This window comes from Anomaloglossus baeobatrachus, chromosome 3, assembly GCF_048569485.1.
Source record: "Anomaloglossus baeobatrachus isolate aAnoBae1 chromosome 3, aAnoBae1.hap1, whole genome shotgun sequence".
In the NCBI taxonomy this organism is placed as follows: Eukaryota; Metazoa; Chordata; class Amphibia; order Anura; family Aromobatidae; genus Anomaloglossus; species Anomaloglossus baeobatrachus.
In genome coordinates, this window is record NC_134355.1 from 278,947,022 (window position 1) to 279,019,110 (window position 72,089).

At 47.9% G+C, this 72,089-nt stretch overlaps 1 protein-coding gene across 1 annotated transcript; it reads left to right on the top strand.

Moving 5' to 3' along the window:
- Positions 1-23,751: 23,751 nt before the first annotated feature.
- Positions 23,752-56,088, top strand: LOC142297212 (uncharacterized). Its single transcript, XM_075341475.1, is given in 6 exon segments — positions 23,752-23,967; positions 23,969-24,600; positions 25,241-25,929; positions 25,932-26,017; positions 26,020-26,169; positions 56,083-56,088. Coding segments are annotated over 6 exon segments (1,779 nt in total).
- Positions 56,089-72,089: the final 16,001 nt, after the last annotated feature.

Here is a 72,089-nt window from a genome sequence, read left to right on the forward strand (position 1 = left end):
TAAAGGGTGCTATACATACCAGCTTCATTCCATCTGTTTAGCGTGGGTGGGCTGAAGAGGAGGAGAAGGTGATGGAGAGTAATCCTTCTTGGGGGGACAGGGAAGTTTTGCATGTAAACACTCTGGCACACATTGCTGACTTTATGTCCCACTGCCTTTCCCGTGACTATTGTGTTAAATGCGTTTTGACTAACACTGATTACTGGTTGTTCACACAACAAGGAGAAATTTTCATTTCTCATTCCTGATACAGACAGGGTTGGTAAAATCGTGCAATACCAGAAGGTCCTAGAAAAACAATTAGTACAAAAATTATCATCTGACAACACTGGTGGCAGAGTAAATTGCTCTTTGTGCAACTAAGGAGGAAATATGAGAGAGACACATACCAGGTCCAATGGAGGCAGGGGAACACTATCAAAGGAATGGGATAGTTTCATTAAAGACTCCCAGGCCCTGATGCGCAGGGTAGTCTGAAAAAGAGGGAACATTTGGGAACATGGTGAAAGTGTACCTGACCAACTGTACCAGCTCCATGATTCCTCTGTGCCATACAAATATTGGGTATCTAAGCTGGACACGGGACATGAACTGTCTCTCTACACTTTAGAGGTGCAGGCCTACCGACTTTATTTTTTGGTGTCACCGGGGACATAATAACTGATAGTCACATCCGCCTGTCAATTGCTGACTCTTATCAAAATGTATAAATCCTGGACTGGCCCCATCTTCTCCAACCCTCGGATGAAAGCACAAGAACCTAAAGCCAACTCAAATGTTCCTTATTTCCTGTTTTGTTTTGGGTTTTTTTTTCATGCACCTCTTCCAATCAAAAAAAGGTGTATGGTTCATGGTTTCTTCTTTTTATTTTCCTCCTTCTTTGCCATATCAACAAGGTAATTGTGAAGCCCTCACTCTTAATTTTTACAGGGTGTGTATGATGCCCCCTTTTATAAAGTTTTCAAGATCTGTATGAGGCCTACCTCTATACTTCTTATACATATATAGTTGTATTTTCCTAGGGGTAAATGTATTTCAGCCCTTGCACTTAGTGAATAGACTTTCCCAGTCCAGATGTCCCTCACCTTCAAAATGAGAATAAAATATTTTTTGAGGCCCTCCCTTGTGTGTCTTGCAGGGTGTATTGTAGTTGCTCCTCCTAATTTTGGGCAGTCCTTGCACTTAGTGCATAGCCTTTCCCAGCCTAGGCATCCCGCTCCTTCAAAATGGGAAAAAAATATTTTATGAGGCCCTCTTCCACGTGTCTGCCAGGGTGAGTTGCAGTCCCTCCTTTAAGTTTTTGGCTGCCCTTGGACTTAGTGCATATACTTTCCCAGCCAAGGCATCCCACTCCTTCAAAACTGGAAGAAAAAGTTTTCTGAGGCCTTTTCTATGTGTTGCAGGGTGCATTGCAGTCCCTACTTCAAATCCTCTGCAGCTCTTGCACTTAGTGCATAGGCTTTATGAGTCTAGGAGACCCACTGCCTAACAATTTAAATAGCATGTGTATGAAGCCCTCCTTTGTGTTTAATACGATGTGTAACAGAGCCCCTCCTATTTCTGTTTACAGCTGTTTCATGGTAGGCATAGGCTTTGTGAGTTTCAGAGTCTCATCTTCATAAATGAAACAAGCTGTGTCTGACCATATTTCACACACCACATGCCCAGATAATGTAGTCAAATGTTAAAATTACATTTCTTACTGACTACCAGTTGGTGTAGTAATATTTCCCCCTCTAATATGACCTGGCTATTAGGAGGTGGAGGAGGCAAGGGGTTTTATTCTATTTTTCATTTTGTTTTACATACAAGTCATTATAAAGGAAAGAATGTTTCCTAACATTTATTCCATTAAAATCCATTTTATCTTTCGGTCTGTATGTTTTATTGACAGTCAATATAATGTGGAGAATTTTCTGCAGCAAATCTGCAAGTCACAATCAAACAAAACTTCAGTACTCTCATTAGCTTTGCTGGCATCAGGATTCCCTTCAGGTTTTGTGACAAAACTGTACTCAAAGACGCATCAAAAAAAGTAACATATGCACACAGCCTAATACTCTGACAACATTACTCTGAGTAGTGACCTCTGAGCCAGAGATGCATCCAGTCATCTTACCCCTGCTGTTTGTATTCCATTTCAGAACTGTTTTCATCCATTTCAGTGATTTTACTGCCCCCCAGACCTCTTGGGATCGGGTTCTTTCAAAATGCTTGCGTTTTGCACTGATTTTCAATATACTTGGTATGAGAATCAAGCTTGTCCCGCTCAATTCCAGTTCCAAGCACTCAAGCATTTTATTGCTTACATCTCACTACCAGTGCCTTGAAATTAAGTTGCAACAACGTGGCTAAGACCATACAGTGGTTTAACAAGACAGGTCACACTCAGAACAGGCCTCTCCCATAGTCGACCAAAGAAGTTGAGGGTTCGTGCTCAGCGTCATACCAGAGGTTATATTTTCAAAATAGACATCTGAGTGCTGTCAGCATTGCTAAGAAAAGTATACCAATTGATAACCATAATAGTGACTAATTACACTAGGCAAACAAATTTCAAAAGTTGTCTGGTTCAAAAATCAAATTAGCCATTTCTTAATGGTTTTGATGTGCTGAGTTCAAATATGACAAGTAAAACTGTTATTTGGCTCTAGTTTCTATGGAATCGAAGAATTTGCATTTTAGTGTTACGTAAATTAATAAATAATTATTACATGTATTTATTACTTCTACAAGTATAAAACTGCACATGTATTGTCAAACAAACTTTATTAGATGTATTCAGAGGAAACTCAAGTATATTTAAATCTACTATATAATTAATTAATTCACATGTCTAAGCACTTTGAATAATTATAATTTAAACTATTAATATTAATAGTGATGGGCGAATTCCCCGATGTTCGTGATTGGGAGACTCGCCCAAACTTTTTGCAAAGTTCAAGTTCAGGTTCTGAGATAACGCGAACTTGCATCCGAACCCAGAACTTGGACTTTACAGTTATGGGATGGGGGAGGGGGGTCTGTAAAATAAAGAAGATAGTTAATAATAAACATTGTCATTATACTTACTGCTCCCACAACACATCCTGCAGACCAGCTCAGCTGCTGTCTCCTGGCCACTACTGCTTCCGGGTCCGGTCATTATTGTCCGGTGGTATTCACTGCACTGCTCATCACTCGGCAGTCTTTGGCTGTTTTCGGCCGTGTTTGCGGTGACATCAGGGTTCATCCGAGTCCAGGTCTTAGCCATGGATTGAACTTTGACTGTCACTGTCAGCCTGCTTCTCGCTTTGCATATATATTTGTCTTTACAGAGCGATGAAGCAGTGCTGACATTGCTCTCCCTGTGGACTACATCGGACAAAGGATTTTTTCAATTGAGATGGAGTCTGTAAATATACTTTTTTTATTTCTAATAACAAAAATGTTTCTGTGTGTTGTGTTTTTCTTTTTACTGTTTACTAAAAACTCATGGTGGCCATGTCTAATTTGGTGTGACAGAATGGATTTCGGGCTTAGTACCAGCTGAGAATACAAAGCTGGTATTAACCCCTTTATTACCCAGCATGCCACCGCTATGAGGGCCACTGGACGAACTGGGTAAAGCACTTGGAAATAGCGCTAAGACACAATGCACTATTTCCAGAGGTGGCTGCGGGCTGCGGAGAATCCCAGCCCCCAGCTGCCTGGTTTTACCTGACTAATGATCAAAATACGGAGGGAGTCCACGCATTTTCTATTTAATTATTTTTTTTAAATAATTAAAAAAAAATTAATGGCCTTCACTGTATTTTGATTACCAGCCAAGGTAGAGCCAGGCAGATGGGGGTGGCAGCCTGTAGCCGTCCACTTTATCTGCAATGAGAAACAAAAATACCGCGGAGAACTATGTCATTTTTTTAATTACATATTTATTTTGCACTACTATATGTGTGAGGGACCCAACAGCCAAACACAGACGCTGTTACGCAGAATGGGCGTCTGTGATTGGCTGTTGGAGTAACCTGGAATCTGCCCATATTTTCTAGATGCTAGAATCTATGGGCTGGTTTCAGGTTACTCCAGCATCCATGGAAATACATGCAGCTGACCTGCTCTAGTCAGGAGAGTGTACGCCATATCGGGTGATACCGATGCGAGACTCGCACAGTGAAAGTCAAAGTTCAATCAAGTCCATGGCTCATCGACTCGGGTGAACCCTGAAGTCACAGCGAACATAGCAGAAAAAAGTTGAAAACTGCCGAGTGATGAGCAGTGCAGTAAATATCACCGGAAGTTAATGATCGCACCCGGAAGCAGAAGCAGCTAGGAGACAGTGGCTGAGCAGGTCTGCAAGACCCATCAAGGGACCAGTAAGTATAATCATAATATTTTTTTACTAATGTACTTTTTTTACAGCCCCTGGATCCAAACTGAACTTGAACTGTAACACAAGCTTCCCAGGAAAATTCGTGTTTAGGACCATGTGCACTATGTGTTCGGTATGGACGTTGAACTTTATAGTTCGGGTTCGGCCATCACTATTAATATGTTATTGCACAGTACAAAATATGTCCTTAGTCACTGAATACTCGGCTCCTTTTTGCTTGTCTCTTGTATTCCAGCATTGGATTATATCTCTAGTGATTGTCCAACAATAGTCTGCAAGCATCGAACGGTTCCAATTACCCTGATATCTCTTTTCCATAGTCATAATTTCCTGGTGAAATAGCTCACTGTGCTCGTCATTCACTGCTCCACAGTTTGGTGCAAAGCAGTCTAGATACAAATGCAAGAGATGAATCTTTAATGACATGTTGCAGCCAAGATTATGATATGCCTGAAGGAGATTTTCCACCAGCTCTTTATAGTTGTCTGACTTAGTGTTTCCAAGGAAATTTGTTACCACTAACTGCTAACTGGAATGCTACCCATCGAGCCTTTTCCTTGCCACGCAGAAAACAGTGAAACTCCTCATCTTGCAGAAGCACACGAATCTGAGGACTAATGAAGACTCCTTCCTTTATCTTTACTTCACTCAACCTTGGAAACTTACAAATGAGATACTTGAATGCTTCTGCAGTTTTGTCCATTGACCCAACTTGATATGCAATGGCGATAACAGAATTTTCTGTGGTTCGACAAGTGCTGGATGAAGAACATTTTTAGTCCCCAGTTGCAGTGCATTTCTGAGGGGCCAGTCTCTTTTCTTTTAGTGTTCTTGTCTTGCTCGACTGTCCGATCCACATAGGAGACAACAGTATTTTGTGTAACCAACCTGGAGACCAAGCACAAGGGCAACCACCTTTAAGTCACCACAGAGGCACTGATCCTGATCCTTGTCCTGATCTCCTATTTTGCAACCAAAATACAGGTTGTAGGCTTTCTTAACCATATGAGTCAAGATTCGCTTTTGTGACGCAAAAGTCACTTCACCACAGACATAGCAGAAACTATCTGCTTTATTAATGCAAGTCCGAGGCATCACTGCATAGTTGAACGATGAAATCAGTCGACCACTGAAAATGTTGTGTGACTGATAGAGGGAGAACATGCGCCTTTGATAGAGTTGTCTGATGCAAGTTTAATTAAGATTGTAATATCTTTCTTTCTTTGGCATCTACCATTGGTCATTTAGAGATGATGAAATACTAATGACTAAATTCATTAGTCATTTGGAGATGATGCAATATTGATGAAGCATCCATTAGTCAGTTGGACAGTGCAAAACTGATGACACAAGGCTGATGATGTATTGTATCCAAGGCTGAGAGATATATCAATGCACCCCTGTATCATCAAAACTAGAGACAATTTCAAAATTAAAGCATGATTTTCGTTTTCAGCACCCCAAAATTAGTTAAGCCCAACTGTTTTCATGTCTTAACCAATTTTACTGTTGACTAGTGTTATTACAAAGTAACCAAAACAGTTCTCATAAAAGTATTTATTAGATCAATTAAAACTATATAAAAGACACATATAACCATCACAAAGTGCACAAAAATATGCCAACACTGGCTAGTGAGTGTGAAAGAATATTTCCATTACTCGTGACTAAAGATAACCTAATATGGCCCTACCCCAAATTCTACCTACCTATCAACGGAGGAGGTTCACCCTAATTTTTAGTGGTGCCACCATTCATTGGTGGCTGATCCTCCCTATACTCCCAGTCCCTAGGGAATATATGGAGTAAGGGAAGAAGGGGGAAGGGGATACAAGAATTTTCAGGCAAATTATAAGAAAGGAGGGATAAAGAGTCCAAATACACAAATTGACTTCAAGGACCTTCCAATGCATAATACTTAGCTTTGGAAAGAAAGAAGATCCTTCATAGTTCAAATTCATTTCCATGCGCTAAGACATCTATTGAGGCATTTTCAGGTGACTGCAAAGCTTTAAGAAGCCTACGCATCAATTTTGGGCTATCCAATGGCAGAATCGCTCATATGAACTGCTAGTCATTGGACTATGCTGCCCTTCATCCTCTGTGAATTCATTTGAACTATGAAGGATCATCTTTCTCTCTGTATTGTGCATTGGAGGGTCCTTGAAGTAAGTTTGTATATTTGGACTCTGCGTCCTCCCCTTTCTTATAAGTTGTCTGCAAATTGTTGTATCCCCTCCCCCTGTTCCTCCCCTCCTCCACATATTCCCTAGGGACTGGGAGTATAGGGAGGGTCAGGCACCGATGAACAGGGGCGTCACTAAAAATTAGGGTGAACTTCCTCCGTCAATAGGTAGGTAGAATTTGGGGTAGGGCCATATTAGTTTATCTTTAGGCCCGGGGAATGGAAATATTCCTTCCTACTCACTAGCCCGTGTGGGCATATTTTTGTGCACTTTGTGTTGGTTATATGTGTCTTTGACATATTTTTATTTAATCTAATAAATAAATATACCATATTTTTCAGACTATAAGACACACTTTTTTTCCTCCAAATGTTGGGGGAAAATGGAAGGTGCGATTTATAGTCGTAATATAGAGCATGGCTGCGGGGAATGAGGGTGCTGTGATGAAGCGGGTCATCGGCGGTATGTAGCAGCGCCTGCCGTGACCATGTGGGCCCACTCATTTCATATGCACGCCCATCCTCCCGCCCATCATCTCTCAGCGCTGAAGCCGGCGCGAACAGGTGGGTGTGATGATGGGTGGGGGATGTGTGCATCATTATTTACAGACGGCCCGAGTGATCACCCCTGGCAACTACAGCCTGGAGTGATCATGTGCTGCTGTATTCACTGCTCCCATCACATCATCATCAGCACGGGGCGCAGTGAATAAGTATACTCACCCGTCACCGTTGAATGCAGCATCGCGATGTCCTCCTGTCTGCCAGCTACTGCAGTGTGTGGAGATTAGCGGTGCGCACAGGGATGACGTCATCGCTGTGCGCAGCGCTAGTCTCCACACATATCAGCGGGCCGGCAGAAAGGAGGACATCGCGATGCTGCAGGGAATGCTCCCCTCGGGACCCACACACGCCCCTACCCATGGAGGGGTTAACATCAAAGCTGCGCAACACCATCCCCGGGAGCCTAGTCAACGGCAGCGGTGGTGTCCATCTGTTAGGGCCAGGTGGACGGGCAGACCCAGGAGGTGGATCCACTGGGCCGAACTCCTTGATGAAGGCAAGGGGTCCGGTAGCCGGAGCACTACGGGTAGCAGGGCAGTCCGTGTACAAGAGTAGAACGGTGAAGTCCCTGGGACCACGGAGTCAGAGATGGTAGTCCGGGTGACAGAGCTCAGGTTCGGAGGCCGAGATGTTGTCAGGCGGAGTCCGGAACCGATGGAGCGAGAGGACGGGTCACCACAGGGATCAGAGGTGGTACGGACTGACATGATGACAGATAGTCAGCGTTCGGGGTTCTGGATTCGGCAGGACCGGATGGCGAGGCAGGAACGGCTCTAGAAGAGAGATAGGTGAGTATCTCACAGGAACACAAGGAGACCTGACTCCTAGCTTGGGAAACACGAAGAACAGGCCCCGCCCACTTGGACACTGATCCCCTTTATACCCTGTACCTGTGTGCTTAATTTCCTGTCAGTGGACGCTTGCCCTTTAAGAAAGGGTCAATGACCGCGCGCGCGCCCTAATGCGCATGCGCGCGGCCCGGGTGCCAGAAGCCAGGGCAGGGAGCGGTGAGGAAGAAGCAGGAGAGCCGAGCTGGAGCTGTGTAACCGACGAACGCCGGGAGCGGGAACCGGGGCGCCTGGAGACCGCGGGCAATGGAGGCTGGAGACCGGGGAGAGAAGCAGAGACGCCGGGGAGCATGGCAGGTGAGCCGGGGAGCAGGGCAGGGGACCCGGGGAGCGTGACAGTACCCCCCCCATGTCCCCCTCCCCGCAACCGGGACAGGAAGGCACGGATCAGAGGAGTACCCACATTCTCCCGGGGCTCCCAGGACCTATCCTCAGGACCATACCCTGCCCAGTCCACCAGGAAGAACTGTCGGCCCCGTACGGTTTTCATGGCCACGATATCCCTTACCGCATAGATGTCATCATCGGCAATTGGAGGAGGAGCCGAACTGGCAGCAGCGGAGAAGGGACCAAGGACAACCGGCTTGAGCAGAGAGACGTGGAAGGAGTTGGGTATCCTCATCGTGACCGGGAGCTGCAGCTTGTAGGAGACCTCATTGATCTTGCTGAGGACTTTAAACGGCCCGATGTAGCGAGGACCCAGCTTGTAGGATGGTAGCTTCAATCGGACGTACTTGGAAGCAAGCCAGACGAGATCTCCTAGAGAGAAACACGGAGGGTCCAGACGCCTCTTGTCTGCGTGACTCTTCATCCGCAGGGAAGCACGTCCAAGGACTGCCTTGACAGAGTCCCAAATGGTAGCAAAGTCACGGGCTACAGCATCAGCAGCAGGGACATCCGAGGAAGAGGATACAGGTAATGGGACGGAAGGCTGAAGTCCGTAAACGACATGGAAGGGAGAGCTGGAGGAGGACTCACTGACGTGGTGGTTATGGGAGAATTCAGCCCAAGGAAGAAGCGTGGACCAGTCGTCATGATGGGCGTTGACGTAGTGACGTAAGAAGGAGGTCAAGATCTGATTGACTCGTTCCACTTGGCCATTCGACTGAGGATGGTAGGCTGAAGAAAAGTCCAGAGTCACTCCCAGATGTTTGCAGAGAGCCCTCCAGAAACGGGAGGTGAACTGAGTTCCTCTGTCAGACACAATGTGTGATGGAAAACCATGCAAGCGGAAGATGTGTTGTATATAGGTGTCCGCGAGTTCCTGGGCAGAGGGCAGTCCAGCCATAGGGACGAAATGAGCCATTTTGGAGAACCGATCCACCACGACTAGTGATGAGCGAGCATGCTTGTAACTACTCGGTACTCGCACGAGTATCGCTGTACTCGGGCTGCTCGGCGGGGACCGAGTAATCTCGCGATACTCGTGCTGTACTCGTGGTCTTCATTTCTGCATGTTGGCGCTCTTTTGAGAGCCAGCCCTCATGCAGGGATTGGCTGGCAGACCACTGCAATGCCACAGCCCTGTTAGTTGTGGAATTGCAGTGATTGGCCGGCCTGCACAGCGTGACCGAGCCTTTATACCGGCCGGCGCGCTGTGCTCTGCTCACAGCTATCCAGACAGTCAGTGCAGGGAGAGTGTCGCTGATTCAGGGAAAGCTTTGCGGCCCTTTATAGCTTTTTCAGTTTCAGGGCTGCAAACAGTGTGACCAAAAGTCCTTCTCAGGACTATTCTAGTTGTATACAGGCAGGCAGGGTATAGCCAGGTCGGAGTACAGTAGCAGAGTCCTTCTCAGGACTATTGTTGCTATATACAGGCAGGGTATAGCCAGGTCTGAATACAGGCTAGTGACCAGAAGAGTCCTTGTCAGGACTATTGTACCAGTATACAGGCAGGCAGGCAGGCAGGGTAGTGGTGACCGTATACCAGCCTTCATCATATCTGGGGCTGGTGTACACAGTGTAAAACAGTCCAGATAGTGTCTGACTTGTCTGTAATTGTCGCTCCCCAAAAAAACCTGTTAGGTTCCTATTGCGTCCGTGCTTGGTTTTTAAAACCGCACATGTGTGCCTGTTGGTGGCAGCGTACAGGTGCACTTGTGTGCAATTTCCACAAACTTTGATATAACGCACAAGTAGTGAATATACACGTCAGCAGTGCACAGCATTGCAAAATGCGCAAGGACATTGGCAAGGAACAAGGAAGTGGACGTGATGGTGGTGCAGGCAGAGGCCGAGGTCGTGGGCAAGCTCTAATTTCGCCACAACAAAGGGCCACATCTAGTCGCTCGCACGTCCTGTCCCAAATTCTTGGGGACCGCAGCAGTACACCGCTCTTGAACCAAGACCAGTGTCAACAGGTTGTTAGTTGGATAGCAGATAATGCTTCCAGTCAGATTGGCACCACCACAAACACTCTGCCTTCCACACGGTCAAGTGTCAGTAGCCGTGATACTGCACCGCACATTTCTGAACCTGATCCTCCTTCCTACCACCAGGCTGAGTACACGTCCTCCTCGGACATTAATGATCCCACACTTGGACACTCGGAAGAGCTGTTCACGTTTCCATTCACACATTCTGGCCTCTCGCCAGCTCATATTGAAGTGGGTCATGAGGAGATCGCCTGTACAGATGGCCAAATATTTGAGCAGCCACGTTCTCACGAAGTTGGCAACGTGTCTCAACAAGTGGTGGACGATGATGAGACACAATTGTCAGGAAGTCAGGAGGAGGAGCAGGGTGCGGAAGAGGAAGACGACGTGGTGGATGATCCAGTAACTGACCCAACCTGGCAGGAGGATATGCAGAGCGAGGACAGCAGTGCACAGGGGGAGGGAGGCGTAGCATCACAACAGGCAGTAAGAAGCAGGGTGGTGGCCCCAGGCAGAAGTCAGGCAACCGTTCCCCGGAACAACACGACGACACAAGGTGCCTGTATAAATGTTAGGTCTTCCCGAGTCTGGCAGTTTTTTAAGTTGGATCCAGATGATTCAAAAAAGGCCATTTGCAACACCTGCCGTGCCAGCATCAGCAGGGGTACCAAAACTAGCAGCCTGACCACCACCAGCATGATCAGGCACATGTCAGCCAAGCACCCGACTTTGTGGGAAGTACAACAGAGTCGAGGAGCAGTGCTTGCTGATGTCACTGCTACGTCTTCGCTGGTTGTGCATGCGAGCCAATCCCCTGTCCATGCTGCCTGCGAACAAGCCTCCTCCACTCCTGCACCTGCAGTTGCCTACGCAGAAAGAACACCATCATCAAGCACGTCCTTGTCCCAGCGCAGCGTTCAGTTATCCATTCAGCAAACCTTTGAACGCAGGCGCAAATACACTGCCAACACCCCACATGCCACAGTTCTAAATGCTAACATTTCGCGACTGCTTGCGCTGGAAATGTTGCCTTTTATGCTGGTGGAGACAGAAGCATTCCGTGACCTGATGGCGGCAGCTGTCCCACGTTACTCGGTCCCCAGCCGCCACTATTTCTCCCGGTGTGCCGTCCCCGCGTTGCATAACCACGTGTCACAAAACATCACACGTGCCCTGAACAACGCTGTTTCACCCAAGGTCCACCTAACCACAGACACGTGGACAAGTGCTTGTGGGCAAGGCCGCTACATCTCGTTGACGGCACACTGGGTTAATATTGTGGAAGCTGGGACCCAGTCTGAGCGAGGGACGGAACACGTCCTTCCCACACCAAGGATTGCAGGCCCTACCTCAGTCAGTGTTTCACCCACACTCTACAGCTCCGGAATGTCATGCTCTTCAGCCTCCTCCTCCTCCTGCGCATCCTCATCCACTGTACCCTCCACACCAGTCACAAGCTGGAAGCACTGCAGCACTGCCTCGGCGAAGCGGCAACAGGCTGTGCTGAAGCTAATCTGCATAGGTGACAAACCCCACAATGCAGAAGAGCTGTGGACAGCTCTGAAACAGCAGGCAGATCACTGGCTCACACCTCTGAACCTAAAGCCAGGAAAGGTCGTGTGTGACAATGGCCGGAACCTGTTGGCGGCTTTGAGGCGAGGCCAGCTGACACATGTTCCATGCGTGGCCCATGTGCTCAACCTCGTGGTTCAGCGGTTTCTAAAGTCATACCCAGAGCTGTCTGATCTGCTGGTAAAAGTTCGCCGCCTGTCTGCACATTTTCGAAAGTCACCTACTGCTTCAGCCGGCCTTGCCGGCTTTCAGCGCAGTTTGCATCTTCCGGCTCACAGACTGGTGTGTGATGTCCCCACGCGTTGGAATTCAACTCTGCACATGTTGGTCAGGATATGTGAGCAGAAGAGGGCAGTTGTTGAGTACTTGCATCACCTAAGCCGTCGGGAAATGGGTCAAACTCCACACATAACACCTGAGGAGTGGAGATGGATGTCAGACCTATGTACCATCCTCCAAAACTTTGAGGACTCCACCAAGATGGTGAGTGGTGATGACGCCATTATTAGCGTCACCATACCGCTACTCTGCCTTCTAAAACGGTCTCTGCTGAAAAACAAACATGATGCATTGCAGGCGGAGCGCGATGAGTTGCAGCAAGAAACAGTAGTGGGTGTGGGTGATGATAACACACAGCCCAGCCTCGTCTCATCACAACGTGCAGTGGAGGACTATGACGAGGAGGAGGATGAAGACATGGAGCAACTCTCCGGCCAAATTGAGGATATGACATGCACACCAGTCATATCCTCGGTTCAGCGTGGCTGGCCAGAGGACAGGGTAGATGAGGAGGAGGAGGAGGAGGAGGAGGAGGACAGCATGTTCAGTCATCTTGTTGGTCAGGCTACTGAAGTCCTGGCTGTTAAGAGTCTGGCGCACATGGCTGACTTTATGGTAAGCTGCCTGTCTCGTGACCCTCGCGTTAAGAACATCTTGGCCGACAATCATTACTGGTTGGTAACACTGTTAGACCCACGCTACAAGGAGAACTTTTTGTCTCTTATTCCCGTGGAGGAGAGGTCAACCAAAATGCAGCAGTTCCGCAAGGCCATAGTCACGGAAGTAGGAAAAGCATTCCCCTCACAAAACGCTAGCGGCATAGGTCATGAATCAGTGGACAACCGAGGCGTACAGCCGAGAGAGGCACAAGTCCAATCCGCCAGAGGTAGGGGAACAGTCTTTAAGATGTGGGACAGTTTTCTCAGCCCCTCACGTACCACAGCCCCTGAGGTGCGGGGTAGTGCCACAAGAAATCCTAAGTTTGCCCAGATGCTGAAGGAGTACCTTGCAGATCGAACAACTGTACTCCGACATTCCTCTGTGCCTTACAATTATTGGGTATCCAAGCTGGACACGTGGCATGAATTGGCTCTCTACGCTTTGGAAGTCCTGGCCTGCCCTGCTGCTAGCGTTTTGTCAGAGCGTGTTTTTAGTGCCGCAGGTGGAATCATTACAGATAAACGTACCCGCATGTCAACTGAAAATGCTGACAGGCTGACTCTGATCAAGATGAACAAGGGTTGGATTGGGCCAGACTTCACCACACCACCAGCAAATGAGAGCGGAATTTAAAGTTTGCCATGTACCTCCACTCACCCATGGGTACACACTTCTGGACTTTGGATAATCGCTGGACTGCTCCTCCTTCTCCTCATGCGCCACCATGATGATGACCGTTACAAATTGCAATACTTAGGCCTTTGTTTCAGGTATACCCCCAGTGGTAAATTTTTTCGCCCATTCTTTGCAGAATGGACATTACAACGACAGGAGACCCGCTCCTTTGCAATGGGAACAATGTTTTGAGGCCCTCATGCACGTCTCTACCCAGGGACAACGTGGAGCCTCCCAATTTTTGGCTGCCCTGCCTAAGGGCTATACTATAATACACCCACTTCCTGACAATGGACACTTAATGTTTTGAGGCCCTCATGCACGTCTCTACCCAGGGACAACGTGGAGCCTCCCAATTTTTAGCTGCCCTGCCTAAGGGCTATACTACAATAGACCCACTTCCTTACAATGGACACTTAATGTTTTGAGGCCCTCATGCACGTCTCTACCCAGGGACAACGTGGAGCCTCCCAATTTTTGGCTGCCCTGCCTAAGGGCTATACTATAATACACCCACTTCCTGACAATGGACACTTAATGTTTTGAGGCCCTCATGCACGTCTCTACCCAGGGACAACGTGGAGCCTCCCAATTTTTGGCTGCCCTGCCTAAGGGCTATACTACAATAGACCCACTTCCTTACAATGGACACTTAATATTTTGAGGCCCTCATGCACGTCTCTACCCAGGGACAACGTGGAGCCTCCCAATTTTTGGCTGCCCTGCCTAAGGGCTATACTACAATAGACCCACTTCCTTACAATGGACACTTAATGTTTTGAGGCCCTCATGCACGTCTCTACCCAGGGACAACGTGGAGCCTCCCAATTTTTGGCTGCCCTGCCTAAGGGCTATACTATAATACACCCACTTCCTGACAATGGACACTTAATGTTTTGAGGCCCTCATGCACGTCTCTACCCAGGGACAACGTGGAGCCTCCCAATTTTTGGCTGCCCTGCCTAAGGGCTATACTACAATAGACCCACTTCCTTACAATGGACACTTAATGTTTTGAGGCCCTCATGCACGTCTCTACCCAGGGACAACGTGGAGCCTCCCAATTTTTGGCTGCCCTGCCTAAGGGCTATACTACAATAGACCCACTTCCTTACAATGGACACTTAATGTTTTGAGGCCCTCATGCACGTCTCTACCCAGGGACAACGTGGAGCCTCCCAATTTTTGGCTGCCCTGCCTAAGGGCTATACTATAATACACCCACTTCCTGACAATGGACACTTAATGTTTTGAGGCCCTCATGCACGTCTCTACCCAGGGACAACGTGGAGCCTCCCAATTTTTGGCTGCCCTGCCTAAGGGCTATACTACAATAGACCCACTTCCTTACAATGGACACTTAATGTTTTGAGGCCCTCATGCACGTCTCTACCCAGGGACAACGTGGAGCCTCCCAATTTTTGGCTGCCCTGCCTAAGGGCTATGCTATAATACACCCACTTCCTGACAATGGACACTTAATGTTTTGAGGCCCTCGTGCACGTCTCTACCCAGGGACAACGTGGAGCCTCCCAATTTTTGGCTGCCCTGCCTAAGGGCTATACTATAATACACCCACTTCCTGACAATGGACACTTAATGTTTTGAGGCCCTCATGCACGTCTCTACCCAGGGACAACGTGGAGCCTCCCAATTTTTGGCTGCCCTGCCTAAAGGCTATACTACAATAGACCCACTTCCTTCCAAGGGGCACTTCAGGTTTACAGGCCCTCATGCACGTCTCTATCCAGGGACAACGTGGAGCCTCCCAATTTTTGGCTGCCCTGCCTAAGGGCTATACTACAATAGACCCACTTCCTTCCAATGGGCACTTCAGGTTTACAGGCCCTCATGCACGTCTCTATCCAGGGACAACGTGGAGCCTCCCAATTTTTGGCTGCCCTGCCTAAGGGCTATGCTATAATACACCCACTTCCTGACAATGGACACTTAATGTTTTGAGGCCCTCGTGCACGTCTCTACCCAGGGACAACGTGGAGCCTCCCAATTTTTGGCTGCCCTGCCTAAGGGCTATACTATAATACACCCACTTCCTTACAATGGACACTTAATGTTTTGAGGCCCTCATGCACGTCTCTACCCAGGGACAACGTGGAGCCTCCCAATTTTTGGCTGCCCTGCCTAAGGGCTATACTATAATACACCCACTTCCTGACAATGGACACTTAATGTTTTGAGGCCCTCATGCACGTCTCTACCCAGGGACAACGTGGAGCCTCCCAATTTTTGGCTGCCCTGCCTAAGGGCTATACTACAATAGACCCACTTCCTTACAATGGACACTTAATGTTTTGAGGCCCTCATGCACGTCTCTACCCAGGGACAACGTGGAGCCTCCCAATTTTTGGCTGCCCTGCCTAAGGGCTATACTACAATAGACCCACTTCCTTACAATGGACACTTAATGTTTTGAGGCCCTCATGCACGTCTCTACCCAGGGACAACGTGGAGCCTCCCAATTTTTGGCTGCCCTGCCTAAGGGCTATACTATAATACACCCACTTCCTGACAATGGACACTTAATGTTTTGAGGCCCTCATGCACGTCTCTACCCAGGGACAACGTGGAGCCTCCCAATTTTTGGCTGCCCTGCCTAAGGGCTATACTATAATACACCCACTTCCTGACAATGGACACTTAATGTTTTGAGGCCCTCATGCACGTCTCTACCCAGGGACAACGTGGAGCCTCCCAATTTTTGGCTGCCCTGCCTAAGGGCTATACTACAATAGACCCACTTCCTTACAATGGACACTTAATGTTTTGAGGCCCTCATGCACGTCTCTACCCAGGGACAACGTGGAGCCTCCCAATTTTTGGCTGCCCTGCCTAAGGGCTATACTATAATACACCCACTTCCTGACAATGGACACTTAATGTTTTGAGGCCCTCATGCACGTCTCTACCCAGGGACAACGTGGAGCCTCCCAATTTTTGGCTGCCCTGCCTAAGGGCTATACTACAATAGACCCACTTCCTTACAATGGACACTTAATGTTTTGAGGCCCTCATGCACGTCTCTACCCAGGGACAACGTGGAGCCTCCCAATTTTTGGCTGCCCTGCCTAAGGGCTATACTATAATACACCCACTTCCTGACAATGGACACTTAATGTTTTGAGGCCCTCATGCACGTCTCTACCCAGGGACAACGTGGAGCCTCCCAATTTTTGGCTGCCCTGCCTAAGGGCTATACTATAATACACCCACTTCCTGACAATGGACACTTAATGTTTTGAGGCCCTCATGCACGTCTCTACCCAGGGACAACGTGGAGCCTCCCAATTTTTGGCTGCCCTGCCTAAGGGCTATACTACAATAGACCCACTTCCTTACAATGGACACTTAATGTTTTGAGGCCCTCATGCACGTCTCTACCCAGGGACAACGTGGAGCCTCCCAATTTTTGGCTGCCCTGCCTAAGGGCTATACTATAATACACCCACTTCCTGACAATGGACACTTAATGTTTTGAGGCCCTCATGCACGTCTCTACCCAGGGACAACGTGGAGCCTCCCAATTTTTGGCTGCCCGGCCTAAGGGCTATACTACAATAGACCCACTTCCTTACAATGGACACTTAATGTTTTGAGGCCCTCATGCACGTCTCTACCCAGGGACAACGTGGAGCCTCCCAATTTTTGGCTGCCCTGCCTAAGGGCTATACTACAATAGACCCACTTCCTTACAATGGACACTTAATGTTTTGAGGCCCTCATGCACGTCTCTACCCAGGGACAACGTGGAGCCTCCCAATTTTTGGCTGCCCTGCCTAAGGGCTATACTATAATACACCCACTTCCTTACAATGGACACTTAATGTTTTGAGGCCCTCATGCACGTCTCTACCCAGGGACAACGTGGAGCCTCCCAATTTTTGGCTGCCCTGCCTAAGGGCTATACTATAATACACCCACTTCCTGACAATGGACACTTAATGTTTTGAGGCCCTCATGCACGTCTCTACCCAGGGACAACGTGGAGCCTCCCAATTTTTGGCTGCCCTGCCTAAGGGCTATACTACAATAGACCCACTTCCTTACAATGGACACTTAATGTTTTGAGGCCCTCATGCACGTCTCTATCCAGGGACAACGTGGAGCCTCCCAATTTTTGGCTGCCCTGCCTAAGGGCTATACTACAATAGACCCACTTCCTTCCAATGGGCACTTCAGGTTTACAGGCCCTCATGCACGTCTCTATCCAGGGACAACGTGGAGCCTCCCAATTTTTGGCTGCCCTGCCTAAGGGCTATACTACAATAGACCCACTTCCTTCCAATGGGCACTTCAGGTTTACAGGCCCTCATGCACGTCTCTATCCAGGGACAACGTGGAGCCTCCCAATTTTTGGCTGCCCTGCCTAAGGGCTATACTACAATAGACCCACTTCCTTCCAATGGGCACTTCAGGTTTACAGGCCCTCATGCACGTCTCTATCCAGGGACAACGTGGAGCCTCCCAATTTTTGGCTGCCCTGCCTAAGGGCTATACTACAATAGACCCACTTCCTTCCAATGGGCACTTCAGGTTTACAAGCCCTCATGCACGTCTCTACCCAGGGACAACGTGGAGCCTCCCAATTTTTGGCTGCTCTGCCTAAGGGCTATGCTATAATACACCCACTTCCTGACAATGGACACTTAATGTTTTGAGGCCCTCGTGCACGTCTCTACCCAGGGACAACGTGGAGCCTCCCAATTTTTGGCTGCCCTGGCAAAGGGCTATACTAAAATAGACCCACTTCCTTACAATGGGCACTTCAGGTTTACAGGCCATCATGCACGTCTCTATCCAGGGACAATGTGGAGCCTCACAATTTTTGGCTGCCCTGGCAAAGGGCTATACTAAAATAGACCCACTTCCTTACAATGGGCACTTCAGGTTTACAGGCCATCATGCACGTCTCTATCCAGGGACAATGTGGAGCCTCCCAATTTTTGGCTGCCCTGCCTAAGGGCTATACTACAATAGACCCACTTCCTTACAATGGGCACTTCAGGTTTACAGGCCCTCATGCACATCTGTATGCAGGGGCATTGGTGAACCTCACAATTTTGGACTGCCCTGGCAAAGGAAAATACTACAAAGACTCACTTCCTCAAAATGGGCACATTAGACTCAAGAGGCCTTCATGTATGTCTCTTCTCAGGGACATCGGAGTGCCACACAATGTTTTCACGTAAAATCTTTCATGTATTAATCTCAAAAAGTAACATACACCAGCTCTATCTCACTATTGGGTATGTGCCCTTAACATTTCCGCCTTGAAAAATCATTTTGGGGTCATTTTGGAAGGTTTTCTGGTGAGTCCGTAAAAATGGCGTAAAACGCGGACAAAATTGTTCACAGCTGTGACTTTTCAGTGATAAATGCTTCAAGGGGTCTTCCCCATGCTGTTGCCATGTCATTTGAGCACTCTTCTGAGACTTTTGTGACATTTTTAGGGTTTCTCCATGCTGCCGGGGGGTCATTTCACAAAAATACTCGGGTCTCCCATAGGATAACATTGGGCTCGTTGCTCGGGCCGAGTACACTAGTATCTTGGGAGGCTCGGCCCGAGCTTCGAGCACCCGAGCTTTTTAGTAGTCGCTCATCACTAACCACGACCCATATGACTGTGTGTCCGGAGGACAGGGGCAAGTCCGTAATAAAGTCCATTGCAATGTGTTGCCACGGAACGGAGGGTATAGGCAGAGGCAGAAGACGGCCATATGGCAGATGTTTGGGCGTCTTGTTCCTGGCACAAGAGGAGCAGGCTGAGACAAAAGAAGCGACGTCCGTGCGCAGGGATGGCCACCAGTAATGACGTACAATCGTACTCCATGTTCTTTTCTGACCAGCATGGCCGGCTGTTTTCGAGGCATGGCCCCAATGCAACACTTTTTGCCTGTCGGTCTCAGAGACATAGGTCTTCCCGGGCGGTATCTGGGCCAGGGTGACAGGGGCCACCGGAATGATTTTACTAGGACAGATGATGGGCTGGAATGACTCCTCCTCCTGTTCCATTGGCAGGAATGATCTGGACAAGGCATCTGCGCGTAAATTCTTGTCCGCAGGTCGGAAATGGAGCTGGAAGTCGAACCTGGCAAAGAACAAGGACCACCTGGCTTGCCGTGGGTTCAGTCGCTGAGCGGACCGCAGGTATTCCAGGTTCTTGTGGTCCGTGTAAATGATTACGGGGTACACTGCTCCCTCTAGAAGGTAGCGCCATTCCTCCAGAGCCAGTTTGACTGCCAATAGCTCTCGGTCCCCGATGGTGTAGTTGCGTTCAGGCGCTGAGAAGCTCTTGGAGAAGAAACCGCAAGTCACCATCTTCCCGGAGGAGGACTTCTGCATGAGCACTGCTCCGGCTCCCGAAGAGGAGGCATCCACCTCCAAGGTGAACTGTCGGTTTAACTCCGGACGGTGGAGCACAGGGGAGGAGGCAAATGCCCGCTTCAGAGAGCCAAACGCGGCGTCGGCCGCAGGTGACCAGTCCTTTGGATTAGCCCCCTTCTTGGTCAAGGCGGAGAGAGGAGCAGTTAGAGCCGAGAAGTGAGGGATGAACTGGCGGTAGTAGTTTGCGAATCCCAGAAAGTGTTGGATTGCCTTCAGTCCAGAAGGAGGGGGCCAGTTAAGAATGGAAGAGACCTTCTTCGGATCCATCTGCAGTCCGGTATCGGAGATAACGTAACCCAGGAAGGGAAGAGAAGACTGCTCGAAGACACACTTCTCGTACTTGGCGTACAGCCGATTTTCCCTCAGTCGTTGTAGAACCAACTGCACATTCTCTCTGTGGGTCTGGAGGTCCGGAGAGAAGATCAAGATGTCATCAAGATACACCACCACACAGATGTAGAGAAGGTCCCGGAACACGTCATTCACCAATTCCTGAAAGACTGCTGGTGCGTTACACAGGCCGAAGGGCATGACACAGTATTCATAGTGCCCATCGCGAGTATTGAACGCGGTCTTCCATTCATCCCCAGAGCGGATGCGGACCAGGTTGTAGGCACCCCGAAGATCCAACTTGGTGAACACACGAGCTCCTCTAAGCCGATCAAACAATTTGGGGATGAGCGGCAGGGGGTACTTATTTTTCACGGTGATTTGGTTCAATCCCCGGTAGTCTATGCATGGGCGTAGGTCGCCTTCTTTCTTCTTAACGAAGAAGAAGCCTGCTCCAGAAGGAGAGGAGGATCTCCGAATGAATCCCCTTGCCAGGTTCTCCGTGATGTAGGTAGACATGGCCCTTGTTTTGGCAGGAGACAGCGGATATATCCGTCCTCGAGGTGGTGTAGTTCCCGGGAGCAGGTCAATAGCACAATCGTAAGGACGATGTGGCGGAAGTACCTCAGATTCCTTTTTGTCAAAGACGTCCGCGAAGGACCAATAGGCCGAGGGCAGTCCCGGTAGGGACTCTGGAACCGGAGGCCGTCGGATGGGTTGTATGCTCCTCAGACATCTCTCGTGGCAAGAGGATCCCCATCGGGTGATTTCACCAGTGCCCCAGCTGACTGACGGTTCGTGTGTCCGTAACCAGGGGAGTCCCAGCAGGATGTGATGGGACATGTGTGGGAGGACGTAGAGAGCGATGTTCTCGGTGTGCAGGGCACCGATACGCAGTTCGACCGGCCTGGTGATCCAGGAGATGGTGTCAGAGAGGGGTCTCCCATCCACAGAGGCAATCACGAGGGGTTTTTCGAGTGGAGTAACAGGCACTTGGTACTTGTCCACCGTGGCCTGCTGGATGAAATTGCCTGCTGCCCCAGAATCGAGGTACGCCTCGGCAGTGAACCGCGTCTCTCCCGTTGCCACTTGAACAGTCCACATAACCGGGTCTGAGAGAGTCCCAGCACCTAGGGTGGCCTCTCCTACCAACCCTAGGCTTTGGAGTTTCCCGGCCTCTCTGGACAGGAGCGTAGAAGGTGTGTGCCCTCTCCGGAGTAGAAGCAGAGGCCCTTGGTGAGCTGCTCTGCTCGGCGTTGTTCAGACTGCCGCACACGGTCGATCTGCATGGGCTCGTGGACGGAGACACCAGATGCCGTGGACTGAAGTACGGCGGGCTTCTGCGGAGGAGAGGAATGCCGTATCGGACGTCTCTCACGGGACACTTCTTTGGATCGCTCCTGAAAGCGAATGTCCACTCGAGTCGGTAGGGTAATCAGGGCGTCCAGGGTGGTCGGTACGTCACGGCCAGCCAGCTCATCTTTAATTCGACCCGAGAGACCTTCCCAGAAGGCGGCGGTTAGAGCCTCATTGTTCCACCCGAGTTCCGAAGCCAAGGTGCGAAAACGGATGGCGTATTGACCCACCGTCAGAGTTCCCTGACGTAACCGGAGAAGAGACGAGACAGACGCGGAGGCATGTCCGGGCTCGTCAAAGGTGCCACGAAATGCCTGCAGGAACTCCTGGATGTTCGTGGTCACAGGATCCTCCTTTTCCCGCAAGGGGTTCATCCACGCCAGTGCCTCACCCTCTAGATGGGACATGATGAATGCGACCTTGGCTTGGTCGGAGGCAAACAAATGCGGCAGCTGCGTGAAATGGAGGGAGCATTGGTTTATGAATCCCCTGCAGGTCTTGGGATCTCCGGCGTACCGGGGTGGTGAGGCCAAACGAAGTCTGGAAGCATCCGAAGAGGCTGCCACGGGGGCTGGAGCCGTGGATTGTCTAGTGGAAGCCCGAGATGCTGAAGATGTAACCGACGCTTGTAGCGTGTTCAGGCGGGCGTCCACAGAAGACATGAATTGCAGCATGCGGGTCTGAGTCTCACGCTGGCGTGTGAGTTCCTCCTGCAAGGCTGCTAGTGCTTCGGCGGGATCCATGGCCTGTTCTTACTGTTAGGGCCAGGTGGACGGGCAGACCCAGGAGGTGGATCCACTGGGCCGAACTCCTTGATGAAGGCAAGGGGTCCGGTGGCCGGAGCACTACGGGTAGCAGGACAGTCCGTGTACAAGAGTAGAACGGTGAAGTCCCTGGGACCACGGAGTCAGAGATGGTAGTCCGGGTGACGGAGCTCAGGTTCGGAGGCCGAGATGTTGTCAGGCGGAGTCCGGAACCGATGGAGCGAGAGGACGGGTCACCGCAGGGATCAGAGGTGGTACGGACTGACAGGATGACAGATAGTCAGCGTTCGGGGTTCTGGATTCGGCAGGACCGGATTGCGAGGCAGGAACGGCTCTAGAAGAGAGAGAGGTGAGTATCTCACAGGAACACAAGGAGACCTGACTCCTAGCTTGGGAAACACGAAGAACAGGCCCCGCCCACTTGGACACTGATCCCCTTTATACCCTGTACCTGTGTGCTTAATTTCCTGTCAGTGGACGCTGGCCATTTAAGAAAGGGTCAATGACCGCGCGCGCGCCCTAATGCGCATGCGCGCGGCCCGGGTGCCAGAAGCCAGGGCAGGGAGCGGTGAGGAAGAAGCAGGAGAGCCGAGCTGGGGCTGTGTAACCGACGAACGCCGGGAGCGGGGACCGGGGCGCCTGGAGACCGCGGGCAATGGAGGCTGGAGACCGGGGAGAGAAGCAGAGACGCCGGGGAGCGTGGCAGGTGAGCCGGGGAGCAGGGCAGGGGACCCGGGGAGCGTGACACCATCTAATTCACCACAGCCCTGTGGGTGGCATCACGAACTTTAACCCCAAAAGCAAAATACCCACCCAAACCCCCCTATTTTCTCTGGGAGGCGACGGGATTACCCTCTGCCCCCCGGGTCCGTGAGAGGCTCGAGTCACTGCAAAGAGAACCCGACGAGCACGGATCCGAGCGGCTCGGCGATCGCAGCTGAGTCCCCGAGGCGGCGCAGAGAGAAAATTCCCAGGGCTCACACTTCAGAAAAGGAACAATGGTTTACAACGGGTGGCAGAAAGTCATAGGTCCTATGATGCTCTGCAATATCCAATTATCTTTTGGCAGGGACAGGATTTCTAGCACTTTGAAATACCTCAGACAGATCCTGCAACAGCCAACCCTGTAGGAAAAAAAGTGTTGGCCATGGACTTCAATGCATATAGGATCATGATAAGAGTTGCTGAGGAAAATCACATCCTCAAATACAGACACCTCTTCCACCAATTCATTGTTGACATGTATGCAAAGATCGAGAGTGAACGTCTTCTGTATATCCGACTAAATCAAAAGAAGCTAAGAGCCGAAGAATAGATTCACCTTAGAGATGCTGTTGCAAATGATGCTGATCCAAATGAATTGGGTAAAATGGTCATTCTTCCATCAACTGTCACTGGAAGCCCACGACACATGCATACATGCATGCATGAGTACACACAAGATGCAATGACTTATCTGAGAAAGTATGGTCGTCCAGATCTTTATATTATCTTCACTTGCAATCCTGATTGGGAGGAAATTAAAGGCCAGCTGTTACCAGGTCAAAACACTATGAATCGCCATGACATCATCGCACGAGTCTTCAAAAGAAGTCACAAAAATGATTCACTTGATCATAAAAGCACACATTTATGGTGCGACACAGTGCTGGATGTATTCAATTGAATGGCAAAAAAGAGGCCTTCCTCATGCCCATATCTTAGTCTGGCTCAAAGTAAAAATACAGCCCACTGAAATTGACAATATCATCAGTGCCAAATTGCTAGACCCTGAGAATGACCCATTGCTGTTTAACACCATTGCAAAGAACATGATCCATGGTCCCTGTGGGAGCCTTAACAAAAATTGCCCCTGCATGGTTGATGGCAGGTGTTCAAAGAATTACCCACGAAACCTTGTCCAAGAAACACAAACAGGACAAGATGGCTATCCAGTCTATCGAAGACGAAAACCAGGGAATGGTGGTTTCTTAGCAAAACTCAAAATGCGGGTTGGAACATCACTCAAAGAGACAGAAATTGACAACAAGTGGGTGGTGCCTTACAACCCTCTGCTCTGTAAAATTTTTCAGGCCCACATCAACGTTGAGTCTTGCCACTCAGTGCAATCAATCAAGTACATATGCAAATATGTCCACAAAGGAAGTGATCAAGCAGTTTTTGAACTTCAAAAAAAGGGACCTATTATTGATGAACTGCAGGCATTCCAGATGGGCAGGTACATCAGCAGCAATGAAGCTGTTTTGAGAATACTAGGGTTCTCAATTCATGAGCGCTACCCACCAGTTGTGCATCTCAGTATTCACTTGGAAAATGGACAGAGGATTTAATTTGACCTGGCAAAGTTGCGCCAGCAGTTTTTAACTACACCTAAAACCACCCTTTTGGCATTTTTTTTAACTATGTCAACAAGATCCATTTGCAAAATCAAATCTCTACTGTGATGCACCGAAATACTACACTTGGAACGCATCCAGAAAAACACTGGAACGGAGAGAAACAGGGGCTTGATGTTGAAGGTCATCCAGGGGTCAAAGCAAGTGATACTCTTGGTCGCGTCTACACTGTTCATCCATCAAATGCAGAGTGCTTCTACCTGCGTATGTTACTTCATGTTGTCAAGGGCCCAACATCATTTACTGACCTGAAGGCTGTCGGAGGCCATGTCTGTGAAACATTTAGGGAAGCTTGCCAGAGACAAGGACTTCTGGAAAATGATGGACACTGGGACATGACTCTCAGTGAAGCATCAGTCACACAAACCCCAAATCGATTAGGACACCTCTTTGCTATTCTACTAACAACCTGTAACATTTCAAATTCCCTTCAGATTTGATTAAAGTATAAAATGAACTAAGTGAGGACATCCTCATGCAGGTTAAAAAGGAAAATCCTCAGCAAATTGTCAACTTTACTAAAAACATTTTCAACAAAGCCTTAATTCTCCTTGAAGACAAGAGCATTGCAATGTCCGCAAAATCATTACATCTGCTTGGGTTGCCCACTCCAATAAGAAATCAGGAAGTTAATCAAATGTGCAGGGATATCTTTATAGGAACAAAGTACAACATTGATGAACTCACAGCATTTGTCTCTCATAACGAACCACTATTGGTACAAGACCAAAGAGATGCGTACAACCAAATTTTAAGTTTCACAGTAACTAACAAAAGTGGAATTATCTTCCTAGATGCTCCAGGAGGAACAGGAAAGACATTTTTAATCAACTTGCTCCTGGCAACATTTTGGCAACAACAAAAAATTGCCCTTGCAGTGGCTTCTTCTGGAATTGCAGCTACACTTTTATCTGGTGGTAGGAAAGCACATTCAACATTTAAGCTTAACCTGTCTCACAGTGACAGTCCAGTGTGTAATATTGCTAAGGGATCAGGACAGGCCAAACTGCTTCAAAAGTGCAGTGCCATCATTTGGGATGAATGCACCATGTCACACAAGAGGGCTCTGGAAGCATTTGACAGACTGCTTCAAGACTTGCGTGGAAACTATTCTATTATGGGAGGTGTAGTTGTTGTTCTGGCCGGTGACTTTTTCAAACACTACCTGTTATTCCAAGGTCAACGCCTGCAGATGAACTCAACGCTTGTCTTAAAGCATCACACCTTTGGAGACATGTGAAGAAAAGAAGAAAATATCGCTGCACACAAACATGAGAGTTCACAGGACAGCCGATGATTCTGCTGAACTGTTCTCGAGCCAGCTGCTGACTATTGGAGATGGCAAGGCACCAGTAAACTCTGCAAATGGACAGATCATTAGTGATGAGCGAGTACCAAAAAGCTCGGGTGCTCGAGGCTCGGGCCGAGCATCCCAAGATACTCGTGTACTCGGCCCGAGCACCGAGCCCAATGTTATCCTATGGGAGACCCGAGTATTTTTATGAAATGACCCCCCGGCAGCATGTAGAAACCCTAAAAATGTCACAAAAGTCTTAGAACAGTGCTCAAATGACATGGCAACAGCATGGGGAAGACCCCTTGAAGCATTTATCACTCAAAAGTCACAGCTGTGAACAATTTTGTCCGAGTTTTACGCCATTTTTACGTACTCACCAGAAAACCTTCCAAAATGACACCAAAATGAATTTTCATGGCAGAAATGTTAAGGGCACATACCCAATAGTGAGATAGAGCTGGTGTATGTTACTTTTTTAGATTACATGAAAGATTTTACATGAAAACATTGTGTGGCACTCCGATGTCCAAAACGCACGTTTTGTGCTTTTTACTAGCGATGTCGGTCATTTTTTTTTTTTCATTCTATCTCCCTCAGTCCGTCGGTCGGTCTCTCTGTCTGTCTGTCGGTCTCTCTCTGTCTTGTCTGTCCCCCTCTCACAGTCTGTCGGTCAGTCTCCCCCCTCTCTCATACTTACCGTTCCCCGATCACTGCCGCGGCGATGCACAGCTGTTCACTAAACTCCGGCGGCTTTTCCTCTTTTGAAACAGCTTGCCGCTCATTAACCCCTTAGTGACGGAGCTAATTTTCACCTTAATGACCAGACCAAATTTTGCAATTCTGACCAGTGTCACTTCATGAGGTTATAACTCTGGAACGCTTCAACGGATCCTGGTGATTTTGAGACTATTTTTTTGTCACATATTGGACTTCATGATAGTACCAAATTTAGGACAATACTTTTTGCGTTTATTTATGAAAAAAATTGAATTTTGGCAAAAATTTTGAAAATTTAGCAATTTTCAACTTTTAAATTTTTATACCGTTAAACCAGAGATTTCTGTGACACAAAATAGTTAATAAATAACATTTTCCACTTGTCTACTTTACATAAGCACAATTTTGGAAACAAAATTTTTTTTTGTTAGGAAGTTAGAAGAGTTCAAAGTTTATCAGCGATTTCTCATTTTTACATCAAAATTTACAAAACCATTTTTTTAGGGATCACATCATATTTGAAGTAACTTCGATAGGCCTAGATTACAGAAAATACCCAAAAGTGACACCATTCTAAAAACTGCACCCCCCAAAGTACTCAAAACCACATTCAAGAAGTTTATTAACCCTTCAGGTGCTTCACATGAACAAAAGCAATGTGGAATGAAAAAAAGCAAAAATTAAATTTTACCTAAAAATGTTGCTCTAACCCAAATTTATTCACTTTTAGAAGAAATAACACAACAAAATGGACCACAAAACTTGTTCCCCACTTTGTCATGAATGCACCGATACCCCACATGTGGTCAGAAACCTTTGTTTGGGTAAATGGGAGGGCTCGGAACAGAAGGAGCGATATTTGAATTTTGGAAAGCAAATTTGTCTGAAATAGATTGCGGGCACCATGTTGCATTTACAGGTCCGCTAAGGTCCCTAAACAGAAGAAACCCCTCACAAGTGATGCCATTTTAGAAACTAGACCCCTCAAGGCTTCTATCTAGGGGTATAGTGAGCATTTTAGATCCACAGGTACTTCACAGATTTTGTTAACGTTACGTTGTCATATTGAAAATTTTAATAATTTTCTCAAAAATGTTGCTTTAGCATCAATGTTTTCACTTTTTCAAGAGGTAATTCCAAAAATTTGACCTCAATGTTTTTTACCCACTTTTTTATGAGCGCGGTGATATCTCACATGTGGTCTGAAACCTTTGTTTGGACAAATGGGAGGGCTTGGAACGGAAGGAACAATATTTGAATTTTGGAAAGGAAATTTGGCTGAAAAAGATTGCGGGCACCATGTCGCATTTGGAGGCCCCCTAAGGTACCTAAACAGTAGAAACCCCGCACAAGTGACCCCATTTTGGAAACTAGGTCACTCAAGGAATTTATCTAGATGTTTGGTGAGTACCCTGAACCCCCAGGTGCTTCACAGAATCTTATAACGTTGAGCCATGAAAATAAAAAAATAAAATTTTACCACAAAATTGTTATTTCAACCAGGTAGCTTTTTTTTTCACAAGGGTAACAGGAAAAAAATCACCATGAAATTTATTGTGCAATTTCTCCTGAGTTTGGCGATACCTTATATGTGGTGGAAATCAACTGCTTGGGCGCATGACAGGGCTCGGAAGGGAAGGAGCGCCATTTGACTGCAAAATTGGCTGGAATCAATAGCGGACACCATGTTGCATTAGGAGAGCCCCTGAGGTGCCTATACAGTGAAGCTCCCCAACATGTGGCCCCATTTTGGAAAATAGACCCCTGATGTTTGGTGAGTACCCTGAACCCTCAGGTGCTTCACAGAAGTTTATAATGTTGAGCTGTGAAAATAAAAAAATAAATTTTTACCACAAAATTGTTACTTCAACCAGGTAGCTTTTTTTTTTACAAGTGTAAAAGGAAAAAATTCAGCATAAGATTTATTGTGCAATTTCTCCTGAGTATGCTGATACCTTATGTGTGATGAAAATCAACTGTTTGGGTGCACAGCAGGGCTCGGAAGGGAAGGAGTGCCATTTGACTGCACAATTGGCTGGAATCATTAGCGGACGCTATGTTGCATTTGGAAAGCCCCTAAGGTGCCTAAACAGTGGAGGTCCCCCACAAGTGACCCCATTCTGGAAACAAGACACCTCAAGGCTTTTATCTAGGTGTATATTGAGCAGTTTGAATCCAAGAGTACTTCACAGAATTTGATAAGCTTAGGTTGCCATATTGAAAATTTTCATTTTTTTCACAAAAATGTTGCTTTAGCATCATATTTCTTACTTTTTCAAGAGGCAACAACAAACCGTGGACCCCACAGGTTGTTACCCAATGTCTTATGATCACAGGGATACCCCACATGTGGCCAAAAACCTCTGTTTGGATAAATGGGAGGGCTTGGAATGGAAGGAGCACCATTTGAATTCTGGAAAAGTTGAAATAAATTGCGGGCACCATGTCACATTAGCAGGGCCCCTTGGGTACCTATACAGCAGAAACCCCCCACAAGTGACCCCATTTTGGAAACTGGATTTTATTCAGGAGTATAGTAAGCATTTTGAATCCACAGGTAGTTCACAAAAATGTTGCTGTAGCAACAAATTTCTCACTTTTAGGCTATGTGGCCATGATCCAGCGACACGGCGTCTAGTACACAGTGTCAGCCTTCCTGCAGAGATGTGAGTGTTGTCCATGGGAGAACGCAGCTGCCCATGCCCACGATTTGGGTTCAGGCTGCTGTGGAACTCTATGCTACCTGCAGAGAACACTCTTGTCTCCGCAGCATAAATTGACATGCTGAGGCTCGGGAAGCTGCACCACAGGTCAGTGTATGCTGCGGAGAAAAGAAGCACATTGGGCATAGGATTTCTAAAAATCCTTCCACTGTGCTTCTACTGCACAATGCAGCGCTATGGACGCAGGGAAAACACTCTGCGCCCAAAACGCTGCAAACCCTGATTGTGGGCGCACAGCCTAAAATGCTACAATGGATGAATGGATAGATGTCAAACATATATAACGTCCCACCCCCCCTGCATATTCTAAGCTGGCGCCCTTTAGTGCCTTTCATGTGGCACTAAAGGGTGCCTAGCCTTGTATTTAGCCCCCCAAAAAATTAATAATTAAAATACTCGACGTGGGGTCCCCCCTATTTTTGATAGCCAGCTAGGGTAAAGCAGACAGCTGTAGCCTGCAAACCACAGCTGACAGCTTCACCTTGGCTGGTGATCAATTTGGAGGGCTCCCCAGGCGTTGTTTTAAAAAAAAAAAAAACAAAAAAACAAACGGGGGGTCCCCCCCAAATTAGATCACCAGCCAAGGTGAAGTGGACAGCTGGGGTCTGGTATTCTCAGGGTGGGAAGAGCCATGGTTATTGGACTCTTCCCAGCCTAAAAATAGCAGGCCGCAGCCGCCCCAGAAGTGGCGCATCCATTAGATGCGCCAATCCTGGCGCTTCGCTCCAGCTCATCCCGCGCCCTGGTGCGGTGGCAAACGGGGTAATATACGGGGTTGATACCAGCTGTAATGTCACCTGACATCAAGCCCTGGGGTTAGTGATGTCACGGCATCTAAACAGATACCCGACATCACTAACCCAGTCAGTAATAGAAAAAAATAAACACAAAAAAAAAAAAATATTTGAAAAAAAAACTCCCCGAAACATTCCTTTTTCACCAATTTATTGAAAATAAATAAATTTCGGTCGCTGTAATCCATTTTGGAGGTCCCTCGGTGACTCTGGACCTTCTAGAATATGGGGGGCATGTTCAGGGAACGTATCCCCCATTTTCTGGAAGAGCAAGCTCTCCATGAGCAGTGTGGGTGCAGTAATCTGAGAATACTGCACTCCCACTGCCCCGGTCCAACCTAGGGCAGAGTGACCTGCAGTAACCTCATTCCAGAATATGAGGGGCACGCTCACTGAACGTACCCCCCATATTCTAGAACAGCAGGCTCTCCATGTGAGGAGTGTGGCTGCAGATTACTGCACTCACTCTCCCCCGGTCCACAGCGCAGCAGCAAGGTCAGCGTCCCTGCTTACAAGGATCCAGCTGACAGCCGCTGTCTGCGCATGCGCCGCCAGCTTTCTAGGAGGCGGAGGGATCGCGGGGACGGAGCAGCAGCCAGCTAACGGGGCTGACCGGGGGCTGACCGAGGGCTGGCCGGGGGACCTGGGGACGACTTTTCTGCCGCATGTGACGTGTCACATGCGGCAGAAAGAGCAGGATGAATGCGGGCGCGCTATGCGCTGCGCGCAGCAATCTTGCATGCTCCGGAGGGGGGGGGAGGGGGTGCGCTCCAGAGAACCGGAGGGGGCTCCGGTGGACCAGAGGGCTCCGGTGGACCGGAGGAGGGGTCAGGGGGAGGACATTTCCCTGCGATCTGAAATGTTTGATCATTTCAGATCGGAGGGAAATGAATGCAGAGCCGGCGCCAGTTTTCTGTGCGCTTCGGCGCCATTTTGACTGCTCCGGAGGGGGGGGTAGGGGTGGGGCGGGACTCTCCGGTACCGGGGGCCTTGGGGGCACTAGAAGATTATATTTCTTTATCATCTGACATGTTTGATCATGTCAGATAAGAAAGAAATCAGCATTATTTGACAGTTTTTGTTTTTTTTATGTGTACGTCGGTATACGGTGTATACCGGCGATCACATTATCGGGGTCCAAAAAAAACACCCCGATTCATAATCTTGGGGGTCTCAGCTACCTCCGGTAGCTGAAACCCCCAAGATTTTTCGTCACTGGGGGGCGCTACAAGCTTTTTCCGGCCTGAAGTCTCAAGACGTCGGAACAGAATAAGTACCCTGTTTTTCCGACGTCTTGAGACGTTAGGCCGTCGCTATGGGGTTAAACAATCTCGTATTCCCTGCTTTCCTGCTTTTCGGCGCCTATGATTGGTTGCAGTGAGACATGCCCCCACGCTGAGTGACAGGTGTCTCACTGCACCCAATCACAGCAGCCGGTGGGCGTGTGTATACTGTGCAGTGAAATAAATAATTAAATAATTTAAAAAAATGGTGTGCGGTCCCCCCAATTTTAATACCAGCCAGATAAAGCCATACAGCTGAAGGCTGGTATTCTCAGGATGGGGAGCTCCACGTTATGGGGAGCCCCCCAGCCTAACAATATCAGTCAGCAGCCACCAAGAATTGCCGCATACATTAGATGCGACAGTTCTGGGACTGTACCCGGCTCTTCCCGATTTGCCCTGGTGCGTTGGCGTATCGGGGTAATAAGGAGTTATTGGCAGCCCATAGCTGCCACTAAATCCTAGATTAATCATGTCAGGCGTCTCCCCGAGAAACCTTCCATGATTAATCTGTAAATTACAGTAAATAAACACACACACCTAAAAGCATTCAATGCGACTTCAGAAAGTCATGCTGGTTATGTGAAAGGGCCATTCTAGCGCCCAAAAACGATAGTGTCAACAAGATAATTTTTCAAATTCTAAGGCTATGTGCCCACGCTACAGGATTTACCGCGGATTTACCGCGGATTTTGCCGCGGATTTACCGCGGATTTGCCGAAAATCTGCAGCAGCAGCACTTCCAAGCCATTTCAATGGCATTTTGGAAATGCTGTGCCCATGCTGCGGATTTTTCCGCGGCGGATTTGCCGCGGATTTTGATGCGGAAAAATCTGCAGCATGTCAATTGTTTGGTGCAGATTTGGTGCGGATTTTTGGCTTTGAATGGGAAAAAAAAAAAAAAATCCGCATCAAAATCCGCGGCAAATCCGCGGTAAATCCGCGGCAAATCCGCAGGTGCGGATTTGCCGCGAAAGTCGCGGATTTTCAGGCAAAAAAATCCGCAGGGACATTCTAGCGTGGGCACATAGCCTAAGCCTTCTTCCAGGTGTGTGCAGGACCTACAAGTCAGTGGATACAGTGACAGACCCTGTTCAAGCATTATTCTATCCAACAGAGTTCCTCAACTCCTTGGAACCACAAGGACTCCCTCCACATAACCTCTTTCTTAAACCTGGAGCACCTATTTTGCTGTTGAGAAATTTAGATCCACCAAAGCTGTGTAATGGAACAAGACTCTTGATTAAGAACCTGTATCCACACGTAATTGAAGCAACCATTTTGACAGGATGTGCCAAAGGAGAGGACATTTTCATTCCAACAATTCCACTCATTCCATCGGATTTGCCTTTTGGTTTTAAACGCCTTCAGTTTCCTGTTTGACTGTCATTTGCAATGTCCATAAACAAGGCTCAGGCACAGTCCTTGAAGGTAGCAGGAATCAATTTGCAATCTCCATGCTTTTCTCATGGTCAACTTTATATGGCCTGTTCAAGAGTTGGAACTGCCAAAAATCTATTTATCTTTGCATCGGAAGGAAAAACAAAGAATGTTGTTTATCAAAAGGCTTTAGAATAAAGCCTGCTTTACACACTTCAATAAATCCTTCAATCCGTCGTCGGGGTCAAGTTGTAAGTGACGCACATCCGGCATCGTTCGTGACGTGTTTGCGTGTGAAACCTACATGCGATCGATATTGAACGAAAATACGGTGATCGCATACACGTCGTTTATTCCTCATACATTGGACGTTTGGTAGTACGAAACTAGTGAATTGTAACGTGTGACATCCCTCATACGATTTTGGTGTCTGAGGCTATGAGCGCAGGTGTGCGCTCTGCACCGCAGCTTAAAAAAGGTCCGCTTCAGAGCGCAGCTGAAAAGCTGCGTTCTGAAGCGCCTCACAATGTCTGTCATGCACTAATCTCTGTCAGTCCGTCACTATCTCTGTCCCTCTCTCTCTGTCCATGTCAGTCTATCCCTCTTACCCCCTCTCTCATATACTCACCGATCCCCGATCTCCAGCGCAGCGCTGCACGGCATTCACACTGCTCCGGCGGCTTTTACTTTTTTGAAAAAGCCGGCCGCCCATTAAACAATCTCGTATTCTCTGCTTTCCCCGCCTACCAGCACCTATGATTGGTTGCAGTGAGACACACCCCCACGCTGAGTGACAGGTTTCACACTGCACCCAATCACAGCAGCCGGTGGGCGTGTCTATACTGTGTATTGAAATAAATAATTAAATAATTAAAAAAAACGGCGTGCGGTTCCCCCCCAATTTTAAAACCAGCCAGATAAAGCGATACGGCTGAAGGCTGGTATTCTCAGGATGGGGAGCTCCACGTTATGGGGGGCCCCCCAGCCTAACAATATCAGCCAACAGCCGCCCAGAATTGCCGCATACATTAGATGCGACAGTTCTGGGACTGTACCCGGCTCTTCCCGATTTGCCTTGGTGCGTTGGCAAATCGGGGTAATAAGGAGTTATTGGCAGCCCATAGCTGCCAATAAGTCCTAGATTAATCATGTCAGGCGTCTATGAGACACCTTCCATGATTGATCTGTAAGTGACAGTAAAAAAACACACACACATGAAAAAATCCTTTATTAGAAATAAAAAACACAAACACATTCCCTCATTACCAATTTATTAACCCCCGACAAACCCTCCATGTCCGGCGTACTCCACAGTCCTCCAGCGTCGCGTCCAGCTCTGCTGCATGGAGGTGACAGGAGCAGCAGAAGACACCGCCGCTCCGGTCACCTCCACGCAGGTAATGAAGACAGCCGCGCGATCAGCTGATCTGTCACTGAGGTTACCCGCTGTCACTGGATCCAGCGGTGGCCGCGGGTAACCTCAGTGACAGATCAGCTGATCGCGCGGCTGTCTTCATTACCTGCGTGGAGGTGACCGGAGCGGCGGTGTCTTCTGCTGCTCCTGTCACCTCCATGCAGCAGAGCTGGACGCGACGCTGGAGGACTGTGGAGTACGCCGGACATGGAGGGTTTGTCGGGGGTTAATAAATTGCTAATGAGGGAATGTGTTTGTGTTTTTTATTTCTAATAAAGGATTTTTTCATGTGTGTGTGTTTTTTACTGTCACTTACAGATTAATCATGGAGGGTGTCTCATAGACGCCTGACATGATTAATCTAGGACTTATTGGCAGCTATGGGCTGCCAATAACTCCTTATTACCCCGATTTGCCAACGCACCAGGGCAAATCGGGAAGAGCCGGGTACAGTCCCAGAACTGTCGCATCTAATGTATGCGGCAATTCTGGGCGGCTGTTGGCTGATATTGTTAGGCTGGGGGGCTCCCCATAACGTGGAGCTCCCCATCCTGAGAATACCAGCCTTCAGCCGTATGGCTTTATCTGGCTGGTTTTAAAATTGGGGGGGACCGCACGCCGTTTTTTTTAATTATTTAATTATTTATTTCAATACACAGTATAGACACGCCCACCGGCTGCTGTGATTGGGTGCAGTGTGACACCTGTCACTCAGCGTGGGGGGCGTGTCTCACTGTAACCAATCATAGGCGCCGGTGGGCGGGGTAAGCAGGGCATACCAGATTGTTTAATGGGCGGCCGGCTTTTTCAAAACAGTAAAAGCCGCCGGAGCAGTGTGAATGCAGTGCAGCGCCGGGGATCGGGGATCGGTGAGTATGAGAGAGGGCTGCTCAATTCAGTCACTCAGGAGTTTAGCGGTCACCGGTGAGTCCTTCACTGGTGACCGCTAATCAGAACGCGACACAGACAGAGCCGCAGCATGACCGTGAAGTCGGGTGAGGTTCACCCGAGTTCATTCTGACAGTGCGGCTCTGTCTGTGTCTGCTGTCATCTGCCATTCAGCTCTGCTACATGGCTGTCTGTGTCTGCTGTTAGCGGCCATGTAGCAGAGCTGAATGGCAGATGACATAGTAAAAACGCATCCCTACACATTACACACGCTTGGCAAGTCAATAAATAAAAAAAAAAAAAGGGTGCCCGATGCATACGTCACGGAACACATGATCTAAAGGATCGCACACAAAATTGATCAATTTAACATAGGCTACTAACGCACGTGTGACAGCAAATGAACGACCTACATGCAATCTCATTCAATCGCATATGCGACCTGGGCGTGTCACATCGCATACGAGATCGCATACCTAATTGTAAGGTGTAAAGCTGGCTTAAGAAGTAGAGTTGAGCGAACCTCAGGCTCAAGGCACGGGGTTCGGGCTTGGAAAATGCTGTAAAATCGCAGTGGTGAGTATTGCGCTCTGCTAGTGTATGAATGATGCGCAGCAATGTGCGCGCTGAGGGAAGTGTGTGATTGGCTCAAATTTGACTCACATTCTGTGTTCTAAGATGTAATGTTCATGGAGAAATGAAAAAGAAAAAGCACCGTCCACACACCTCCAGAAATGTTTTGCTGTGAGCTGAAAGCAAACCATTTTCGGAGGTGGGTGGGTAAAGTTTTTTTTTATTACTCCATGAACAATACATCTCAGATCGCCGAATGTAAGTCAAATTTGGGCCGATCACGCACTTCCCAAAACACGCACAATGCTGCATATCACTCATACACCAGCACAGCGCGGTACTCACCAGAGAGATTTTCAGGTCATTTTCCAAGCCCGAACCCTGAGAATAAGGTTAGCTCATCTCTAATAAGGAGTTCAGGATAAAGTACTTTACATTACTTTGGTAATTAGTTTTTGTGTTACATACTGTATATGTGCTGTTGAATATATGATGTGAAATGTTTCAATGACTTTACTTTTATTAGTTTTATTAATAACATTTCTGTCGGTTTAGTTTGTGACTTTTTTCTGCAGAATATTTTTTATTTTATTTTGGTATAGTTAAGAATAGTCAGTTACTATCCCTGGCAACAACCGGGTACTACAGCTAGTCTAATATATAAAACTGAGTGTGTGCGTGTAGGTGTGTGTGTATGTGTGTATGTGTGTATGTTCGCTAAAGGAATCCGCACCGTCGCATTTACAATCACAAAATTTTGCACAGACGCCTCATGTGACCCAGGGAACATCGTAGACTATGTTTTGACAGAAAAATTTAACCCCGTGCTTTACAGTTAGTGTCGAAAATCCTGCCGCCATTAAACTGAATGGAGGTGGGAGCTATAGGTTATTAATAGCAACTGTCAGTGGTTGCTGTAGGAACAAAATAAACTGTTATGTGAGAGGTTATATGATGTTGGCGGAGAGATGGATAGAGAGACAGAAAAAGACAGACAGACAGAGACACAGACAGAGACACAGACAGATGGGGAAAGAGACAGACAGACAGACGGGGAAAGAGACAGCCCTGGAAAGAGACAGCCATGGAAAGAGACAGCCCTGGAAAGAGACAGACGGGCAAAGAGACAGCCCTGGAAAGAGACAGCCCTGGAAAGGGTCAGCCGTGGAAAGAGACAGCCCTGCGAAGGGACAGCCCTGGAGAGAGACAGCCCTGGAAAGAGACAGCCGTGAAAAGAGACAGCCGGGCAAAGAGGCAGCCGGGCAAAGAGACAGCCATGGAAAGAGACAGGCCTGGAAAGAGATAGACGGGGAAAGAGACAGCCGGGGAAAGAGACAGCCGGGCAAAGAGACAACCGGGCAAAGAGACAGCCTTGGAAAGAGATAGCCTTGGAAAGAGACAGCCTTGGAAAGAGACAGACGGGGAAAGAGGCAGATGGGGAAAGAGGCAGATGGGGAAAGAGACAGATGGGGAAAGAGAGACAGATGGGAAAGAGAGACAAACGGGGAAAGAGAGACAGATGGGGAAAGACAGACGGACAAACATATAGAGACAGACACAGAGATAGAGAGAAACAGACAGACACAGAGATGGAGACAGATAGACTGATACAAATACAGACAGAGAGATAGACACAGACAGACAGAGACAGACACAGACAGACAAAGAAAGACAGAGACAGAGAGATAGACAGACAGAGACACACAAAAAGAGACTGGGAGAAAGACAGAGAGACAGATACTATCCTGGGCAACGCTCGGGTACTACAGCTGGTGTAATATATAAAGCTGAGTGTATGTGTGTATGTGTGTGTGTATGTATGTCCGCTAAAGGAATCCGCACTGTCATATTTACAACCACGAAATTTTACACAGACACTCCATGGGACTCAGGGAACGTCATAGATTATGTTTGGGAGGGAAAATTTAACCCTGCGCTTTACAGTTACTCTCCAAAAATCCTGCCTCCATTAAACTGAATAGAGGTGGGAGCTACAAGCTATTAATAGCAACTGTCAGTGGTTGCTATAGGAGCAAAATAAACTGTTAGTATAAGAAGCTTATGTGTGAGGTAATATGATGTTGGTGGGGAGATGGATAGAGAGAGACAGACAGACAGGGAAAGAGACAGAAAGATAGAGACAGACAGATGTGGAAAGAGTCAGACAGAGACTGACGGGCAAAGAGACTGACGGGCAAACAGAAAGCCCTGGAAAGAGACAGCCCTGGAAAGAGACAGCCCTGGAAAGAGACAGATGGGCAAAGAGACAGACCAGGAAAGAGACAGCTCGGGAAAGAGACAGCTCTGGAAAGAGACAGCCTGGGAAAGAGACAGCCCGGGAAAGAGACAGACCAGGGAAAGAGACAGATGGGCAAAGAGTTAGACCTGGAAAAAGAGACAGGCCTGGAAAGAGAGACAGGCCTGGAAAGAAACAGCTCTTGAAAGAGACAGCCCTGGAAAGAGACAGATGGGCAAAGAGACAGATGGGCAAAGAGACAGACAGTCAAAGAGACAGCTGAGTAAAGAGACAGCCCTGGATAGAGACAGATGGTCAAAGAGACAGACGGTCAAAGAGACAGACGGTCAAAGAGACAGACGGGCAAAGAGACAGACGGGGAAAGAGACAGACGGGAAAGAGACAGAAAGGGAAAGAGACAGACGCAGAAAGAGACAGCCAGGGAAAGAGACAGACGGGGAAAGAGACAGACAGGGAAAGAGAGAGACAGAAAGACACACATATAGACAGACAGAGATAGAGAGACTGACAGATGGAGACAGATAGACTGATACAAATACAGACAGAGAGATAGAAACAGACAGACAGACATATACACACAGACAGACAAGGAAAGAGACAGACAGAGAGACAGAGAGACAGTGACACACAGACAGAGACTGGGAGAGAGACAGAGAGACAGTTACTATATCGGGCAACGCCCGGGCACTACAGCTAGTCAAATATAAAATATAAAATAAAGTCTTGGTGCCTATAAGACGGATAGAGAGAGACAAAAAGAGACAGACAGACAGATGGGGAAAGAGACAGAGAGATGGAGACAGACAGATGTGGAAAGAGACAGACAGAGACTGACGGGCAAAGAGACTGACGGGCAAACGGACAGCCCTGGAAAGAGACAGCCCTGGAATGAGACAGATGGGCAAAGAGACAGATGGGCAAAGAGACAGACCGGGAAAGAGACAGACCGGAAAAGAGACAGACCATGAAAGAGACAGCCCTGGAAAGAGATAGCCCTGGAAAGAGACAGACGGGCAAAAAAACAGACGGGCAAAGAGATAGACGGGCAAAGAGACAGCTGAGCAAAGAGACGGCCATGGAAAGAGGCAGACGGTCAAAGAGACAGATGGTCAAAGAGACAGACGGGGAAAAAGACAGAAAGGGAAAGAGACAGACGGAGAAAGAGACAGCCAGGGAAAGAGACAGACGGGGAAAGAGACAGACGGGGAAAGAGAGAGACAGAAAGACACACACATAGAGAAAGACAGAGGTAGAGAGAGACAGACAGATACAGAGATGGAGACAGATAGACTGATACAAATACAGACAGAGAGATAGAAACAGACAGACAGAGATATACACACAGACAGACAAGGAAAGAGACAGATAGAGAGACAGACAGAAAGCGACACACAGACAGCGACTAGGAGAGAGACAGAGATACTTTTACTATACCGGGCAACGCCCAGGTACTACAGCTAGTCAAATATAAAATATAAAATAAATTCTTGGTGCCTTTAAGATATGTAGGAAGTAGCCACAGAATTATGGTAGTAAAGTAAAAAAATAAATAAAAAGTGCTATAGTACCTACAAAAAGAACAATTTGCTGTAGTAAAAAAGAGCCAATATCAAATTGAAAGAAAGGATTTTCTCATATAGAAGTTGCCCTATTTAGATTACAATTGATTCATAACAGTACTTAGCACCATGAAGGTACAAGAGCAAATATAAGCACAAGTAGATTTGGCACCCCTGAGGCGTCAGGTGTGATAGGATATTGCATCCAGTAATAGGTGCGGTACTAACCCTGGGTTCCCGGAAGACCAGTGCAGATAAATACCATTCAAACACAGACATCCATGTCCTTTTTCCCAGACTGGTTAACAGGCTAGCGACGGATCTGATGGATAGCAACCTATTGGTCAGGACTTATCCAATCCACTAGTCAGAAACCTGGGAGGAGGAGGGGCTAGTTAGTGCAGTTGATGGTGGACAGACATCTTGACAGTGAGTCAGAAGTCGACGTTCCGACAGAGCGTGTGAAGTGACTTGTTGGGCTAAAGGAGTACGGTCACCATGGAAAGTATGGTGTGAGTACTCACGGGACCAGGCACCAGCGGGGTGCAGAACCCTAGTTCAGGAAAGCGCTTCAAGCTCACCTGATAAATCTGCCTGGTGATGGAATTATCAGGGTTCCTCACCAACGTTATCGTCCGGGGCACAGCAGCAAAGAGGGAACCCGGGAACTGGGACAGAGGTCCAACCCAAGACAGGTTCAAGCTGCCCGCCATATGGGCAAGGACTGTGACAACAGGAGGGGACCCCAGAACGCTTCAGGTCACGGGGACCCACTAATTACAGACAGGTGCATGGAAGTAAAGCTCACCAGGTCACTACACCGGCACTGGGACCAAGGGAATCCCGGATTACCTGCGGTCCAGATTGGTAGAGAACAGCACCAGCCATGTTGCAGCTTCACAGAACCAGTGAGTAAAGAACAAATTCAATCGCAGCCCCTGTGTTGTTTGAATTCGTCCTGCACCTCTGTATCACCAACGTTAACCATACTACAACCACCATTATTCTCCCCTGGGGCTTAGCTCTACTTGCAGAGGGCCATAACATCCAAGCTGCTCAGTATTACCAGTCCCAGCAGGGAGAGACTTTGCAGCGGCCGCTTTCCCCACATAGTCGCATACCGCAAGCGGTGTCACGAAAAACATTTTATTTGTATTATCCTTTTATTTCTTTTTTTAAGCAACCCCCAGGGTCACGGAACCAGGCACTGGCAATCCGTGACACGTCCCCGTGATTCCAGGCCAGGGACTGAGTCCCCCACAGGCCCTGGGGTGTGTCATAGACATGCAAAAAGTTAAATGCGATGTGCTACAATCCAAAGGTACTGGATAATGGATGGAAAAACAATAATAAAAAATGCAAATTCAAGATGAAAAAGCATATAACCTTTGGGGCAGCCAAAAGGAGTACCTTTGACACGCATTTCACGTTTTGTTTCCTCTGAGGGGTCAAATGGGCCGGCATGGCTGTCATCGCTGAAGGAATCCTCTTCTAAAGATAATGCACAAGAAAGTCCGTAAACAGTTTGCTTGAAGACACGCAGACTGAGGCCATGGATTACTGGAACCATGTCCTGTGGTCTGATGAGAGCTAGATAGACATATTTGCTTCAGATGGTATCAAGCGTGTATGGCGGCAACCAGGTGAGGAGTACAAAGACAAGTGTGTCTTGCCTATTGATAAGCTTGGTGATGGAAGTCTCATGGTTTTGGGCTGCATGAGTGCTGCCAGCTTTGGGAAGCTACAGTTCATTGATGGAACCATGAATGCCAACATGTACCGTGACATACTAAAGAAGAGCATGATCGCTTCCCTTTGGAAACTGGGCAGCAGGGCAGTACTTCAACATGATAAGAAACCCAAACACACCTCCAAGACAACCACTGCTTTGCTATGGAAACTGAGGTTAAAGGTGCTGGACTGGCAAAACATGTGTTCAGACCTAAACCCCTCTGAGCATCTATGGGACATCCTCAAATGGAACATGAAGGAGTGCAAGGTCTCTAACATCCACTTGCACCATGATGTTGTCATGGAGGAGTGAAAGAGGATTCCAGTAGCTACCTGTGAAGCTCTAGTGTTCTCCATGGCCAAGAGGGTTAAGACAGTGCTTGAAAATAATGGTGGCTGCAAAAACTATTAAAACTTTGAGCACAATTTGTCCATTTTCACTTAGGGGTGTACACACTTTGTTACCGTATGTTGAGTTATCTAGATGGCACACAAAATTTACACTGTTAAACAGGCTGTAACACTGACTAGTTTACATTGTATCAGAGTGTCATACCTTCAATGTTGACCAATGAATGAGACTCGATAGGTTGGAGTACAGATTCTGGGGATGTCATGGAAGTACTAAACAATGGAGTACGTCAGATTTTCATGTATTCTTTTTTTAAATACATTTGCAAATGAGGGATAGTGCGACGGAGTCTTCATTCAACTGAACTATTTTTTTCTGTCTGTGTGTTTTATCATCTTTACACTTACTGAGTTACTAATGGTGATGTCTGATAGATATTTCTCCATTACAGTCCAGTTGGTTTGATGTCAGCTGACACTATGCAGCTGACATCAACCCCATAAACCAGTACTCCAATTGCCAATGCACCAGAGCAATCCGGAAGAACTGGGATGAAGCACCAGAATTGATGCATCTAATATGATGCACCAATTCTGGGGCAATTGCTGGCTTCTATTTTTAGGCTGGGAAGGGCCAGGCCTAAAGCTGTCTGCTTTACCTTAACTGCTTATCAAAAATAGGTGGGATCCATGCTGTTGTTTTTAAATTATTTATATTTTTAGAAATAAATCATTCTAAAAAATGTTTCTGATTCCCTTTATTATTGATAACCCACCAAGGTAAAGCAGACAGCTACGGGCTGAAGTGTCGCGGGCGGAGGAGGGTCCGGCTGCCGCTGCTGCTGCGGCCGCTGCTGCTGCTCGGTGGTGGCGGATCCCGGGGACTCGAGCGGCACTCCTCGCCCGTGAGTGAAAAGGGAATTGATTGGTTGTGGGGGTTTTGATTATGGATATTGTCCGTGACGCCACCCACGGTTGTGGTGATTTTGCTGACACCACCGCTGCTCTAGACGGGGATCCCGGGAGCGGTGACTGGGAGCAGCTTTGTTGTTATTTCTTCCCTCCGTGGGTAGGGGGGTTGGTTGTCCCGGGGCCCGATGATGGGGTAGGGATGGATGGCAGGCAGGTTACGGGGCCTGGGAAGGTGCAGGGTCGCGGGGGCAGCGCTGTGCCGCACGGCACTGTGGTGCTCACTCAGCCCAATGATGAAGACACAGTTCTCGGTAAAACACACGGCTGGATGGACGGGTCCCACAGATGGCTGTGGTGTTGGTGCTCCCAGCAGGTTGGTGGCAACTGCCTTTCCCTGCACCTAAGATGTCGGTGCGGTTCCAATGGGTTCCCACCGGTAACCCGCTCCCCGGCTTGGATATGGGCCGGAGGAGCCTCTTTTGCCCGCAGGCGCTGTCCCTGAGAAACGGTTGCCTTGGCGGTGGCGGTGTCTCTCTCACTCGGTTGGACGGTTGCCTTCTGTCGGGACTTGACTGTTTGGAAACCCAGGAGGTCCCCTTCACTAACGGATTTGGCAAATTCACGGCGACTCCTAGCCTTGCCGGGGTCCGAAAAGCCCCTGCCAGATGGTGCTGGCTCCTCTTTGTGTACTGGTCCGGTACCGCCAGGCCACCGCCCGTCCACGGTCCTTACGGTAGACTCCAATCGGCCACTCCTGCAGACGGTCACCACCGTCTGCCAACCTTGCTGATCTGTCAGGGCCACACACCCGGACCAACTTCAGGCTGCTCAACTACTACCTCCTTCTGCACACTTCCACTCCCAAACTCTATCTGCTCTGCACTCAAGCTCTCCCTGAGCTAAACTGACTACAGTTTCCTGCCTCCAGGACTGTGAACTCCTTGGTGGGTGGGGCCAACCGCCTGGCCCACCCCCTGGTGTGGACATCAGCCCCTGGAGGAAGGCAACAAGGGTTTTGTGTTCTGGCTTTGGTGTGCCTGCTGGGAGTGTGGGGTGTGTGGGTGTTGCGCTCTGTGGCCCCTGGCTTGTCCAGGGCGCCACATTCCCCCTTAGTTAAATGCAGACCATCCGCGGGCTGCCCGTCCATCACCGGTTTTATTTTCACCAACTAAAAAAGATAAAAAACGGTAACAGACATACAATTATAATAACATCTTCCCACATCGGGAGGTACTCTTACTTAAACTTTACTAATGGTTTTAAACGGTTATGGCTTCCGCTCTCTCCCACCCAAGCAACCTGGCCCTGATGCTGCCCCTAAGCAAACAGGCAGTACCCCTTTACCCCAGTCCTGCACAAGTTGCCCGAGTGGGTTCTGTCCTTTTCAGGGGACCCACGTCCATGGGGAACCCTTGAAACCCCCAGAGGATTGCCACCGGTTCCGGTGGTGGCTGCGCCCCAGCCTACTCCACTGCGGGCCCTTCCTCCAATCTGCCTCTCCGGAGGCAGTAACGGTGGAAGCTGTAACAACATTTTTATTTACATGCCACTAAGTTTGTGGTTGCCCTGCAAGTTCTCGGGCTTGTTCATAAGTAGTTTCTTATGTAAAGTGGTGAAGGGGGTCCCAACGGGGACCAGCTGCCGGCTACGAACGGTTCCAAATCACAGTTGACAATCAGGTAAATCTTCGGTTAATCATTTACTTATCATTCTCAAACTTTCAAACTTTAAAACACACACTGTGGTCCCAACGGGGACGGTGACAATGGCATTCCGCTGCCCTTTACTCCAACTCTTCGGTGTCTGCTGGGTGAGGGGACGCGGTGGACACCCGGGCCTCTTGGCTGCCCCTCAGCTTGGCATCCAGCGCAAACCACCCCCTCTCCCCACAGTGCCGGGTGTACTGCACCAGGTCGCCCGGCATCAGGTTACGGCCTGGGTGCTCCTCCGGCAGGTGGGCATTAACATCCCGCCGGGCTATGAATACTTCGGCCTCCAGGCCCGGTTCATATATGAAGCCAAAGCCCCGGCAGACATCAAACCGCCTCACCTGCCCTTCATACAGCGGGCCCCGGACACGGAAGGTTGCTTGTCTCAGGCTCTCTTTCTCCCGGATTGCACGGGCCACCAACTCCGCCTTCTTCCTTTCCCTCTCCTCGATTTCTGGGCCCAACGGTACTGGCTTCCTATCCCAGTACGGTGCTGCTGCGAGCTCCGGCGCACGGGTCGGGCCCCGCGAGACCTGGTGAACACTGCCCACTGCTGGTGATCTAGGCGGAAGGTCTCGCGGTGAAATTGGCCTTGGGCGCCGCCTTGCAGCGGCAACCCGGCGCAACCTCAGCCGAGGTGTAGGGGATGGGCACAGGGGCTTTCTTCCGCTGGGCCTTCGGCACGGAGCGGGCTATCGGCTTCTGCTTGGGGAATCTCTCGGGGGATGCCTCCAGTTCGGGTTTCGGGGCTTTCCAAGGTAGCACCTCCGGTCGGCTACGGGCTCCGGCTACAGGTCGGTCCGCCGGGGCGGACATGCTGGGTATCGCTACCAGTTGCGGTGGTAGCGGGCCTAGTGGCGGGGTCACGGCAGCCAGGACAGATGGCGAGGGAGGCAGTAGGGCGAGAGGGTTCAGACCGGGTCCCGCAGCCACGATGACCGGCCCACTAGGGGTACCGGGGCGTGGGTCACTCACTTCCTCCTCGCGTCTCCGCACGGTCGCTATGATCTCCGTCATGTCGGTCTCCCACTCCTCCAAGAGGAGCTGCATCTTGACCTGCAGCCTCTGATAGAGCTGCGCGGTCCGGATCTCCACCCACGCCGCTGTTCCAGGTGCGGGGGCTACGGTGCTTTGGGACGGCATGTACATCTTGCTTCCGTCCCCCTTAGTCTCTTTCCGGCTCCTCCTCTATCGGGGCGGGGTTTAGGCCTTCGCGCCTCCACTACTCGAGGAGACGCTCGAGCGGGAATGTTTCACGCCCAAGATGGCGGCTTTTCAAATTTTCCGGCCGGACACCTCCGGCGGTAACAAGGCGCACCTCTACCAGACGGCAGAGCGGTCGGATCCTGTTTGTGACGCCAAGATGTCGTGGGCGGAGGAGGGGACACTGCGCTCTCCCACTGCTCGGGTCCGGCTGCCGCTGCTGCTGCGGCCGCTGCTGCTGCTCGGTGGTGGCTCGAGCCATGGGCCGGATCCCGGGGACTCGAGCGGCGCTCCTCGCCCATGAGTGAAAAGGGGATTGATTGGTTGTGGCGGTTTTGATTATGGATATTGTCCGTGACGCCACCCACGTTTGTGGTGATTTTGGTGACACCACCGCTGCTCTAGATGGGGATCCCGGGAGCGGTGACTGGGAGCAGCTTTGTTGTTCTTTCTTCCCTACGTGGGTAGGGGGGTTGGTTGTCCCGGGGCCCGATGATGGGGTAGGGATGGATGGCAGGCAGGTTACGGGGCCTGGGAAGGTGCAGGGTCGCGGGGGCAGCGCTGTGCCGCACGGCACTGTGGTACTCACTCAGCCCAATGATGAAGACACAGTTCTCGGTAAAACACACGGCTGGATGGACGGGTCCCACAGACGGCTGCGGTGTTGTTGCTCCCAGCGGGTTGGTGGCAACTGCCTTTCCCTGCACCTAAGATGTCGGTACGGTTCCAATGGGTTCCCACCGGTAACCCGCTCCCCGGCATAAATATGGGCCGGAGGAGCCCCTTTTGCCCGCAGGCGCTGGCCCTGAGAAACGGTTGCCTTGGCGGTGGCGGTGTCTCTCTCACTCGGTTGGACGGTTGCCTTCTGTCGGGACTTGACTGTTTGGAAACCCAGGAGGTCCCCTTCACTAACGGATTTGGCAAATTCACGGCGACTCCTAGCCTTGCCGGGGTCCAAAAAGCCCCTGCCAGATGGTGCTGGCTCCTCTTTGTGTACCGGTCCGGTACCGCCGGGCCACCGCCCGTCCACGGTCCTTACGGTAGACTCCAATCGGCCACTCCTGCAGACGGTCACCACCGTCTGCCAACCTTCCTGATCTGTCAGGGCCACACACCCGTACCAACTTCAGGCTGCTCAACTACTACCTCCTTCTGCTCACTTCCACTCCCAAACTCTATCTGCTCTGCACTCAAGCTCTGCTTGAGCTAAACTGACTATAGTTTCCTGCCTCCAGGACTGTGAACTCCTCGGTGGGCGGGGCAAACCGCCTTGCCCACCCCCTGGTGTGAACATCAGCCCCTGGAGGAAGGCAACAAGGGTTTTGTGTTCTGGCTTTGGTGTGCCTGCTGGGAGTGTGGAGTGTGTGGGTGTTGCGCTCTGTGGCCCCTGGCTTGTCCAGGGCGCCACAGAAGCACGAAGCTGTCTAATTTGCCTTGGCTAGTTTTTAAAAATAGCTGTCTTTTTTTTTAAAAAAAAAAATACTATTTATTAAATTAAAGGGAATCTGTCACCAGGTTTTCCCCCACATAATCTGAGAGCAGCATAACGTAGGGGCTGAGATCCTGATTCCAGCTGTAGATTACTCACTGTGCTGATTAGTGTAGTTTTGATAAAATAACTGTTCAATCAGCTGTAGATTATCATTAGAGCACTACTTGGCGTGCTGCCAGGTAGTCCAGCATATTAACAAGCTATGTATAACTGCTAGATCTGCAGCAGAAAAAACATTGATTTTATCAAAATGACAGCAAACAGCTCAGTAAGTGACACATAGCTGGAATCAGGGTCTCTGCCTCTATATTATGCTGCTCTTAGATGGGGGCGCAAAAACCTGATGACAGATTTTCTTTAAACCAGCCTGAAAACACTTTTTAGTGTCACATGAATGACCCTAAAGGGTGAAAGTGTAAAACCCTGCCTATATGCCTGTTCTAATCTAAGCTTTCCCTCCTACATCAACTCTCCCTGAACTGCACCGAGCCAAGCATCGCACACCTCCAGGTCCCATATATAAGACTTGATTATGTGACACGGCTGGCCAATCACAGTAATGCCAGTAGCCAACATGGCTACAGCAATACTGTGAATGGCAGGCAATTTCCGCATGTTTAGTTACTGAAAAATGGCCGCAAAACATGCAGGGTGGGGACTTGAGCATGGCGCTCAAACACTCCCAATACTTGATCGATTATTAAGAGTCCTGATCACAAGATTGATCGATGGACTAATAAGTAGAGATGAGCCACCCCCCTGGCATTCGAGTTCGGTTTGGTTCGTCGAACGGAGGCCCAGTTCTTCGAACGGAGGCCCCGTTCGACGAACGTTCGACAAACCAGTCGAACCCCATTGAAAACAATGAGAGGCAAACACAAACACATAAAAACACATAGAAAACACCTTCAAAGGTGTCCAAAAAGTGACAAACAACTCCCAAGACATCACAAACACATGGGAAAGTGACAAGGACATATACTCATGCGAAAACAAAAGAGATGGAAGAGAAAAAAGAGGAGGAGACACAGATATAGGCATGCCATGCCCTTCGAAAACCATGTAAAACACCACAAGGGGACTCCAAGCAGAGACTCCCTTTTTTCCAAAAATTGGGCCACACACACCACTTCAGTGGCATCACTTGTGCCCCAATTGCAAACTGGATGTGTTGATTAGCATCAAGCACATTCAAAAATACGCCAGCCTCTCCCCAGGATGACACAGGGGTAGTAAAGTCCTTGCGGATCCATGACTTGTTCATCTTGTGAACGTTAGTCTCTCCACATTGTCACTGGACAGATGCGTGCGCTTATCTGTCAGCACACATCCAGCAGCACTGAAGACACGTTCAGAGACAACGCTGGCTGCGGGACATGACAAGATCTCCAAAGCGTAAGTGGCGAGCTCAGGCCATTTTTCAAGATTTGAAGCCCAAAATGAGGAAGGCTCCAGTTGCAAAGTTATGGCATCGATGTTCATTTGGAGATACTCCTGTATCATCCGCTTTAGCCATTGACTATGTGTCAGACTTCTTGTCTCTTGTGGCCTTGCATTGGATGGTCTAAAAAAATTATGAAACGATTTCATAACATTGCTGTTACCAGCACCAGATACGGTGTTGCTGGTATGGTTTGACTGATGATGACTCGACAGTCCCATGCTTGGCAAGTTACAACTGGGAGATTCGCTCCATGCACCACTGGTGTTTGTTGGAAAAGCCGAGCTAAGATTGAGTAACAGCCTCTGCTGATACTCCTGTATATGTGCGTCCTTTTCTATTGCAGGAATTATTTCTCCAAATTTGGACTTGTACTGGTGATCTAATAGTGTGGCAACCCAGTTTTTATCATTACTTCTAATTCGGACAATCCGAGGGTCATGTTGTAGGTAGTGCAGCAAGAAGGCGCTCATGTGTCTTGCGCATCCATACGGACCAAGTCCTTGCTGTGTTTGTGGCGGCAAGGTGATAACCGTGCTTCAATCCTCTGACATCTCCCCCCAACCTCGTTCAACCAAAATTTCACCAAGGACTCCCTCATCTGCTGAATCTTCCATGCCTATCGACAGTTCGTCCTCCATTTCTTCCTGGTCTCCTGCACCTTCCTCATAATTTTGGCTGCTACCATGCGCCTTTGTTAATCCCTCTCCCCCACCATCCCATGCCTGCCGCCTTGGTGATGCTGAACATCTGGACCTTGTAAATGTTGGTATCCCTTGCGCATATGAATCCTCTTGTACTTCCTCCCCTTCCTCTTGTCCCACCCCCTGACTCTGAATAGTGTTTACACTGTGTTCCAAACTATTATGCAAAAAATATTTTTTCATATTTTCCTAAATTAAAATTATGAATTGCAGTCATTGTTATTTTCCAGTCATCTACTATTCGAGTATAATTGAAATGTTTTTGATCAAACTGCCTATGAAAACAGTATATTTTTAAAAATAATAAACACTCAAAATGCACTCAAAATGCATGTTCCAAATTATTATGCACAGCAGAGTTTTCAACCTTTTTATTTTTATTTTGAAAAACAAAATGGTGAATTGTGAAATTATAAGCATTATCAGCTTATTACAAAATGAAATCAAACAGTTTTCAAGTCCAAACTTAATTCTAGGTGATGTTACATTTGCACATAGGACCCCTTGTTTGAAAGAAGCTTCTGAACTCTCTCGTCCATTGAATTTGTCAGTTTTTGGTTGGTTTGTGCTTCAATTGTTTTGCATGTGGACAGAATACCCTCCCAGAGCTGTTGCTTAGATGTGAACTGTCTCCTGCCATCATAGACACTCCTTTTGATGAGGCTCCAGAGGTTCTCAATGGGGTTGAGGTCAGGGTAAGATGGTGGCAACACCATACGTTTGTTCTCTTTTATGCCCATAGCAGCCAGAGATGCAGATGTGTTATTTTCAGCATGAGACGGTGCATTATCATGCATGAAAATGATCTTGCTGTGGAATGCACGGTTCTTCCTCCTGAACCATGGCAGGAAGGGCTGTTTTAGAAACTCCACATAGATTATGGAGTTCATCTTTACCCCTTCAGGGATCCTAAAAGGGCCGACAATCTCTCTTCCCATGATTCCAGCCCAAAACATTACTCCACCTCCTCCTTGTTGGCGCCTTAGCCGTGTTTTCATGGGGCGTCCATCAACCAGCCATCCTCCACTCCATCCATCTGGACCATCGAGCATTGCACTCATCGGTGAACAAAACAGTTTGGAAGTCAGTCTTCATGTATTGTTTGGCCACTGGAGCCGTTTCTGCTTGTGTGCAGTGGATAGAGGTGGTCGACAGGATGGCTTACGCACAGCTGCAAACCTCTGAAGGACCCTGCATCTTGTTGTTCGGGGGACGTTGGAGGCACCAGCAGCTTCAAAAACTTGTCTGCTGCTATGACAAGGCATTTTAGCAGCTGCTCTTTTAACCTGACGCAATTGCCTGTTGGAAAGAGTCCTCAATTTTTCCTTATCAGCATGCACACGTGTGTGCTGTGAATCAGCTACATACTTCTTGATTGTGCGAAGATCACGATGAAGTGTCTTGGCAATGTTGATTGTAGTCATGCCTTGACCTAAAAACTCTACAATTTGATGCTTCTCAGCAGCCGACACATACTTTTTCTTTCCCATTTTGGCAAAAAATGTAGGCTGCTTAATAATGTGGAACAGCCTTCTTAAGTAGTCTTGCCTTTATTTGGACACACCTGCCAAACTAATGTGCACAAGTATCTGCAATTGCTTTCAGTGACATAAAGAGCTCTGACACACATCACCAGCAATGAGTTTACATGACAAACAAATACATTTCTAACCTTATCACTCCGAAACTCTTTTTGCATAATAATTTGGAACACAGTGTAGAGTGTGCTCCAGCATGTATATGACTGGAATTGTCATGTTGATAATGGCATTGTCAGCGCTAAACATATTCACTGCCATGTCCATACTGTGCAGAAGGGTGCATAGGTCCTTGATCTGAGACCACTCCAGCAGCGTGATCTGCCCCACCTCTGCATCTCATTGGCCCAGGCTATACGTTATAACGTATTGCACCAGGGCTCGGTGGTGCAGCCACAGTCGCTGCAACATGTGGAGAGTCGAATTCCAGCGTGTCGGCACATCACATTTCAGGCGATGAACCGGCAGGCCGAAAGACTTCTGGAGCGATGCAAGTCGGTCAGCTGCGCCGGTTGAACGGCGGAAGTGAGCAGAGAGTGACCGTGCCCTGTGCAGAAGCCCATCTAGGCCAGGATAGTTGGTTAAAAATTGCTGGACAACAAAGTTCAACACGTGAGCTATACAAGGCACATGTGTCACCTTGCCCCGGTGTATGGCCGCACCCAGGTTTGCAGCATTGTCGCAAACGGCTTTCCTTGGCTGCAGGTTGAGTGAAGACAACCATTTACTAAACTCGCTCGCAAGAGCTGACCACAACTCCTCAGCTGGTGACTCTTATTTCCCAGTCATTTCAAGGTAAAGACCGCCTGATGCCATTGAGCTCTGCTGCCAGCATAGTAAGGAGGTGTGCGGGATTCCTTGTGCACAGTTAAAACGCGGGTGACCTGACCAGGCAGGCTTGGGGCAGAGGTGGAGGACCCAGATGGGGTTGAAGCGGCAGAAGCAGTGTAGGACGCACAAGTCGTGGGGACGGCAAGACTTGTACAGCAGACCCTTCTCCATCTCGCACCATAGTGACCCAGTGCCCAGTCACCGACATGTAGCGCCCCTGTCCATGCTTATTGGTCCAAGTATCGGTGGTGAAATGCACCCTGTCACACACAGACTTTCTCAAGGAAGCGGTGATGTTGTGTGCGACATGCTGGTGTAGCGCAGGCACACCTTTCTTGGCAAAGTAGTGGCGACTGGGCATCTGATACTGGGGCACTGCGACAGACATAAGGTCTCGAAAATCCTCTGTGTGCACCAGGCGGAAAGGCAGCATTTCTGTAGCCAACAGCTTGCAGAGGGTGAAAGTCAACCTCTCAGCTTTGTCATGGCTCGGAGGAAATAGCCTGTTAATTGTCCACATCTGAGGGACTGAGATCTGGCTGCTGTGCGGAGACGGTGTGGAGTAGGGTGTCCCTGGAAAACTGCTGGTCTGTGAGGAAAGTGCAGGCGGAAACATGATATTGCCTTCAACCAAAGTTGGTGCCCTCGATGTCTGAGAGAGCTGTACAACAGCACCTGTTTCCCCCCCAAAACAACTGATGATTACCTGCCAAGCAAACTGCCTGCTGTGGTTCAAGAGGTGGAAGGTCTGCGTAGAAAAACATGTGTGACAGCTGTCCCCACAGTCATAGAGGATGAAGAGTGCGTTGATGCAGTTGAAGGGGCAGACGGTGGTTGGCCCGCTCCGCTAGGACGCATTGTAGCACAGTGAGCTTCCCACTGGGACTTATGCTTGTTATTCATGTGACTGTTCATGGACGAAGTAGTCAAACTAATGAGTTTTGGCCTCTACTTACAGATTGGCGACAAAGCATACAGATCATATGAGTTGGGTGATCTTTTGCGATGTCAAAAAAGGACCAGGCTAGGCAACTATTAGAGCTCATGCGACCTGCAGAGCCACCCCGACTTTTGCTCAGAGGTAGAGTTGTGGATGAGGATGCAGTTGTTGACGTGCTGTCAGTACTCCGTCTTTGTCCAGGAAGGTGCAAGCTAACCTAGTCGTCAGTCTCATCCTCCTCCACCGCCTCTGCTGACCTTCTCGAGTGCCTGACTGTGGGTTGACAGTAAGTGGGATCTAGAACTTCATCATCAACCGTTGTGTTTGCACTCTCCTCGCCCTCTGACCTAACCTCTTCCTGTACTGACTGAATAGTTAAGTTGTCATTCCAGTCAGGTATCTGAGTCTCATTGTCATCAGTATGTTCCTCATAGTCTCCACCAAGAGGTGTTACAGTTCGCTAATGAGGGTTTACATTATGCTCAGAAACTTGGTCATCAGGGCCTGATTCAGACTCACAAAGCTTCTGGGCATCACTGCAGACCATTTCCTGGTCTGTACTCACTGTAGCTTGGGATCAGACCTCTGATTCCCAGCCTTAGTTGGACTGAACAGCTCTGCAGACTCATCTCTGATACACCATACTCTGCAGGGTGGGTGGAGACTTGAGAGCTGGGAGAAAGCAAATGCGATTGGGGTGACAACTCAGAGGACTGTTGTTTTTTGGATGTTGAAGTTGAGGTGGAGGAGAGGCCACTTGTTGGATCACTTGCAATCCATTCAAGCATGGTTTTTTTTTGTGCATCATCTACTTTTGTTACAGTAGTTCTGTTCCGTAAAAAAGGGAGCACATCGGATTGTCCATGGAAAGTAGTGGACATCTTACTTTTGCTTGAAGATGGCCTTTCTTCAGCAGATGTTACTGTAGCTTTACCACCTCCCCCACGGACACAAACTTTTTTCCCTCTCCAACACGCCTTTTCCCCTTTCCACCAGCATCTGTCCTTTTGCCACTCATTTTGTTTGTGACCAGATTGGACACTTCAAATGTCGTAGCAAAAATGGAGAGGCGGTGTACAATGCAGAGGTGGTCTAGCTTTATTGACAGCTCAAGAACCAACACTGACTATCCCTGACAATGCAACTATGGCCCTAAAACTGGCAGCACTGTTTGCTATAAAAATAGCGTAGCAAAAATGGGCAGGAGGGTAGAATGCAGAGGATGTGTACCTTGCTTGGCACAAGTGGGACACTAAGTTAGTATAGCAGACACTTTTTGGATGCCACTAAGGGGTACTTTACACGCTGCAACATTGCTACCATTTGCTAGCGATGTTGAGCACGATTGCACCCGACCCCGTCGCATGGCCGATATGTGGTGATTGCTGCCATAGCGAACACTATCGCTACAGCAGCATCACACGCACATACCTGTTCTGCGACGTCACTGTGACCGGAGAACCGCCTCTTTTCTAAGGGGGCGGTTCGTTCAGCATCACAGCGCCGTCACAGCAGCGTCACTGAACTGCCGCCCAATAGAAAAGGAGGGGAGGAGATGAGCGCCGAAAACATCCCGCCCACCTCCATCCTCCCTCCTTTTCCGGTGGACGCAGGTAAGGAGATGTTCGTCGTTCCTTCAGCATCACACATAGTGATGTGTGCTGCTGCAGGAACGACAAACAACCTCGTACATGCAGCAGCACCGATATTATGGAAATGAATGACATGTCAACGAGCAACGATTTTGCACGTTTTTGCGCTCGATGATTGTCACTCATTTGTGTTACACGCTGCGATGTCACTACTGGCGCCGGATGTGCGTCACTAACGACGTGACCACGACGATATATCGACAGCGATGTTGCAGCATGTAAAGTACCCCTAAAGACCACTTTACACGCTGCGATATCGGTACCAATATTGCTAGTGTGGGTACCCGCCCCCATCGGTTGTGCGACATGGGCAAATCGCTGCCCATGGCGCACAACATCGCCCAGACCCGTCACACTACTTACCTACCCTGCGACGTCGCTGTGATCGGCGAAACACCTCCTTTCTAAGGGGGGCGGTTCGTTCAGCGTCACAGCGACGTCACAGCTGCATCACTGAACCGCTGCCCAGTAGAAGCGGAGGGGCGGAGATGAGCGGGATGAACATCTGCCCACCTTCTTCCTTCCGCATTGCGGGCGGGAGGCAGGTAAGGAGAGGTTCTGCGTTCCTGCAGTGTCACACGTACCGATGTGTGCTGCCGCAGGAACGAGGAACAACTTTGTTACTGCTGCAGTAACGATATTAGAGAATGAACCCCCATGTCACCGATGAGCGATTTTGCACGTTTTTGCAACGATGCAAAATCGCTCATAGGTGTCACACGCAACGGCATCGCTAAAGCGACCGGATGTGCGTCACAAAATCCATGACCCCAACGAGATCGCTTGAGCGATGTCGCAGCGTGTAAAGCAGCCTTTAGTGTCAGCACTGTTTGCTATACAAATAACGTAGCAAAAATGGGCAGGAGGGTAGAATGCAGAGGTGGTGTACCTTGCTTGGCACCAGTGGGACAGTAAGTTAGTATAGCAGACACTTTTTGGATGCCACTAAGTGTCAGCATTGTTTGCTATAAAAATAGCGTAGCAAAAATGGGTAGGTGTGTAGAATGCACAGGTGCTGTAGGTAGCAGGACAGCAAAGGAAGCCTCAGTTTCTATCCCTATTTTCCAATGAAAAAATGCAGCAAGGACTTGTCAGAGCTGATGTAGCCAGACGCTGTTATCTAAAGCCCTGCACGCACCAAGTAGTCCCTAATCCCTAAAGCACTGTGTAGATTGCACTGTATGGCTATAGCGCACACACTAGCAGCAGGAGTGGGAGCGGTGACTGTCACCCACCCGCAGCAGAGAGATAATGGCGGTGACAGAGAAAATGGCCGGATCTTATAGAGCAAAGACATGTGACATGCACAGCCTATGACACATTCCCTTGCTTGTCTGGCAAAAATGCACTTTGCAGTGTGTGTCTCTGTGATTTGATGACAGCCTGGCCCACCCCTCTGTACGTGCGGTTAAGGGAAAAAAAAAATGGCAATCGGCATTCTTTCAGCACTCAGCAGCAACACTTATCTAAACCCCGTCCCCCCCGCACACTATACACTGAATTTTGATAACAGCGTGATTCACAGTGACTCACACTATTACAGTGAAAAGCCAGCTAGTAACTAGCTAGGCTTTTTGTTGATCGAACCGTTCTTGAACGTATTTCGAACTACCGAACTTTTACCAAATCGTTCGAGTTCGTCAAGCGACTCGAACACCCCCCAAAATCACTCGAACATGAAATTGGCGAACCTTGAACCTCGAACATCGCTCATCTCTACTAATGAGCAGTGCCAAACACGTTCGCTCCACTCATCACTAATCATTATGTTTAATAAATGTTTTGTTTAGCCATAATTTCGCTTACTATTAACCCAATCTGATGTAGTGGAATAATTCACGGAAGATTAGCACATATGTATCTTCAATATACAAATAAGTACCATAAATAACCTTTTTATGTACTTTTTCTTTAGGGATAAACCTTTGGAACCGTTAATGAGCTGATGCGATCATGAAAATAACCAAATAAAATTAAGTGGAGAAGCACCGAAAAGTAATGCACTCCCTAAGGGAGTCATCACTGAAACACAGCTGTTCCCTACGCAAGGAAAAGTGTCATGCCCTGTAAGTAACATGTCCTCAAGCAACAAACAGAGCAGTGTAATAGTGACTAACAATACAGTCATAGCTAAGCAATAAGGAATGAGCAGCAGTGCCATGTCTTTACTGACTGGCTCCTTGCCTCCTGCCGTTGACATATTGCTGCAGTCGTACCATGTCCTGGAATGGCCTAATTTATACAACTTTTCATTCTCAATGGCATGATATTTAACATCTCAAACAGCAATTAAATGTTTCAGTTGTCCAATAACATAACTGAATATTTACAGCACTGCTTTCCTGCCAGACTTTAGGAATTGCGTCTGAAATGGGGATTCATTTGAGCGTTCATGTATTCAAACAAGTTAGAAAAAAGGTCCAAACTTTTCTGTTAACTTCAAAGAAGCATGCCGGCTGTGTGCCTATATTGAGGGTTATTGGGCAATGAATCCTGAATATTTATATATAGGAATTGACCTGTTATGAATGTACATCACCAGCATAAAATATTCTATGGTACGTACTGTCCAAATGATGCAAGGCTCTCTGACCTTCTGACACCAGATTCACTTGCGGTCTCCACTGAGCGAGATACACTCATGACACCTCAATACCCACTAATTTCAGACCTAACAGACGGTATTTGCCAGGATCGACACTCTTATTTTTCTTAAATATCGGTACCACGTCAGCCATTCTCCAATCCCAAGGTAACAACCCTGTTACAAGACAGTCTAGCAAGATAATATACAGCAGTCTGTCAATTGCTAAGCTTAATTTCCTCAACATCAGTGGATGAATGCCATTTGGGCCGTGGAATTTGTCAATGTATAATTTACTTAGACGTAGGCATATTTCTTGTTGTGTGAAATTTGTTATATTGGAGGGAATTTGATTTTTGCCTTTTTTAAAGTTCCCTGAAACAGTCAGTTCTTTGGTGAACACTGATGAAAAGTGCCAATTTAATATCTCAGCGTTTTCTTTATCCATTATCCTTTTATAACCTTTTATGGGGCCAATGCCATCCTTTTTTTTTCTTTTTGGCATTGAAGTATTTATAACATTTTGGAATGTTTATTTTAATAGCTAATTTCTTTTTACATTTCCTATTAAGAAATTTATATTTCTCAAATGCAATTTCCGCATTCTCAGCCTTCAAGATTTTGCATGTCCTTTGTTTTTGTTTTATTATACTTTGCATTGTCTTATATATCCATAGTGTATTTTTATTCCTGGACATTTTATTACCAGAGAGTATAAGGTTTTCTACATGATTCTTGTAGTATCTCCTTAAACTTGCCCCATTTATGTTCGGTATCCCCAGTTACCATAACATTGTTCCAATCTACATGATTAAGCTCAATTTTCAATTAAGCTTAATTTTTTTTAAATCAGCTTTCCTAAAATTTCAGGTTTTAGCATTTCTATTTCAAATTTCTCTTTTTCACCTTACGACGCTGCGTGACCAGCCAATCACAGTAATGCCACAACCAAAATGGCTGCGACATTACTGGGATTGGTTAAGACGCCCAGCATGTTTAGTGGATGCAAATCAGGTGCCAAAACAGCTGGGCGGGACATCCAAATACAGCGAGGCAAATACACCATTACTCGCAATATAAGGAACAGCCCGAATACTGCACTATTCTGCGGATGGCGAATAGTGACGAATACATTCACTCCTCACTAGTGGCAACTTATTCCAGAGCACTTTACAGCTCATAATGTGCTTGTACAAGGTAAGACATTACACAATAACACATAGTTCAAGGTATCAAGAGGAGTGAGGACCATGCTCGCAAGCTTATAATTAGTGATAGGCGGAGCCATAGATATTTGAGCTCGCCGAATCAGCACAAAGTAAATGAAGGAATGGGCTTGGCAAGGGAACTTGAACCTCATACAAGTCAACGGAGTGTGAGATCGGGCTGTAAAATAGTCGTAGTAAGTGCTAGAGGGCTGCAAATGTAAGCTAAATGATAGTAAGCGCAGCATAGTTATACTTATTGTGTTTTTAAGTGTTTCACAGAAGATGACACTGCAGTCAGACTCTCTTCTGGGCCCACTTATCAAGGTTCATCAATCTTCACATGCCTTCCCTCTGTGACAGTGTGTGTGATTGGTTGCAGACTGCTATAAATGTTCCCACCCGGTGTGTGCATCTGTGATTGGTTAAAGTCAGTTTGCTGTATAATAGTATAAAAATACATAAATAATTTTAAAAAATTACGTATGCTTCCACCATATATTGATAGCCAGCATGTGTAAAGCAATACATATAGGCTGTAAGCTTTACCGTGGCTGGATATCAAGTTATAGTGGAAAAAAAGACGTAGGGTCATTGGATACTGCCCCCCTGGCCTACGAATACCAGCCTGCAGCTGCCCTGTTGCTTTTCCTGGCTCATCCCGAATGTCCTGGAGCAGTGGCAATGGGGGTAATATAAGAGTTAAGGACATCAGTGATTATTCAGCTTCCATCCATCCCTAGATTAGTAATGGGAGGCATTTGCAATAAAATACACACATCTTCTTTTATCTCTTTATTAAGAACAAAACCACCCTTGCAGATCCAATGTAATCCATACGAAGTCCCACAACAATCCTGGCTCTGCTACAAAATGAAGTTGCAGCATGCAGGCACATCAGAGAACGTGACACTGACTGACCCGCAGCTGTGAGCAGTGACATCACTGAGTTTACCTGCTGTTCCCACGGTCCTCCACCTGTGACTGCAGGTAAACTTACCTCAACTGAACTCATTGAGTTCAATGAGACCTGCATCTCCTGGCAGAAAAGCATGATTTTTGGGGATAAGAGATGTAGATTTGGTGCTAGATTTTATACAACAAAGTTTTGCACCAAATCTGCATCTTCTGGCAAAAAAACGCATCTAAATGCTATGAGGTATTGATGCGATATTGATGCACTTTTTTGCAAGGCAATGCAGATTTGGTGTAAAAATTTCAGTTCCAAATCTGCATGCCATTTTGGCACAGTTTTCTGCCAGGAGATGTAGATTTAGTGCAGAAATGTCTGCCCCAGATGTCTGGACCAAATCTGAAGGAATGACCCCATAATCTACACAAAAACACTGATGGTACTCCTGAATATGCAATGTGAACAGGTGCATAACTGAACATGACAAAAAAGACAGTTGCACTCTGTAATGCTAAAACATGAAAACCATGAATGTAAGAATATACTGTAGACATGCATTACTGCGAAAGGAAATCTAAGAAAAATGTAGATATTTAACATATAAAAATGGCAATTTATATACAGTATCTGCCCAGTAGCTATATCAAGGCATATCTCATAATAGTGGGTACCTACTCTGAACTGAAGCCTCCATCTTGGTTTAAAAAACCTCCATGTGTATGGGCAGGTAGGAACCTGTGATACAGAATAAAATCACCAGAGAGAGGCTTCAGTTCAGAGTAGGTCATGACACATGACTGCACGTTGTGGACTTCAGGCAGAGATCCACGTTGACGTCACTCAGGTTAGCTGCGACCACAGATGGAGGTTCCCACAGCCCTCCACCTGTGACCGCAGGTAACTTGACCTCAGGTGACTTCAGAGACCTCACCTGAGGTGAGGTCAACTAGTTCATTGAGGTGCCCTGAGATAACGTTACCTGCAGTCACAGGTAAAGGGTTTGGGAACCAGCTATGTCAAAGGCTAACATGAGTGATGTCCCCTCTGATCGCACGGCTCACTCTGTCTCTGCCTGAAGTCCACAGTGGGCAGTCATTTTCCATGATTACATGCTGTGACTTTAGATGTAGCAGAGCTGAAATTGTCGTGGGACCTTGTGTGGAATACGACGGACTTGCTGGAGTGGTTCTGGGGTTAATAAAGTGTTGAAAGAGGGTGCTTTTTGTATTTTATTTCAAATAAAGTATTTTTTTGGGTGTTTGTGTTTATTTCTTTTCATATATCTCTAGCCAATGGGTTGTTTAATCAAATATCAAAGGGAAATTAGCAATTTTGAAGTACCGAATGCTCCAATTAAAATTTAACCTTTATTATTAAATTCATTAAAAGGTCCTCAACCAATAAAACCAGACAAACAATACATATAGAGTTTGGCCCCTCCAAACAAGGAGACACGTGTAGGCCAATAATTCAGCTATTACCGCTATAGTGATTGAAAATTATCTCACCAGATGACTAGATGCTATCAACATCAAGGTCCAAGAAAATAATCGGATTAATCTCACCAATTGATTTATGATTCAAATTCTGATTGGTTCAGACCATCTCATGGCAGAACCTTATAAATAAAGGATATACCTATCCTTTATTTATAAGGTTCCGCCATGAGATGGTCTGAACCAATCAGAATTTGAATCATAAATCAATTGGTGAGATTAATCCGATTATTTTCTTGGACCTTGATGTTGATAGCATCTAGTCATCTGGTGAGATAATTTTCAATCACTATAGCGGTAATAGCTGAATTATTGGCCTACACGTGTCTCCTTGTTTGGAGGGGCCAAACTCTATATGTATTGTTTGTCTGGTTTTATTGGTTGAGGACCTTTTAATGAATTTAATAATAAAGGTTAAATTTTAATTGGAGAATTCGGTACTTCAAAATTGCTAATTTCCCTTTTATTTCTTTTCACTTACAGATTAGTAATGGGGGGTCTCATAGGCGTCTCCAATTATTAATCTATGGCTTAATCATCCCTGTGACCTGCCATTAACCCATCATTACCCCAACTGATACCATACAGGTAAATTGGGAAAAGACGGATAAAGTGCTGTGATTGTCACATCTAAGGGATGCAGCAATTCTGGATGGTTGCAAGCTGCTATTTTTTGGCTGGAGGGCTCAATAAGGATGCCTCTCCCATGCCTTAAGACCTCGTCTCACTAAGCGACATCGCTAGCAACATCGCTGCTGAGTCACGGTTTTTGTGACGCAACAGCGTCTCGCTAGCGATCTCGTTATGTCTGACATCCAGCAACGACCTGACCCGTGCTGTGAGGTCGCCGGTCGTTGCTGAATGTCCTGGACTATTTTCTTCAAAGGCGATGTCCTGCTGGGCAGGACACATTGCTATGTTTGACACTGTGTGACAGGGTCCCAATGACAGCAGGGATCGTTATACAGGTCGCTACTGCGACCTGTATCGTTACTGAGTCTTTGGTAAGGCCTGACTGTGTGACATCTCACCAGCGACCTCCCAGCGACTTACCAGCGATCCTTATCAGGTCGCATAATTTTCGGGATCGCTGGTAAGTCGCTAAATGTGACGGGGGCTTTAGAATACCAGCCCCCAGCTGTTGAGAATAGCGGCCCCCAGCTGTTGAAAATACCAGCCCCAGCTGTTGAGCTTTATGTTGGCTGGGTATCAAAATTAGGGGGACCACATTCGTTTTTTTAAATTATTTATTTAAATAATTACAAAAAAAGAAAAGCGGCGTATCAGGTATTAATCCCCCACCGACCCCAGGTATTTGCTTTTCCTCCCATCACTAGTAAAAAACGCAGGACAAAATGCAAAAAGAATTGACATGCTGCAGTTTTCTGGTCACCACAAAACTGCAGAAGAAAAAAAAAATCAACGTGCGCACAGCAAAACTGAAAGCTCAGCTTTAGTGAGGAAGGAAATGCATGCAGTTTTGTGCCACAAACTGCACAGCAAAAACCGCTGCAAAAACGTGGAAAAAAATGCAGTGTGCCTTTGGCGCCTCTAACCTGGTCAGGCACCACTGAGTACTGCACCCATGCTGGGGGCAGTGCAACTCAGGTAAACCAGAAGGCTGACCGAGGTGTGACTACACAGGCGCATAGTAATCAGGTCTCACACATCTACCTTTGATAGGGACCCCTGGGGAATCCAGGAGGGGGCGTAGCCTCCATGTCCACTCAAGGGGTGTGGTAGAGAGCCTGGTTGCTAGGTTGCGTAGGCAGACAGAGTAGTAAGGAGGGATCTGAGTCTGAAGTAGAGCTCAGGGAGAGCAGACACAAAGAGGAGACCTGAGGCTGCCACTAGTCAGACAACGTACGCGCACTGACTACCAACATTGCAGATCGGTCACCTGGTAGTGCCACCCAAAATCCACCCAAGGCTAGAGAGAGCAAAGGGTTGGCAGAGTAAGGGGACTGCCAGGGAGGTACCAGGCCCGCAAGGGTAACAGGTCCCAGTGCAGTGATTTATTAAATGTAAATAAGTGGTTACATGATGACTATGGAATAGCGGAAAACTGGGGCTTCTAAGTTGTGCCTCAAGTTAGGGGGCCCTATGCCATTCCTAACATCAGTGATACTCCTGATGGTGGAGAGGCCTGAGTCTTCTTCCTGACCCTGCTCCTGACCAGTTTTGATTTAATTCCCCCTCCCCATCCCCCCCCAAGAAGGGACAGGATAGAAGTGTGATAAAACCCACAGATAAAGACAGACAAGTGTAAACCAAAACTCTATCACACAGCACGCACACACATAGGTAAAGGCAATATGAGATTTAGGAGGAAAAACAAGGTCAGGAAGGAAGCTGCAAAACTACAGGGGAAAACTCCACAACTGCACCAAGCAATAAGCACCACTATCCTCAGAGAGTCTGGGACACCACACCTCACAGACCAATATAGCATAAAATATAGCTAGTGTGGATGGAAGGTTTCAACCAGCATTAAATTGAAGGGGAGCAGATGTGATAGGCCTCCCCACAACATATGACCAAAGAAGCAAGCAGACCAGCTGAGATTAAATCTTGCTAGCCTGCCTATAAATCAGCACACAGCAGGTCAATGTCCGAGTCTGCCTGTGTTGATCTCAGTCACTAGAGAAACCATCAGGCAGAGTGTCAGAATCTGCAATCTGAACACCGCCCAACGCCGCCATGACAGTCGGCTTAGTTTGTGCAAAACTCTGTGTGACTAGTAGCATTTGGCTGGAGAAGGTACCAAGGGCAGTTTTTAAATTTAGTTTTTTCCTAAAATGCCATATTGTTCTAGAGCCAAACATATATAAAATCCTTCAGCCAGCTTCTCTCATGCTAATTACAGGGTACTACCAAGCGAATGGCAAAAAAAAAGGGAAGAGAAACTCGGCGTTTAGGAAAGGGGGAGATGGTGACCCCTGACCAAACCTACTGCTGGCCCCTGTGGTCCATCACCACCCTAGATAGGTTCCGCACCGATGCGCCAAGCCAGATGCCTGACCCTAGGATGACCCTAGAGCTGGGCCCTTGATAGGGAATGGGTGTCATGAGATCTTCCTCAAACCCACTAAATACTAAAGAAGACACAGGGAGCATGGGGAAACTGCATGAACAACCTATCTCCAAATACCCCAAGAAAAAGTTTTGCAAAGCGCAGCAACGATCCTGCAGAAGAGTGCAAGCCATCTGCTTGAATCCAGAGCTTGTAAAGGAACTTAACATCATCAGCACAAGTCCAAGGAAAATGAGAGTATATACCCAAAGGGAAATACAGATGATTAGCAGACGAAGGGAAGAGGAGCTCACCAGGGTCCTAAATGGAAAAGAATGTAAATCCAGCAGAGGAGATACCTAGTAATCTGAATACTAACAACAGGAGTACACCTCATTACAGTTTCTGAAATATGTTGCCTGCGGATCTGTGATGCTCTGGCCTATCAGGTCGTCACAGGGTATTGTGCAATCTGCCCTTCTGCACAGTATCCACTCTTCCTTGGTTGTGGATCCTGGTCCTTTGGTGTTGCTAACAGCTTAGCCATTCAAAATACTAGGAACACTTTGCACCGAATCCACCAGACACACCATTGGGGGCCTGAAGGGAATAGGGCCGCCCACATGGGGGTTGGTAGGGGAAAATGAGAAAGTGACAGAGAAGTGGAACAGGAGTGAAAGGAGTAGGAGGTGGAAGGTGACTCTCTGAAAGGGAGAGGTCACCTATCCGGAGCAGGGCTCCTGAAGTTTGCTAGGTGGCAGACGTTGGTCTGAGCCTGATAGGAGCTGGAACCCTGGTCGCAAGGGATCGCGTCAAGGGCCACGGATTGGTGAGGAGGGCAGCCGGTGGCCTTGAGCCATCACCGGGCAGGGGCCAGGGCAGGACGGGGTACGTGGAACCTAGGCTTGGAAGTAGCTTCACTCGTCCCGGTAATTTACCCGACGGGGGTGAAGACTTCAGGATTCATCCCCAACCCGCTCCAAAATTGGGGTATTAATTCACCGATGGAATAGGACTTTCCCAAATACAGTCCAAAGAAATCCTACGCATGAACCCTGAGAGGAAGCTCACTCCGTTAGCCATACGGGTGAGCGGGATCGGAAAAGTTTCAAGCTTGAGGGTCCAACTAGTGAGAAGGTGCCACGGAAAGGGCCACAGGCTAAAAGCAACACCAAGGGCACGGATCCACACGTGCTGCCTCCATGCTGCAGAGGTGCTCAGAATTCTGGTTTACAAGCTGTCGGAGTTGTTATTCTTGGACTGAGTGAGTACGCTGAAAAGCCCTTTTCCTCTACCCAACGGCACCCCAGTCTCCAACACCCAACAGGCCCCGGGGCACAAACCCCCTACCCACGGAGGGGTTAAATATCCTGCTGCTACACCATCGCCACCGGGCTCCCCAACAGCAGCGGTGGTCTCCTACATTACCACGCACCGTGGGTGGCGTCACAAACTTACACATCCCCTGTACATACCTACTTTCTCCCTTTTAAAATTCGAGTGTCCGCACGACCCCAGGGTCCGGAGACCCCTCGAGCCACCGCGGTTCCAGATCCGAGTGGCTCGGCCGCTGGCACGGGGGTGGTACAGATCAAGCAGCATTAATCAACTGTAATGTATTTGAGACTCAGCTTTGTTATGGTTGAAGATAAACTTGCTTTTTTAGTTTGTAATAACAGCAAAGTTGCCTTCAGAGCAATAATTTGGTGGTACAATTCAATGTGGCTTAATCAATACAAGCCTCCCATAGAACAGAACCACTAAAGCACATAGATCTGTATATTTATTTTTGGTAGGTGTGCATGGTTTAACACCTTTCTTATCTAGTGAAACAGAGAAAGCTTTTGTACTTTCATACTTCATGTCAGCAGTGCTTAATACATTAGTCCAAGTGTTTTTATGACCTACAAGAACAATCTACTTAGCTGACAAAAGGCCAGAACTCACAGCTACTGTATGTCCAGAGTCACATATGGAAAAAACAGCTCCAAGCTATTGCAAGGATGGAAGCCTGAAGCATGATACCCCTGGATTTTCTTGACTCTATCTTATTAGAAAGGGGAAATTGAAACAGCCTTTATATAAGGCGGATTAAAAAGCCTAGGATATAAATAAATATGAAATATACTGTTCATTGATTAGCTTAAGCTTTAAGGCATTTTGAATCCTGAATCCTTGATCCATCAGATTTTGCTATTGGGTAAAACAGAAAAGCTAATCATACTATGCAGCCCAAAAACTAAAATTCTGCAATAATTTGACCAAAGGGGACGATTCAAGATCTGTGAGCTGCGCTGATAAATAAAGGATCCTTTGCCAATGGTTCAGTAGAAAGGTTTTATTGGACTGTCGACAAAACCAGTCTACTGAACCATTGTTGAAGGATTGTTTATTCAGCAGCTCAGACCTCACATCATGAATCATCTACTATGGTGAAACATTTCTTGAGTTCTGGAGGACCTCGGCTTCAAGTGACAGGGCACCAGTAACTGTTTTATACATATATTCAGAAGTCGTGCCGTTCACAACTCATCCAGGTGATGCTTATTCACTCTCCCATTTTAGGGTGCCACCCTGGTGTGCTCAGTTCCCTAACAGCTTTATCTTCAATCATGCAATCGGCAACTGTCACCAGGATCATCCCAGTGAAGGAAAATGTTTAAAATGTTTTATGCTTCCAAAACATAGATAAAACTGATCACTAGTGGTTCTACTGCTAGGACCACCATTGATCACTAGAGTATTATGTAGTGAGTCAACAGTTCTCAATGGTCAATTTTGTTCTATGTTGAATATGTTTTGAAAAAAAAAAAGAATAACAAATCTTGCAGCCAGTATTTTTTATTTTTTTTATAAATTCATAACAAGTAAAAACTTAACATGAAACTGTTATTTAATGTCCTCTTCTAACATCAGTAGTTAAGAATCCAGATATAATATTGTGGAACAGAGAAGCGCAATAGGGTCTTACCAGGTAGAGAAATCAATGACAATAAATTAGGCCTACTCACCTATTCGAGTTGTGACTAGAGTTGAGCGCGGTTCGTGGTTCAAGGTTCTCCAGTTCTAGGCTCGAGTGATTTTGGGGCCTGTTCTAGATCGAACTAGAACTCGAGCTTTTTGCAAAAGCTCGATAGTTCTAGAAACGTTCGAGAACGGTTCTAGCAGCAAAAAACCAGCTAAATCCTAGCTTGGTTTCTGCTGTAATAGTGTAAGTCACTCTGTGAATCACACTATTATGACATTTCAGAGTATAATGTGCGTGAACAGCGCCTTCAGATCACTGCTGTTTCTATAATGGCGATCGCCATTTTTTTTTTTTTCCTTGTCTTCCTTCCCTAAGCGCGCGTGTAGTGGGGCGGGCCAGCATGTCAGCCAATCCCAGACACACACACAGCTAAGTGGACTTTGAGCCAGAGAAGCAACGGCATGTGTGATAGGATCTGCATGTCACATGTCCCTGCATTATAAAATCGGACATTTTCCTCCAGGACGCCATTACCTCTTCTGCGTCTTTGGTGTCAGACATCACTGTCGCAGCTCCGTCCTCCTGAGTCCTATCGCCGATACAGCTGTATGTGCTCCATACACAGCGTTAGACAGCTTAGGGAGAGCACTTTCTAGCAGTCCTTTTAAGGGCTCAAACCGGCAGGGTCAGAGTTAAGGTGACAGGTCCTGAAAACAGCGACAGCGTCTGTGTAGCCAAGGTCAGGGATTTCCTCCCTGCATTTCCCTATTAGGAGGGAATAGAAAGGCAGGCTTCCATTCCTCTACCCAGAGCCCCACAATCCTGGCACTGTACCCTCCTGTCCTCTGCACACTCCAACTCATTATAACTAAGCCATTATACTAGCAAACACTCAGTGTACCTAGTGGCATCCTATACGTGGCTATTGGACTTTGCTATAGTCCCACTAGTGCAAAGACATTTGCAGAGCGCGTCTGCCTGCATTGCACACTCCAACTCATTATAACTAAGCCATTATACTAGCAAACACTCAGTGTACCTAGTGGCATCCTATACGTGGCTATTGGACTTTGCTATAGTCCCACTAGTGCAAAGACATTTGCAGAGCGCCTCTGCCTGCATTGCACACTCCAACTCATTATAACTAAGCCATTATACTAGCAAACACTCAGTGTACCTAGTGGCATCCTAAACGTGGCTATTGGACTTTGCTATAGTCTCACTAGTGCAAAGACATTTGCAGAGCGCGTCTGCCTGCATTGCACACTCCAACTCATTATAACTAATCCATTATACTAGCAAACACTCAGTGTACCTAGTGGCATCCTATACGTGGCTATTGGACTTTGCTATAGTCCCACTAGTGCAAAGACATTTGCAGAGCGCCTCTGCCTGCATTGCACACTCCAACTCATTATAACTAAGCCATTATACTAGCAAACACTCAGTGTACCTAGTGGCATCCTATACGTGGCTATTGGACTTTGCTATAGTCCCACTAGTGCAAAGACATTTGCAGAGCGCGTCTGCCTGCATTGCACACTCCAACTCATTATAACTAAGCCATTATACTAGCAAACACTCAGTGTACCTAGTGGCATCCTATACGTGGCTATTGGACTTTGCTATAGTCCCACTAGTGCAAAGACATTTGCAGAGCGCCTCTGCCTGCATTGCACACTCCAACTCATTATAACTAAGCCATTATACTAGCAAACACTCAGTGTACCTAGTGGCATCCTATACGTGGCTATTGGACTTTGCTATAGTCCCACTAGTGCAAAGACATTTGCAGAGCGCGTCTGCCTGCATTGCACACTCCAACTCATTATAACTAAGCCATTATACTAGCAAACACTCAGTGTACCTAGTGGCATCCTATACGTGGCTATTGGACTTTGCTATAGTCCCACTAGTGCAAAGACATTTGCAGAGCGCCTCTGCCTGCATTGCACACTCCAACTCATTATAACTAAGCCATTATACTAGCAAACACTCAGTGTACCTAGTGGCATCCTATACGTGGCTATTGGACTTTGCTATAGTCCCACTAGTGCAAAGACATTTGCAGAGCGCCTCTGCCTGCATTGCACACTCCAACTCATTATAACTAAGCCATTATACTAGCAAACACTCAGTGTACCTAGTGGCATCCTATACGTGGCTATTGGACTTTGCTATAGTCCCACTAGTGCAAAGACATTTGCAGAGCGCGTCTGCCTGCATTGCACACTCCAACTCATTATAACTAAGCCATTATACTAGCAAACACTCAGTGTACCTAGTGGCATCCTATACGTGGCTATTGGACTTTGCTATAGTCCCACTAGTGCAAAGACATTTGCAGAGCGCGTCTGCCTGCATTGCACACTCCAACTCATTATAACTAAGCCATTATACTAGCAAACACTCAGTGTACCTAGTGGCATCCTATACGTGGCTATTGGACTTTGCTATAGTCCCACTAGTGCAAAGACATTTGCAGAGCGCGTCTGCCTGCATTGCACACTCCAACTTATTATAACTAAGTCATTATACTAGCAATTTTTGCTGCCAGTTTAAGGGCCGTAGTTGCATTGTCAGGGATATTTATTCTTTATTATTCTGCTGTTAATAAAGCTAGACCACCACTGCAATCTACACCACCTCTCAATTTTTACTACCACATTTTCAGTCCACAATCTTGTCGCAATCAACATGAGTGGCAAAATGACAGATGCTGGTGGAAAGGGGAAGAGGCGTGGTGGAAAAGGAAAAAAAGGTTTTGTCCGTGGGGAAGGTGGCAAAGCTCCATTATCATCTGCTGAAGATAGACCATCTACCAGCAAAAGTAAGATGTCTACTACTTACCGTGGACAATCCGATGTGCTCCCTTTTTTACGGACACGAACAACAGGAACAAAGGTAGATGATGGGCAAAAAAGGAAAATGCTTGAATGGATCTCAAGTGGTCCAACAAGTGCCCTCTCAGCCACTTCAAGTACCGCATCCAAAAAACACCAGTCCTCTGAGTTGTCATCCCAATCAAACTTGATTTCTCCCAGCTCTGAAGTCTCCATCAGCCCTGCACAGTATGGTGGAACTGAGATGGCTGAGTCTGCAGAGCTGTTCAGTCACACTATAGCCTGGGAATCAGAGGTCTGCTCCCAAGCTACAGTGAGTACAGAGCAGGAAATGGTCTGCAGTGATGCCCAGAACCTTTGTGACTCTGATTCAGGCCGTGAGGACCAAGTTTCGGAGCATTATGTTGACCCTTTATCACAAACTGTAACACCTGTGGTTATAGACAATGAGGAACATACTGATGAAGATGAGACTCAGATACCCGATTGGGATGACAACTTAAATATTCGGTCAGGGCAAGAAGAGGCTCGGTCAGAGGGGGAGGGTAGTGCAAACACAACAAATGATGATGAAGTTCTAGATCCCACCTACTGTCAACCCACAGTCAGGCACTCGAGGAAGTCAACAGAGGTGGTGGTGGAGGAGGATGCAACTGATGACGAAGTTACCTTGCGCCTTCCTGGACAGAGTCGGAGTACTGGTAGCACGTCTACAACTGCATCCTCAGCCACCACTCTGCCTCTGAGCATTATTCGGGGTGGATCATCAGGTCGCATGGCCTCTAAGCCTTGCCTAGCCTGGTCCTTTTTTGACATAGCAAAAGATCGCCCAAATTATGTGATCTGTAAAATTTGTCATGGTTCTCTTAGTAGAGGTCAAAACCTCAGCAATTTGACAACTTCTTCCATGAATCGTCACATGAATAAATATCATATGGCCCGGTGGGAAGCTCACCGTGCTGCAATGCGGCCTAGCGGAGCGAACCATCCACCGCCTGCCCCTTCCAGTGCATCCGCGCGCTCGTCATCTTCTAGGACTGTGGGGACAGCTGTCACACCTGTTTTTCCACCCACAACTTCCACCACTGTAACCGCAACAGGCAGTTTGCTTGGTAGGTCGTCAGTTGTTTTGGAAGGGGAAACAAGTGAGTGTGTACAGCTGTCTCAGACATCGATAGCACCAACTTTGGATGAAGGCAACATCATGTCTCCGCCTGCACTTTCCTCACAAACCTGCATTTTTCCAGGGACACCCTACTCAACACCGTCTACACACAGCAGCCAGATCTCTGTCCCTCAGATGTGGACAAATAAAAGGCCATTTCCTGCGACCCATGACAAAGCTAAGAGGTTGACTCTATCCCTCTGTAAGCTGTTGGCTACAGAAATGCTGCCTTTCCGCCTAGTGGACACACAGGATTTTAGAGACCTTATGTCTGTCGCTGTGCCCCAGTACCAGATGCCCAGTCACCACTACTTCTCTAAGAAAGGTGTGCCCGCGCTACACCAGCATGTCGCACACAACATCACCGCTTCCTTGAGAAACTCTGTGTGTGAACGGGTGCATTTCACCACCGATACTTGGACCAGTAAGCATGGACAGGGACGTTACATGTCGCTGACTGGGCACTGGGTAACTATGGTGATAGATGGTGAAGGGTCTGCTGCACAAGTCTTGCCGTCCCCACGACTTGTGTGTCAATCATCTGTCTGTCCAAGTTCCGCCACTGCTTCTGCATCCTCCACCTCATCTGGGTCCTCCACCTCCGCCCCAAGCCTGCCTGGTCAGGCCACCAGCGTTCTCACTGCGCAGAAGGAATCACGCACCCCTCATTACTATGCTGGCAGCAGAGCGCAACGGCATCAGGCGGTCTTTAGCTTGACATGTCTTGGGAATAAGAGTCACACAGCTGAGGAGTTGTGGTCAGCTCTGCGGTCCGAGTTTAATAAATGGTTGTCTCCACTCAACCTGCAGCCTGGTAAGGCCGTGTGCGACAATGCTGCAAACCTGGGTGCGGCCCTTCGCCTGGGCAAGGTGACACATGTACCTTGTATGGCTCACGTGTTGAACCTTGTCGTGCAGCAATTTTTAACACAGTATCCCGGCCTAGATGGCCTTCTGAACAGGGCACGAAAACTGTCTGCTCACTTCCGCCGTTCAAGCGCCGCAGCTGAGCGACTTGCATCGCTCCAGAAGTCTTTCGGCCTGCCGGTTCATCGCCTGAAATGCGATGTGGCGACACGCTGGAATTCAACTCTCCACATGTTACAGCGACTGTGGCAGCACCGCCGTGCCCTGGTGCAATACGTCATGACGTATAGCCTGGGCCAACGAGATGCAGAGGTGGGGCAGATCACCCTGATGGAGTGGTCTCAGATCAAGGACCTATGCACCCTTCTGCACAGTTTCGACATGGCAACGAATATGTTTAGCGCTGACAATGCCATTATCAGCATGACGATTCCAGTCATTTACATGCTGGAACACACGCTAAACACTATTCGGAGTCAGGGGGTGGGACAACAGGAAGGGGATGAACTACAGGAGGATTCATATGCGCAAGACACAACAACATCACCAAGGTCCAGACGTTCATCATCACCAAGGCGCCAGGCATGGGAGCATGGGGTACAGGGATCAACAAGGGTGCATGGTAGCAGGCGAGATGTTGAGGAAGGTGCAGGAGGACATGAAGAAATGGAGGACGAACTGTCCATGGACATGGAAGACTCAGCAGATGAGGGAGACCTTGGTCAAATTTCAGTTGAAAGAGGTTGGGGGGAGATGTCAGAGGAAGAAAGAATGGTTAGCACTAGAGATGAGCGAACCGGTCCCGGTTCGGCTCGAGGCCGGTTCGCCGAACGGGGGTCCCGTTCGAGTTCGGTTCGTCGAACGTTCG